This window comes from Lynx rufus, unplaced genomic scaffold, assembly GCF_022079265.1.
Source record: "Lynx rufus isolate CCGP_SWC_20201006 ecotype Redwood Valley unplaced genomic scaffold, mLynRuf1.p SCAF_2, whole genome shotgun sequence".
In the NCBI taxonomy this organism is placed as follows: Eukaryota; Metazoa; Chordata; class Mammalia; order Carnivora; family Felidae; genus Lynx; species Lynx rufus.
In genome coordinates this window covers 112,012,845-112,084,933 of record NW_025814834.1, presented here as the reverse complement: position 1 = coordinate 112,084,933, position 72,089 = coordinate 112,012,845, and positions in this window count along the sequence as shown.

The following is a 72,089-nucleotide window of genomic DNA, read 5'->3' as shown; positions in this document are numbered from 1 at the left end:
CAAAGTTACAAGAGAGCTGGGACTGAGACATAATAATCTTTGCTGTATCTTAGACTAGTGCCAGAAACAGTGAGTTGCACAATGAAGAGGTGTTCAAGAATTGAATAGGACTGCCACAGAAATAGCAAACAGCTCATTTTTTATTTCATTTATTCATTATTGCATAATACTCAAGAATCCTACTTACCCAGTTGTGACTGTCATCACAATGCTTATTTATCTGTACTCCCCATCCAGACTGTGAACCTACTAAAGTTGAGACAGTGTCCTAGTAATATCTGCACCCACACTGGTTTCACAGTGCCTGACATACAGGAGATGCACAGTAATCACAAAGCACATGCATGAAAGTAATATTGCCAAACAAAATAATCAAGCATTGAAAAAAGTGGTATCCTCTTTTTTTTTTTTAATTTTTTTCAACGTTTATTTATTTTTGGGACAGAGAGAGACAGAGCATGAACGGGGGAGGGGCAGAGAGACAGGGAGACACAGAATCGGAAACAGGCTCCAGGCTCTGAGCCATCAGCCCAGAGCCCGACGCAGGGCTCGAACTCCCGGACCGCGAGATCGTGACCTGGCTGAAGTCGGACGCTTAACCGACTGCGCCACCCAGGCGCCCCAAAAAGTGGTATCTTCTTAACAAGAGTGAGGAGGAAAAAAGAGAGAAAAGTCAATAAGTTTAACACATTAAAGGTGTAAAAATTTTATATGATTATGTATTATGAATATATTTCAAATATTGGAATATTAATTAGCAAAATAAGTGAGATAAAATATATACTTTGAAGGAATCCCTCTATTCAGAGTTCAAAATAGGAAAATTTATGTATGATATTTAAAATCAGGATAGTCATTAATTTGGAAGAGGGTGCTTCTGTGATGCTAATAGTGTTATGCTTTTTGATCTGGGTCTTGGTTACAAAAGTGTATTTACTCTATTAAAATTAATCATTCTGTGTAGTTACTAATATTTGTTGTTGTATTTCAAAACAAAATGCAAAAAAGTGAATGTGGAATAAAATTTTCAAATTAACAAAAATTGAAAAATTATGTTCTCAGCACACCTGTACTAAAGACACACAAAAGGATAATGTCCTAGATGGAAGCTCGGTTTATTGCCTTCCTTTCCTTGCCACAAAGTTAATATCTCAGTGGTTTACAATTACAAATATTTATTACCCATCAACATAAAGAAGGGATGGGTATGAAATAACAGCCTAATCAAAAATCATGCTCATTCTTATGGGAGAGACTAAAACGAAAATGTGGACCTGACCCCCACAACCACGTGTAAAGTTTCTGCCTGTGTATGGTATAGTCACATCTGCTTATATCCCATTGGCCAAGGCCAAAGCCAATGGAGTGTTCATAAAGAATCAAAAGCATCATGCCATTTGCTACCCACAGATACAGGGGAGAATAAGGAACAATACGAAGGATAAATCTAAATGATTATTGACCAATTCATACAAACAAACAAAACTCCAAAATTCTTGTGATACATAACAACATTAGAGAAAATGTAAACACTTAAAAACTATACAATAGAAAGTGGCAAGAAGTTGAGTTTTCTGAAATATTTGCAGTGTCCACACAGTGGACAAAGTAGAAAAGAATCACAAAATAGAAAAGAACTATTTTATTAAACTTTAGTTGTCAAGAATAAATATTGTAGTTTATATGGTAACTGCTAAAGAAATAATTAAGGACATATAGCTAACAAGAACGTATGAGGAAAATGTAACAGTAAAAATAAATTTAAAATAAGACAAAAAAGAAAAATGGAACAAAGACAGGGTGGGACAATTAAAAGAGCAAATACTAAAAGAGCAAAATGTGTCAGCAATTACTTTAAATGTTAGTGGACTAAACAATCCAATCAAAAGACAAAGATTATTAGTATGGATTAAAAAACAACAGCAGCAGCAATATGTTGTTTGTAAGAGGCTCAAATAATTAGGATATAAAGTGATTGAAAAGAAAAGGATGAAAATTGTCATGTAAATATGAATCAAGAGGAAGGTGATGTTGCCTATATTAGTATCAGGCAAAGTAGATTTTAGGACAAGAAGCATTATTAGGAATAAACAGAATAAAAATGTTTTATTTCACCAGGAAGATATAATGAATAAATGCATCTCTGTTTGTATCTAATGATATAGCCTCAAATACATATGGCAAAAACTGGCAAAAATAAAAGTAGAAATAGAAAAATGTGCAATTAAATTGGGAGATTTTAACACCATCCTCTCAGTAATGGATTAAACAAAGTAATAAAAATATCAACAGATGTATAGTAAATTTCAACAAGATTACAAACTTGATTTGATTCATGAACATAGAATATTAAGCCTAGAGTTCCATTCAAATGTGCATGGAGACTTATAAAAAAATTAACCGTATATTGATTCAGAAAGCAAGTTTCAATAAATTTCAGAGGGTTGAAGTTATAGAGTATGATCTCTGACATCAATGTACCTAAAGTAAAATTCTATTTTTTAAAAAAGTAATAACTTAGAAATTAAGCATCATAATCATTTTGAAATAACCTATTAGACAAATATTTAATAATGAAAATTAGAAAATATTTTAAATTAAATATCAATAAAATATGAGAAATATGGAATACAGCTAAAACCATGTTTAGAAAGATATTTATAGTTTATTTATTTATTTTTTCTTTTTAATATAATTTATTGATAAATTGGTTAACATACAGTGTACAAAGTGTGCTCATGGTTTTGGGGGGTAGATTCCTGTGGTTCATTGCTTATATACAATACCCAGTGCTCATCCCAACAAGTGCCCTCCTCAATGCCCATCACTCATTTTCTCCACTCCCCCACATCCCCATCAACCCTTAGTTTATTTTCTGTATTTAAGAGTCTTTTATGGTATGCCTCCATCCCTCTGTGTTTGTAACTATTTTTTCCCCTTCCCTTGACACATGGTCTTCTGTTAAGTTTCCCAAGACCCACATATGAGTGAAAACATATATCTGTCTTTCTCTGACTGACTTATTTCATTTAGCATAATACCTTCCAGTTCCATCCACACTGCTGCAAATGTCATGATTTCATTCTTTCTCACTGCCAAGTAGTATTCCATTGTATATATAAACCACATAATTTTTATCCATACATCAGTTGATGGACATTTAGGCTCTTTCCATATTTAGCTATTGTTTAAAGTGCTGCTATAAACATTGGGGTACATGTGTCCCTATGAATCATCATTCCTGTATCCTTTGGATAAATTCCTAGAAGTGCTATTGCTGGGTTGTGGGGTGGTTCTACTTTTAATTTTTCAAGGAAGCTCTGCACTGTTTTCCACAGTGGCTGCCACCAATTTGCATTCCCACCAACAGTGCAAGAGGGTTCCCTTTTCTCCACATCCTCGCCAGCATCTGTTGTTACTTGAGTTGTTACCTTTAGCTACTCTGACTCGTGTGAGGTGGTATCTCAGTGTGGTTTTGATTTGTGTTTCTCTGATGATGAGTGATGTTGGGCATCTTTTCATGTGTCTGTTAGACATATGGATGTCTTCTTTGGAAAAGTGTTTATTCATGTCTTCTTCCCATTTCTTCACTGGATTATTTGTTTTTCAGGTGTTGAGTTTGATAAGTTCTTTATAGATTTTGGTTACTAACCCTTTATCCGATATATTATTTGCAAATATCTTTTCCCATTCTGTCAGTCGCCTTTTAGTTTTGTTGATTGTTTCCTTTTCAGTGCAGAAGCTTTTTATCTTCATGAGGTCCCAATAGTTCATTTTTGCTTTTAAGTCCCTTGCCTTTGGAGATGTGTTGAGCAAGAAATCAGTGAGGCTGAGGTCAAAGAGGTTATTGCCTGCTTTATTTTCTAGGGTTTTGATGGTTTTCTGTCTCACAGTTAGGTCCTTAATCCATTTTGAATTTATTTTTGTGAATGGTGTAAGAAAGTGGCCCAGTTTCATTATTCTGCATGTTGCTGTCCAGTTCTCCCAGCACCATTTGTTAAAGAGACTGTCTTTTTTTCCATTGGATACTCTTTCCTGCTTTGTCAAAGATTAGTTGGCCATACATTTGTGGGTCCAATTCTGGGTTATTTATTCTATTCCATTGGTTTATGTGTCTGTTTTTAGGCCAATACCATACTGTCTTGATGATTACAGCTTTGTAGTAGAAGCAAAAGTCTGGGATTGTGATGACTCCGGCTTTGGTTTTCTTTTTCAATACTGCTTTGGCTATTGAAGGTCTTTTGTGGTTCCATACAAATTTTAGGATTGTTTGAATACCAGTGCAATTTTTATTGGAATTGCATTGAATGTGTAGATTGCTTTGGGTAGTATTGACATTTTAACATATTTATTCTTCCAATCCATCAGTATAGAATGTTTTTCCATTTCTTTGTGTCTTCTTCAATTTCCTTCATAAGCTTTCTATAGTTTTCAGCATACAGATCTTTTACATCTTTGGTTAGGTTTATTCTAAGGTATTTTATGGTTCTTGGTGCAATTGTAAATGGGATTAATTTTGTGATTTCTCTTTATGTTGCTTCATGGTTGGTGTATAGAAATGCAACCAATTTCTGTACATCGAGTTTGTACCTTGCAATTTGCTGAAATCATATGTCAGTTCTAGCAGCCTTTTGGTGGAATCTTTTGGGTGTTCAATGTCAAGTATCGTGTCATCTGCAAAAAGTGAAAGTTTAACTTCTTTGCCAATATTGATGCCTTTTATTTCATTTTGTTTTCTGATTGCTGATGCTAGGACTTCCAACACTATGTTAAACAACAGTGGTGAGAGGGGACATTCCTGTCGTGTTCCTGATCTCAGTGGGAAAGCTCTCAGTTTTTCCACATTGAGGACGATATTAACTGTGGGCTTTTCATATATGACTTTTATAATGTTTAAGTATGTTCCTTATATCCCAACTTTCCTGAGGGTTTTTATTAAGAAAGAATGCTGAGTTTTGTCAAATGCTTGTTCTGCAAGTATTGAAAGTATCTTATGGTTCTTATCCTTTCTTTTATTAATGTTATGTATCACATTGATTGATTTGTGAATATTGAACCAGCCTGCAGCCCAGGAATGAATCCCACTTGATCATGGTGAATAATTCTTTTTATATGCTGTTGAATTCAATTTGCTAGTATCTTGTTCAGAATTTTTGCATCCATGTTCATCAAGGATATTGGCCTGTAGTTCTCTTTTTTTACTGGGTCTCTGTCTGGTTTGGGAATCAAGGTACTGCTGGCTTCATAGAATGAGTCCTGAAGTTTTCCTTCCATTTCTATTTTTTGTAACAGCTAAACAGGATAAGTATTAACTCTGCTTTAAATGTCTGGTAGAATTTCCCAGGGAAGCCATCTTACCCAGGACTCTTATTTGTTGGGAGATTTTTGATAACTGATTCAGTTTCTTCACTAGTTATAGGTCTGTTCAAATTTTCGATTTTTTTCCATTTTGACTTTTGGTAGTGTGTGAGTGTCTAGGAAATTGTCCATTTCTGTCAGGTTGTCCAATTGGCATATAATTTTTCATAATATTCTCTGATAATTGTATTTCTGAGGAATTCATTGTGATAAATCCACCTTTATTCATGATTTCATCTATTTGGGTCCTCTCTTTTCTTTTGGAGAAGTCTGACTAGGGGATTATCAATTTTGTTTATTAAAAAAAACAGATTTTAGTTTTATTCATCTGTTCTACTGGTTTTGTTTTTGTTTTTGTTTTTGTTTTTGTTTTTGTTTTTAGATTCAATATTGTGTATTTCTCCTCTGATCTTTATTATTTCACCCTCCCCCACTCACACTCTGTCTCTGTCTTTCAAAAATAAATAAACATTAAAATTTTTTTAATAAAAAACTTAGGCATAAATTTTACAAAACATGTGCTTAAACTATGCAAAAAATTACAAAATGTTGATGAAAGAAATACAAGGAGATCTTAATTAATGGAGAGATTTACCATGTTCACATATTGGAACACTAAACATAGTAAATATGTTAATTCTCCTCAAGTTGGTGCATAAGCATAATACATTTAATTAAATATTAAATTATTACATTTATTTATTTAATAATTTATTAAATAAATAATTTAATGCTTATTAAATATTAAACATAATAAGTATATTGTATACAATTAAATATAAGCATATTGTATTTAATATAATTTCTATCAAAATCCTAACAAATTGTAGGTATAAGGAAAGTCCAAACACCTAGCATAGGTAAAGCAATATTGAATGCAAAAAGAAGAAAATGGTTGAAATCACTCTAGCCAATATTAAAATTTATTACATAGCTATAGTAATCAAGAAAGTGTGATACTGACAGAAATAAAAATACATAGATCAATGGGATAGAATGGAAGGCCCATAAATAGATCCAAAAATATATATATACCCAACTGATTTTTAACAAAAATATGAGGCAATTGAATGCAGTTAGAAAAGTCTTTTCAGCAAATAGTGTGAGAGCTATTAGACATTCATAGGCAAACAAAAGCTAAATCCTACATCTTATACAAATATTAATTTATAACATATCACATATTTAAATTTAGAATGTAAAACTATAAAACTTTTAGAAGAATTATAGGAGAAAATCTTTGGACACTATGGCTAATCAAAGAGTTGTGAGATTTGATACCAAATCTTGATCCATAGAAGAAAAAATTCACAAAGTGGATATCATCAAACATAAAGAATTTTGTTCTCTGAAAGATTATGTGAAGAGGCTCAAAAGACAGGCTACACACCCAGGGAGAAAATATTTGTGAATCACATCACTAACAATGGACAAATACATAGAATACATAAAGAACCCTTAAAATCAACAGTAAAAAAAAAAAGCAATCAAACCAGCAAATGGACAAAATACATGCATGTACCATGCACTTATAAATAATATGGATAGAAAATCATCAGTTAAGGGTATGTTCAATAACATTAGCCATCAGGAAAATGCAAATTAAAATTACAAGGTGATATTACTATACATCAGAATCACTAAAATTAAAACTATAAACAACATCAAATGCTGATAAAAATACAGAGAAACCAGATCATCCATACATTATTGATAGGGATGTAAAATGATGTAGCCATGCTGGAAAAGTTTGGCAGTTTCTTATAAACTAAACATGTAGTACTATATAACTTAGGGAAAAATCCTATACATGAATAAATGTGGCTCCATTATTCATATTAACCAAAAACTGGAATCACTCCAGATATCCTTTAACAATGTAATGGTTAAGCAAACTCTAGTACATTTATGAGTGGATCACTATTTATTAATAAAAAGGAGCAAACTATTCATACGTGCAACCATTTGGATGTCTTTCAAGAGCATTAAGGTTAGTAATACAAGGTAATATCAAAAGGTTACATATTATATGGAGATGGATAACAGATTAGTAGTTTCCAGAGAAGAAGGACAGGGTATTTTGATGATGCGATGATAAATAGGAATATAAGGAAATTTTCCTGTGGTAATGGAAAGAGTTTATACTTTATGGTGATAATAGTTACACGAAGGTTTATATGGAATCAAACTGCATGCATCTATGCACACCCAAACCACACACACACACACACACACACACACATACACACACATACACACAAATGCATGCAAGACCTAGTGAAAACTGAATAAGGTCTGTAGTCTAATTAATAGTATTTTATCAGTGCCAAATTCCTGGTTTTAATATTTACTACCTTTACATAAGATATCACTATTAGGGGAAGCTGAGTGAACAGTTCAAAGTAGTTTATTTTTGCAACTGAATGTGAATCTATAATCATTTCAATGAAAGGTTTGTTTAAAAATTAACAAAATTAATGACCCTCTCACAACATGATCAAGACAAAAATATAAAAAAGTACAAATACATACCCAGGAATAAGATAATTATATTACTATTGGTAATTGAAGATAATTGGTATTGAAGATATTTTCCAAAGTTCTTATGGGATATTACAAACTTTGAGTCAATACATTTGAAAATGTCCTGTAAAATCTCATCAAAACAGACATAAGAAACAAAAATCCTAATGTTTTCTATATCCATTAAGGAAAATGAACATGTAGCTAAATACCTTTCTACATAGAAAAACACAAGGTCCAGTAGCTTCAAAAATGAATTCTTCTTGCAAAGAATAGAAGACAGAAAAAGAGCACTTCCCAATAAATTTTATGAAATAAGAAACTCTGCATGCCAACACCTGACAAGAACATTATAAAGAAGGAAAAATAACAAGACAATGTCTCTCATGAAGTCCTAAACAATGTGTTTGTGGATCAAGTTCAATGAAACATAAAAAGGAACTATTATAATCAAGTTAATTTAATTCCAGGAATAAACAAACAAACAAACAACCCTCAAAGTGTGTAAAACATTCAAAAATCAGTCTACAGAAACCCTACACAGAAATAATACTCATTTGTGAAATGTCAAAAATTCCCATCTAATATCAGGAATCAGCCAACGATTCTTGCTATTCAACACTCTACTGAAAGTTCTAGTTAGTAAACTTAAGGCAAGAAACTAAAATTATAAGAATTTGAAAGAAGATAAAACTGCCTTTATTTGCTGGTGAATGATTGTATATATTTAGAATTCCAAAATACTCTACAAATGAAGTAATAAGTGCATAAGTAAATTTAGTATGATAGCTGTATATGATGTAAACATACAAAATCAATGTATTTTTCTACAACAAAAAATAATGGTACACAATAAAATGCTTAAAACAGCGCCATACAAATGGCATTGAAAATATGAAATACATACATATAAATCCAACAGAATATGTGCAAGATCTATATACTGAAATATAGAAAATATTCAGAGAAATTAAAAAAGCTCTACCAGTCAGGGTTTTAATAGAGAAACAGAACAAAATATATATGGCCTATTATAAGAAATTGGTTTAGCAATCATGACTAAGCAAGTCCAAAATCCATAAGAAAAGCAATCAGGAAGGGAATTTCATGGGTAGAATTAAAGCTTTCATCCACAGTGGAAATTTTTTTCTTTTAACAAAATCTAAGCCCTGCTTTAAAGCCTTCCAAAAGAGTCAATAAAACTCATCCAGATTATCCAGGGTAATCTCCCTTACTGTCAACTGATTAGAGCTTTAGTTACATCTGTAAAATTTTTCACAGCAACAACCAGATTACTGTTTAATTGAAAATTGAAGATTATAGCCTAGACATGTTAACACATCAATAAAGCTAACAGAGAGGACCACATAAATAAAGCACCATGCATAGATTGGAAGATTCTGTATTGTACAAATATCAATTTTCCTCAAATATAGATCTAAAGAAATCTTTTTTTAACTTGTTTTAAGGTTTTATTTAAATTCCAATTAGTTAACATCTTAATATCTTTGTAGAATATGGAAAACTATAAGTTGATTCTAAAATGTATATAGAACTTAAAATGACAAGTCTAGCTAAGACAATCTTGAAAAAAAATAATTGGTAGCACTGGGTGTTGTATGGAAACCAATTTGTCAATAAACTTCATAAAAAAAAAAAAAAAAAAAAAAAAAAAAAAAAAAAAAAAAAGAAAAAGAAAAGAAAAAAAAAAAAAAAAAAAAAAAAAAAAAAAAAAGAAAAAAATAATTGGAGAATGAAAACTACCAGATAGCCATATTTACAATCAAGCTATAATAAATAATAGAGTATGGTATAGATAGATTAACAGACCAATAAAACAGAATAAAAAGTCAAAGGCAGACTGACATATGGAAAACTGGCAAAGTTGGTAGCAAAGAACACTGGGGAAATTATTGTTGTATGTATACTACTACTTCACACTATACAAAGATATGTCTAAATGTAAATGATAATAACGCTTCTAGAATATAACAAAGGAAAATACCTCCCTGACCTTCAGGTAAGCAAAGAGCGTCTAAATAAGACTCAAAAGTATTAATTATAATGGAAAATACCGATAAAACTGGATTAAACATAAGAAGTTTGAATAATGAAAAGAAACCATTAAGAGAGTAAAAAACTCAAAATGGGTAAAGATATTTGCAACACATTTAACCAAAAGACAGTTTATGTACAGAATATGTGAAGAAGTCCTAAACTTCAGAAAAGACAATCTGTTCAAAAGTCAATAAGCTTAGACACTTCTGTAAAGAAAATATTAAAAAGCTGTGATGTACATGAAAAGTGCCCAATGTTATTTATTCTCAAGAAAAAGAAAATTAATGCCATTGTGAGATACCAATAAACAGCTATTAATAAGGCTAAAATTAAAAAATAAAGAAAAAAGAAAACGACTGGCACTATCAAATGTTAGCAAGTACACAGAGCAACCACACTCTTTTTTTTTTTAATTTCTACTCCATGTGTAATATAGAGTGATTCAACAATTCTATGCATTACTCAGTGCTCATCATGATAAGTGTTCTCTTAATCCCCTTCATCTATTTCGCTCATCCCACCACCCACCTCCCCTCTGGTAACTATCAGTTTTTCCATTTCTCTGATGGTGAGTGATATTGAACATCTTTTTATGTGTCTGTTGGCCATCTGTATGCCTTCTTTGGAGAAATCTGTTCATGTCTTCTGCCCATTTTTAATTTGATTTTTTTTTTCATGTTGAGTTGTATAAGCTCTTTATGTATTTTGGATCCTAATCCTTTATTGGATTTGAAAATATTTTTTCCCATTCCTCTTTTGTCAAAGATTAATTGACCATATAATCATGGGTTTCTTTCTGGGCTCTTTATTATGTTCCGTTGATCTATTTGCCTATTTTTGTTCTAGTCCCACACTGTTGTGATTACTACAGCTTCATAATATACCTTGAAATCTGGGATTGTGATACCTCCAGTTTTGCAGCTAGAGCTCTTAAACTAGTGTATTGGGAGTGTAAACCTGTACAGCTTTGGAAAATTGTTTGGCAGTATATATTAAAGTTGAATATACATATACTCTATTCCAAGGTATCTACTCAGTGAAATGCAAATGGATACTGAAATACATGTCAAGAACAATCATAGCAGCATTATTCCCAAAAGCTCCAAATTTGGGGCATTTGGGAAGTTACCCAAATGACCGTTAAACACAGACTGAATACTAAACAATTAAATATTATAAATATGAATCAATTATAATTACTTTGAGATATCTCATCAATGTAATGTTGAAAGAAAGAAGCCAGAGACAGATACAACTTGTTTCATTTGTATAAAGTACACAAAAGTTAAAACTAATCCCTGTTAAAAATAAGGATAGCTGTTACCTGGGAAGAGGGAAGAGGTTAAGATCAGAATGAATGATAAGGAGGGTACCTGAGGTGTTAGAAATGTCTATTTCTTGGACAGAGAATCTGTGGATTTACTTTAGTTGATAATTATATTGAGGTAATTGCAAATTCACATGTATTTGTAAGAAATATACAGCAAGTTCCTATGCACCTTTTACTCAGTTTTCCCTAATGGTAACCTTGTAAAACCATAATGCAATATAACTACATGGATACTGACATTTATCCAATCTCCCAGTTCAGATTTTCCCACTTTAACTGTGCTATTTATTTGTGTGTCATGTTGTATTTTAACACATACACACATACAATTTTAACATATTGGAGGGTTTGTGTATCTACCGCCTCAGTCAAGACACAGAACAGTTCTGTCACTTAGGCCCTTTCATGTTTTCCTTTTATAACCACAGACACTTCCTTCCACCAACCCATCCCTAACCCCTCGCAACCACTAATCTATTCTCCATTTCTAAAATTAAGTCATTTAAAAATGTTACATAAATAGAATCATAAATCATATGACATATAACCTTTTAGGGTTGGCTTTGATTAAGTGAGTGATTGATTGATTGATTGATTGATTAACTTAGCATGATTCCTTTGAGAAACATCAAGCTATTATGTGTATCAATAGTTCTTTTTGAGTACAGTTTGCTTAACCATTCTACCTGTTGAGGGACATCTGGATTGTTTCCAATTCTTGCTATTGAATACAGCTGCTCTTAGCATTCATGTACAGGTTAGACAAACACAGTTTTTACTTTAAAAACATATTACCCATTTTTTCCAGTCTCCATGTTTTCAGATGAGATAGGCACTTTTATTAAAACTCAAAGCCAAATTATGGAAAGAGTCTAAATGTCCATCAACTGATGAATGGATAAAGAAATTGTGGTTTATATACACAATGGAATACTACGTGGCAATGAGAAAAAATGAAATATGGCCTTTTGTAGCAACGTGGATGGAACTGGAGAGTGTTATGCTAAGTGAAATAAGCCATACAGAGAAAGACAGATACCATATGGTTTCACTCTTATGTGGATCCTGAGAAACTTAACAGGAACCCATGGGGGAGGGGAAGGAAAAAAAAAAAAAAAGAGGTTAGAGTGGGAGAGAGCCAAAGCATAAGAGACTGTTAAAAACTGAGAACACACTGAGGGTTGATGGGGGGTGGGAGGGAGGGGAGGGTGGGTGATGGGTATTGAGGAGGGCACCTTTTGGGATGAGCACTGGGTGTTGTATGGAAACCAATTTGTCAATAAATTTCATATATATATAAAAAAAACTCGTATTGCTGTGAAGGTAATGTATCCTTTCTCTCTTCCTGCTTCTTAGATTTTACTTTCCCTTTAAAGTTTTGAAGTTTAATTATCATATGTGTTCACTCAGCTTCTTAAATATGTAAGTTTGTGTCTCTCATACTAATTTTGGGAAGTTTTGGTCATTATATCTTTGAATAATTCTTTATCTCACTCTACTCTCCTCCTTCTGGAACTTTATATCCCTTGTCATGATACCAAGGATGGGTTTATTATCATTATTATTACTACTACTATTACTAGTATTATTATTATTTCACATGTCCCCAAGGCTTTGTTCTTTGTGTGTCCTTTAGATTAAGTTCTGTTGACGGGTGCTCAGGTTCATTGATCTACATTCTGTCATTTCACCTCTACTGGGAATCCTGTTCAGCAAATTTTGTTTTAACTTTATTTTATTTTATTTCTTTTATTAAGGTATTGTGTTGAGGTATAATTGACAAATAAAATTGTATATATTTAAAGTATACAACTGACAATTCCCATTTCATTATATTTTCATAACTATTATTTCTTCACTAAAATTTTCATTTGCTCCATGAGAATATTTTTTGAAGATTTTTATTATAGTTGCTTTAAAATATTGGTCAGATGATTCTAACATCTGTTTCATACAGTGTTGGCATTACTTGATTGCCTTTTCTCATTCAAGTTGTGATTTGCCTAAATATTGTAGGGTAGATGACTTTATATGATATCCTAGAAATTTTGACTATTATGTAGGAGACTCTGGATTCCATTTAAATAATATAGTTTAGCAGGTGATTACCCTGTTAGGGTTTAGTACACAAATCCTGGACTGAACTATGGACTGTGTTCCAATGACAATTTAATTGTCAGTACTTTAGGATGCTATTTTGGTCTGCCTGGTTTAAAAGGGATCATTAGAGTACCCACTGTGTACACTCAGAGGGCAAAAAGTATTTCTACAATATAGGGCACTTGATGTCTTTTGGTGGGGAAGTGGAATCTGAGACCACAGGAACAGAGACTTCTCTGGATGGGTGTTTGTTGTGGTGGGCTCCCCTTTGCTGGTGGGAGATGGAGAGCACCTTTGGGGCTGGGCATTTCATGTAGCAGGATTCCACTAGCCAGTACCCCTTAGCTACCCTGGTGTTTCTGGGCAGCCAATTAATGTCATTCCTGATATGCTAACAACATCCAGTGAAGATAGCCACCATTAAAGAAGAAATCTGTAGGGTAAACACTGGATGCCTCCACATAAGCACAATCTACTCACCATATTAGAAAAAATGTATCTGTTCATGTTGCTGGTGTGTTTTCCAGACACCTTTTTAAGAGTAGAACCTTGAAGCAAGAAAGACAAAGTCTGCCTTTCAGCAGTGTTTAAGTGCATCTTGTACCACTAAAAGTGCAAGACTTAGTGGAAAACTGCTAAATGTAAGAATATTCCACCTCTCTTTGATGTAGAGTTGTGAGAGACTCATCTTCAACTGAGACTCCCAACAATACCAAAAAATACCCCCTCAGTCTTCATATCTTGTAATATACTAATATAAGCAGATATTAACCACTTACTCTATGCCTTAGACACAGCCTTTTATAAAATCTTCCAGAAAGCTGAATGAGCTCAGGTCCTTGTTCTAAGGTGTCTGTTTTGGGGGTCAGAGGAAGAAATGATGTCAGGCCAGGTGATCAACTGTCATTTATGGCAGGGACTAGGCTTAAGCTAGTTGCCAGCTCCTGCCTCTTTCTTTGGACTCAACTGTTTGTTTCCCTGCTGTATTTAGAGAAGCAAACATGCTCACATTAACAAGTTAAATAAAATTGTAAAATAGAATCTGTCAGTCAAAAGTTCAGAAAATAGTTGTAGTTTGATTCTTGGGATACTTGTATTTCAAAATGCACACATATGCAGATAGACCCCATTTAGATACTGTGTATAATGTGAACATGCTTATTTGATTAAAACTCTATTATAAAGTATTCAATTGTCATAAAGTTCTTTAAGTAGTGGCTATGCCAAATTAATTCTCACACCAAAGTATCTGAGCAAAGTCACCCAGTCTACCTCTTAATAACCACATGCTCTAGGGTAAGCCACTCATCATCACTGTGTTTGATTTCCTCCCTTATAACGAGAAACATTAATACATGGCTTGTCAACTTTGCTGAGTGTCAATGAGAATCAAATTGTCTAATATCTTATTAAGATACTAAATAATCCACTGTGGTAATTTTCCATTGCCATCTTTATGCACCCATGTCCAACATCATTGTGTTCTTCTCTTGTATGTGCTTGCCTAGTTTTCTAAGGAGGAAAAGGAGAGATTGACAATTTTAGTTCTGAATGCCAGGTTGCTATCTCACCTAGAATTAATGAAAATACTTCTATGTCACTATAGAAGGTGCCTCCATGTACACACAGTGATGCTAGGAGCCATCTAACATAAATGCAGAAGGAAAAAAATTGAAGTGAAATATTTCCAAATATGGGTTTTATTTTTCCTAAAGAAATCATAAAGCCTAGCTGACAGCTGTTGACCTTCTTATCAGAGTAGATCTTCTCTGCTCAATCCCATTATAAATGTTATGAATCCAGCCCAAAAGGAGATGTACTATGGCTCAGCACGAAAATTGTTCATTCATTCTCCCTGACTCCTTTTGTCACTAGGTAAGTAAGGGGTAATTATATCACCTGCAGATGGTCCTGCACTGCTCAGCAAGTACAAAATCTTCCATGATGGAAAGAACCTCAGAGAGCCCAAGGGATGCTTACAATCACTCCACAACAGCACAAGCTGTCTTGAATAATCTGGGGAGAAGCTGGTGTGGCTCTGCTGTGTACTGCAGGGAAAACGGCAGCTGCTTCAGGGAGCTTGAACAATAAATCACAACTCTTGATGGCACTTGTTTTACTGTCTTTTAGTGCCCTTCTGTCAGTCACCCAGCACCATCGTTTAATAGAAGTTCTTCACAGGTCATTAGGTAACTCTAAAAGCAAATCCTATAGATGCTGCCTTATAATCCTGATGTCTTCCAGCTTGGGGGTGCAAGCTTGTGGAGAGGAGAGATAAATAGACCATGGGAGGGCCTAGGTTCAGGCACACATAGAGACCTACAGTGTGGAGTAAGGAAAGGGATTTTGGAGATATTAGGCTAAGATCCATAGGACAAGATTTTGGGCAAAACCATAGAAGTCCACCGGTAGAGTGTGCTCATCACAAGAAATGGATACCCAGGACCCCTGAGGACAGCCCTTTTCTTTCCCCTGTAGGCATCTTATTCCTCTCTTGGCAGTCTATCAGTGTACCCACCATGCAAGCAGCCTAGAGTTCAGACTACTTTGAGGCATTTCCCAGTTCTTTCAATATTCATGAAAGATTTTGGTAAGGTTGGTCGTAAGTATGTAGATGTCTAGTATTATGTTCTGTTTCTCCATCATATACACCTTCTATACTATAAGTATCTTATTGCACATATGATGAATGAAATGATCACTGTGGGTTGTGCACAGACTTTCCCTTTACCTAAACCCTTGGGAAAATATTGGAAATGCCAGTCCAATTTCTGCTCTTTCTTTTCTTCCCCTGCCTTTTAAAGGACTCTTGATCTCCAACACTTATTGTGTAATTTTTGTCACACAGACTTGGAGGATGGAGAAAGCATCATGGAGGTGATCACATAGGAAGCTATACTGAGGGAGGCTAGGTCAGTGTTCCCAGACAGAGCTGGGACATGTGGGGAGGACAGAAAGCAGGGTGTCCTGGCTGTGGACAACAAGGAGGTGATGTCATGTTTTGTGTAGGGGCAAGTATGGTGAGTAAAAGGCACTAGAGAGGGTAAGGTATAAAAACAGGGAATTTTATAAAGGGACATTGAATATTGTTGATGTGTAGCTTTTACTCCCCTTTGAAGAGATGCCGATGAGGAAGGTTTGTGTTGCTTATTAGCTGAGACTCTAGAACTTGACACCACTCAGAGATAGAATGCTTAGTTCTCAGACCTATTTTCTATGCAAAAGGCAGTATAGGTTTGGGGAGAAGCCATTGTCTCAGTTGAATCCAGGTTGGAAAGGTCCAGGACAGTCTCTGAGGACTCTCATCACCCTGAATATGAGGACCTGTCTAGGCTGGAGATCATCTCTTAGTCAGAGTGGAGGACCTGCTTGATGGGCAGAACCAGATACTTCTGGCGTGTAAATGAAGGGGTAGGGAGAGATGTCAGAGCTGAGAAGTGACTGACTGGTTCCCATGGGGTGAGTCTCATGGAAGGACTTCAGTCATCTTGTCAGAATTCCCTCCAGAAGGCTGCCTGATGTTGCAAAGAGGCCCTGACAATGAGAAGCTACAGTGAAGGGAATGCCTTCTGCAGGGCTTCACCAAAGAGGAAGACACCAAGCCTGAGCCAGTCTGCAAAAGAACCAACAAATGCTCCCACGCTAAAGGACTCAAGCCAAAGGCAAACAGAAACAATAGACTCCACACCTGCCATGCATGAGCCATCTGCATATATTCTCCTTCTTTCCATGAGACAATGAGAGAAGTACCCAAGAGCCATCCATTTCCCCTCCCCAGCCTATCCACACCAAAAGTCAGACCCACACATCCATCCTGGACTGGGTGGATGGAAGGGAAGATTTGTGAAGTTTCATTTAAAGCTAAACGGAACATGATAGAATCTTAACTGCAATGGGACTCTTTATCAACCAAAGGTCAGTGACTGGAAAGTCCTGGAAACCTTGATCTACTTCTAAGGCAGCTACTTTGCAATGGAAAGGAGAGGTTCAACCAGTAGTCACTGGAAAACGGTGAAACCATGTTCTAGGTAGAAGCAGAGCTGGCACTCCTAATTACACCAGCTACATTTCTTCTCATGTCCCCCCCACCCCCCGCATAGGATCATAACTCCTTAAAGGAAGGAACCCTATCTGCATCTTCTCTCAAACACTTGCAGAAGTCTTTACCAGACTGTCATTCTGCAGACATTAAAGTTATCTGACTGTGTCCCCTCGGAACTATGAAGCTTGAAAGCAGAGGCTGCTTTTTTCTGCTGCGTCCCCATCTTCAAGAACAGACCTAGAACAGAAGTGTCACTGAATAAATGCTACCTGGACTGTAGAAATTACAAAAGACAGATATCAACTGTGATGAACTGAATAATGGTCCCCAAAGAAGCCCATATCTTAATCCCTGGACCCTATAAATATGTTACCTTTCATGACAAAAGGGACTTTATAGACATGATTATATTGACAAACTTGAGATGAAGAGATTATTCTAGATTATCCAGGTAAACCTAAAGTAATCACAAGTGCCTTTTTATGAGAGAAGCAAAGGAGCCAAAATTAAAAAAAAAAAAAAAGAGAGAGATGTGGTGGCGAAACAAGAGGTAGGGGGGATGAGCTTGAAGTTGGAGGAAGGGGCTATAAAACAATACCATGGGCAGTTTTTGGAGCTGGAAAAGGTAAGGAGTTGGACTTCCCCAGCAACTTCTGGGAGGAATATCATCCTAGCCAACACTTTGATTGTAGACTTCTGGCCTCCAGAGCTGTAAAACAGTAAATTTATGCTGTTTGTAGCCACTGAGTTTGTGGTCATTTCTACAATAAGAAGCCAATATACCAAGGGACCACTGGAGGTATTGCTACTAAAGACCCAGAAAAGAAAGTGCCTGAAATGTCCTGACACTGGTATTTTGTGCAGCACCCTAAGAAGTAAACAAGAAATAAGGACTGGGACCTGCCAAGCCCCACACTCTCATTATCATGGTAACATTTCACTAGAACTCTGGCATGTGAACATATGCTCTCTGGATGCCTATTTTCTCCCTTAAATTTCTATGACATTCTCTTGTTAGCTTTTTCAAGCATTGTCTTCCCTTATTTCTGTGTTTATGATGGATTTCTTTTTTTTTTTTTCCCTGTGCCTCTGTTTCCTCTAACTGTGCTTCCTGTTTGTTTTGATCTTTGTCACATTACAGGTTATATCAGATGTCTGATGATCCTTGATTTTCTGCTTGTATTTAAAAGTAAAGAACTGAAAAGCCTCCAGGGAGTTCTGAACACTATACCACAGGGTTGCGAACCTTGACACTGCTACTGTTTTGGAAGCAAGAAGATAAGGAAATCCAGTCCCATGGTGAAGCAGTCCATATGTCAGCCTTCCAGAACATACAGCATAGAACACAGACCAGGGAAGGGAGAAGAGTGGATGGGGGCAGAAAACAGATGATAGCCAACATAGGTATCTTCATTCCCATTTTCAGAGAAGAAAACTGAAGATCTAAGAGATAAACTTGGCCTAGTTATAGCTAGTAAACAGCAAAGAAAAATTTAATCTGGGAGGCCTACATGTATCTGAGAGTGGAGCTCTTTTACCTCTAACAGGGGGAAGGTCAATCTGGAACAGAAACACTGAGTACATGGAAGGGATATTTGAGTATACATATTTCATTGACTGTATGAAATTCAGCTTTGGGTTTAACTCACATTATTGAGCATTCACTACATCTAAGGCCCAGACCCTGATATTAGGTGAGCAGCTACTGCAGGCAAGGCACACTCAGTCCATAATCTCACCGTTATACCACACAGTCTATTAGACTACACACTGCAAGGTGATTGAAGCCTCCTTCTCTGCAGGGGACATGAAAAACAATTCAACATCTCCCCTGGATTTCTAGACAATGTTAAACTCCCTTGTCCATCAACTGACAAATGGATAAAGAAATTATGGTTTATATACACAATGGAATACTATGTGGCAATGAGAAAGAATGAAATGTGGCCTTTTGTAGCAACATGGATGGAACTGGAGAGTGTTATGGTAAGTGAAATAAGTCAGACAGAGAAAGACAGATACGATATGTTTTCACTCATGTGGATCCTGAGAAACTTAACAGAAGTCCATGGGGGACAGAAAGAAAAAAAAAAGAGGTTAGAGAGGGAGAGAGCCAAAGCATAAGAGACTCTTAAAAACTGAGAACAAACTGAGGGTTGATGGGGGGGTGGGAAGGGGGGGGTGATGGATATTGAGGAGGGCACGTTTTGGGATGAGCACTGGGTGTTGTATGGAAACCAATTTGACAATAAATTTCATATAAAAAAAAAACTCCTTTGTTGAGCCTCCATGAGCAGGTACTATGTGGTCTCCTAAACCTTCCATTTCATTTCCTTGTCCTAGTCTGTGTTCTAACTGAAAGTAAGCAGCTTTCCTCCCAGAGTCTCTTGCTCAGGACAACCTCCCTTCTTTCTTGCTTACCTGTCTCAACCTCCAGGAATCCATGTTCCCACGGCACCCTCAACTTCTTACCACCTAATATCAGTTGAACACTGTTATCATTGTTTCATTTTCAATCTCATACTTGAATGACTTAGCCACTTCCTCTCACTCTTTTCCAGCTTCTTCAACATCATGCTGATATGCTGGTATCCCATGTTCAATTCCTACTGGGAGACCATGTGCCAATTATATCCTCACAAACACTGGTCTGCCGGGTGGCTTTACTTTTTCATTTTCACATAATGAATTGGCAGATTAGTTTACTCATCTCAACCTATAGTTCCTGTGGGGCATCATCTAGCATCCCTTCAAACCTAAAACTTCCTGCATCACCACCTGAAAGGTGGAGAGAATTGGCCAGCCTCCTCCAGATACAGCTCTTTCCCAGACCATTCTTATGTATTTGCTATGTGAATTCAGGTTCAGAGGGCCATGTACTTGCTGTTAAGAAGTATGGCTGCTTTGCTAATGGTGATCTTGTATCCTACAGTCTTGCTAAACTTGCTTATTATTTTGTCAGGGTTTTAGTGTATTCCTTCAGATATTTTATATATCAGATTGTATGATCTGTGAATAAAAATAGTTCAAATTCTTTTTTTTCCCAATATGGGTGCTCTTCATTTTCTTTCCTAATTCCTCTGTCTAGAACCGCCATTAAAATGTTGAAAAGAAAAGGCAAGAGGGGACATCTTTGTCTTCTTCCTGATCTTAGGGAAAAAGTGTTGTTTTTCATCATTAAGTGTGATGTTAGCTGGAGGTTTTTCATAGATGTCCTTTATGGGGTTGAGGAAGTTCCCTTTTATTCTTAGTTTGCCAAGTGTTTTTGTCATGAAATTGCATTAGATTTCATTAAATACTTGTACTGCATCTATTAAGAAAACGGTGTGAGTTTTTTTCTCCTTTATTCTGTTAATATGATATTACATGTGTTGATTTTTGTATGCTGAACCAACCTTGCATGTAGATATATCCAACTTGTTCATTGTGTATAATAATACATTTATATACTACTGGATTTTGTTTGCTCATATTTGCTGAGGCTTTTTACCTCTACATTCATGGGAAGTATTAGTCTATAGTTTTCTTTTCTTCTAATATTTTTCTCTTGTTTTGTTATTAGGGTAATACTGGTCCCAAAACTGAGTTGAAAGTGTTTTGTCCTCTTCTGTTTTTGCGAACAGAGGTAAAGTACTGGTATTTAAATATTTGGTATAGAATTCAGGCCATCTGAGACTATTTTTTTCTTTATGGAATTGTTTTGGATTGACAATTAAATTTATTTACTTGCCATAAGTTTATTCAGATTTTCTATTTATTTATGAGTCAGTTTGGGTACTTTTTCTCTTTTGGTATCTTTTGGGTATCTTTTTCTCTTGTTTTGTTTTGTTTTCCAGGAATTTATTTGGTCATTTCTTCTATTTTTTCCCATTTCTTCTGAATTACCTAATCTTTTGGCATATAGTTGTACATAGTAGAAATTATGTGTGTGTGTGTGTGTGTGTGTGTGTGTGTGTTCATTTTCTTTCTCACTTTCACTCCTGAGTTTGGTAACTTGATACTTCTCTCTTTTTTCTTAGGCAATATAGCTTAAAATTTGTCAATTTATTAAAGACAAGTTTTTAGTTACTTGATATTCATTATTATTTTTCTTTTCTCTATTTCATTTACTTTCACTGTAATGTTTATCATGGGCTTCATTCCTCTTGGTTTGAATTTAATGCATTCTTTTTTCTTCTAGATACGTAGGGTGGACTTTTACGTTATTGATTTGAAATTGTTATTCTTTTTCAATATATGTATGTATAGCTACAAATTTTTCTCTGAGCATTGCTTTTGTTACATCCTATGAGTTTTTATATGTTGTGTCTTCATTTTCATTAATTTCAAAGTATGTCCTAATTTCTCTTATGATTGCTTTTTTTTACGGATTCTCTGTTTATGAGTGTGTTGTTTAATTTTGACATATTTGTGAATTTCCCTAATTTCCTTCTGTCAATTTCTAATCTAATCACAGGTGGTCAGAAAACATACCCTGTATGCTTTCAATATTTGTATTTTTATTGAGGTTTGTTTTATGGCCCAGCATGTGTTCTATCCTAGGTAATGTTCCATGTGCACTTGAGAAGAGTGAGTGTTTTATCATCATTGGACTATATTCTACAGACGTCTTGTGTTTACAGTGTTGTTAAAGTCCACCATTTCCCTGTTGATCTTTGTCCCAGTGGTTCTATCCATTAAATGTTAAGTTGTCTATTTTCCCCTCACTTCTGTCCATTTTTGTTTCATATATTTTGAGTCTCTGTTGTTATGTGCATATATATTTAGAATTGTTATATCTTTTCTGTGAATTAAACTGTTTATCATTATGAAATATTTCTCTTTACATTTTGTAATTTTTGTGTGTTTACTGTAAAGTCTATTTTTTTTCTGATATTGGAATAACCATTCCAGATCTCTTATGCTGCTATTTACATGGTATATCTTTCTCCATTCTTTTAATCAACTCTTTTGTATCTTTGTATATAAACAGTGTCTCTTGTAGATAACACAGAGTTGACCCTTGTTTTACTACTCAGTATGAAAATCTTTATCTTTTGACTAGATTATGGAATTTCTTAGCATTTAATGTTATTATTGACATGGTTGGATTTATAGGCGCCATTTTTCCTTTTGTTTATTTTTATGTATCTCATTTCCCTTTTTTCCTCTGCTCCACCTTTATTACTACTTTTACTTACATGGATTTTTTTACTGTAATACTTTAATTTCTTTAGTAATTTAGCCACTTCAGGTCGTACTATGTATATCTTAATTTAACAAAATCCATTTCATAATTATACTAACTTATTTCCGGTTACATACAGCAACTTTACTTCTATATAGTTCCTTCCCTCACCCTACTTTTTGTGCTGTTATCATTATGTATATCTGTATGTTAAAAACTCACTGTATGAGTCAAGGTACTCTAGAGAAACAGAGCCTGTGTGTATATGTGTATATGTGTAGTTGTCTTTAGTTCTTTAAATACATTTATATTTGCTAATGAAGTCCTTATCTGCTAACTCCATTCAAAAGCAGTTTCCATACCTGTGTATGGATAACACTTTAGTGTTTCTTAGCATGTAAATTATTTTTTGTTAAAACTAAACAATGTAGGGGCGCCTGGGTGGCGCAGTCGGTTAAGCGTCCGACTTCAGCCAGGTCACGATCTCGCGGTCTGTGAGTTCGAGCCCCGCGTCGGGCTCTGGGCTGATGGCTCAGAGCCTGGAGCCTGTTTCCGATTCTGTGTCTCCCTCTCTCTCTGCCCCTCCCCCGTTCATGCTCTGTCTCTCTCTGTCCCAAAAAAAATAAATAAACGTTGAAAAACAAAAAACAAAAAAACTAAACAATGTTGATAATATATTATAGCAACTCCAAATACTGGTCATTATCTCCCCCAGGGATGATGTTGTTATGTGCTTGGTCACTCATTTTTCAGGGTAGTAACTTGGCTGAACTAACACTGAAGGGTGTAGCTGCCAATGACTCTGCCCAGATTTATTTTTTTGTTATATTTCAGCCTAGTTACCTAAGGGTCACTCCTCAGTCAGCGTGAGCCACATTTTGTTCAAAAGTTACATTTAATTCCCTTTGGCAAGATGGATTTTTACCCTTAACCATCAGATGTGTGTAGCTTATAGGCTGATATTGCAGTTGTAGAAGTGTGTGTGTGTGTGTGTGTGTGTGTGTGCTTGCCCACTGTTAATAACTTGAACTTTTTAATTTAATTACTCATGAGATGGTGTGCCTTGGGCATGCATGCAGTCTATCAGACTAAGGGATGAAGTAATATTATTTTTAAACCTGGCTTCCTAGGAGTCACCTTGCATCAGAGCAACTTAGTGTTCAGTGTTTGCTCAGAGATTGTATTTCAAGCCCCTAGTGCAAGCAAACCTTCAACCCTTTGTTGACTAACCTGTGTCAGGCAATGGGAATGTTTTCAAGTCTTATCCACATCATTCTCTGCTTTATTCTGATTGGTAGAGTTCAGCACTTGCACACAGCCTTGCCAGCACTCAGGGTTAACCATGATCTTAAAAGGCTTTTCTTGGTCTTAGCTTTTTCTCTCTGTGGTTATCTTAAACTCTTTTTCTTTTGCCATTTAGACTGTTGCCACTAGTACCATGGAGCTATTAGTGTCATCATAATCTCTTTCTACCAAGGTCTCCTTTTTTGTGGCAGCATCTTTTTTTTCAATTTTTTAATGTTTATTTCTGAGAGAGATAGAGCACAAGTGGGGTAGGGGCAGAGAAAGAGAGAGGGACAGAATCTGAAGCAGGCTCCAGGCTCTGAGCTATCAGCACAGAACCCAATGCTGGGCTCAAATCCACAAACTGTGAGATAATGACCTGAGCTGAAGCCGGACGCTCAATCAACTGAGTCACCCAGGCACCTCTTTTTGGCAACATCTTTAAGCATGCAATTCTGTACTCTCTTCCAAATAAAGTCAGTCCCCCAAAACAGAGGTGTGTTGCATTTATTCCTTCTGGCTTTCCTCCCCACTCTCCTTTGAAAGCAGAAATTCTAAACTACACAGGATCTGATGTGGGGACTGTAGAGTGACAACCTTGTTCTGTGAGCAGACACTGGGGATGGGGAAAGATAGCCTCTGGTCATCCTAGCTGGTTTCTGCTGACATAGAAACTCTGCCTCATGGGGAAATTTCTTGGGAGGTGGGGTGGAATCCTTGTACTTTTAACATGATGCACCTGGAGTAGAGCTTCCACCTTATGAGTAGAGGCTGAGTGAAGAAGGGAGTCTTTTCAGCAGTGCCTCCTGGAATAGAGTTTCTGCAATATGGGCCTGGAAGAAATGAAAACTGTCAGCAGTCTGCTCCTTTCTGAATGCAAACACAGGTCCAGACTGGACGATGGAGAAGAAGGAAAACCATCTTCTTGACTACATCTATCTGTATGGAGTGCCCAAGGTAGAGTTTCCATAAGAAAGTGGGGAGGGATATGGAGAGACCTGGCATTGACTCAAATGCCACACACTCTGTTCTTATCAAGATACAGTGGATGTTGTTTAATGAAATATTTCTCCATTTGCTGTATGTCTTTAGGACAATTTCCATAGACTTTACATAATTGGGTTTTTTAAAAAATAAATGTATCCCATTAAATGGTAAGGAGTTATGCTTTACTCTTCACTTTTCTATTCTAGAGCTCCATTATGAATCCAGATATTTGAGAAAGCTGTTTTCCCATTAGAAAGTCTGTGAGGTGCTGGAAGTTTGCAGCCAAAGTATTAACTCTTTCAGGAACCCATATGAGACATAAATTTTTCATCCTACCTTCTGATCTTGCACCCCAGTTCCACATTGACTCAGATCAGCATGTCACAGACCCTTCAGCACAGGAATGAGCCATCTGATGGCAGCCCCTAGCCACCTCATGTCTATTTGACTTTGGGTAGATGAGATAACTTCTTTGAGCTTTAACATTGCTCAGCTAGAAATGTCAATACTTCTTTTCAAAGTCATAAAGATTTGGAATATTATGAACTCAACCTCTGAACCGAAGAAGTCTCCTTCTCCATGGCACCACCTTTATCCTTCTACATTTCCCACAGACAAGGAAACATGGCTCTTGGTTCAGTGTATTTCTTGAGAAGCAGAGAGTGATCAGGACTTGGCTCCTCTTGCCCAACTTATCCCTTAGGGAAGTCAGGGGCTTTTGTACCACTAAAAAGTGTGGTCCATTTAAAAAGTGGTCCTCACAATACTCAAAAACTGAATAATCCAATTTTTAAAAAATGGGCAGAAAACATGAACAGATATTTTTCCAAAGAAGACATCCAGATGACCAATAGACATATGAGAAGATGTTTAACATCATTCATCATCAGGGAAATGCAAATCAAAATTCCAATGAGATATCATCCCACACCTGTCGGAATGGCTAAAATTAACAACACAAGAAACAACAGGTGTTGCCAAGGATGCAGAGAAAGAGGAACCACCTTGCACTGTTGGTGGGAATGCAATTTGGTACAGCCACTCCGGAAAACACTATGGAGGTTCTTCAAAAAGCTAAAAATAGAGCTACCTTAGCAATCACACTACTAGGTGTTTACCCAACGAAAACAAAACAAACAAACAAAAAACTAATTCAAAGGGATACAAGCACCCCAGTATTTATAGCTGCATTATCTTCAATAGTCAAACTATGGAAACAGCCCAAATGTCCATCAACTGATGCATAGATAAAGAAGAAGTGGTATATATATATATATATATATATATATATACACACACAATAGGATATTACTCAGCCATAAAAAAGTAATGAAATATTGTCATTTGGAAAATGTGAATAGAGCTAGAGTGTATCATGTTAAGCGAAACAAGTTAGAGAAAGACAAATGCCATAGGATTTCACTCATGTGGAATTTGAAAAACAAAACAAATGAAGATAGGGAAAATTAGTGAGATAAAGAAAAATCAAGAAACAGACTCTTAACTATATAGAACAAACAGATGGTTACCAGAGGGGAGGTTAGTGGGGGCAATGGGTTAAATAGGTGATGGGGATTAAGGAGTGCACTTGTTGTAATGATCACTGGGTGCTGTATGGAAGTATTGAATCACTGTATTGTACACCTAAAACTAATACTATACTTATGTTAACTAACTGGAATTTAAATTAAAAAAAATTAAAAAGTACATAAAGTAAACCACAGTACCACACACACAAAAAGATCCAAGTGTTTGTAAACTTATGTGTTGAAGCCTGTGGGAATAGATTTATGCTAAACTCATTAATATGCACTGTATACAAACCCTCAAAAAAAAAGGTGGTCCATAGACAAGAAACAACTGCATCCCAGGAGACAAGAAATGCACAGTCCTGGGCCCTGCCCCATGTATAATAAAGATGAGACCTATAAATCTGGGCTTTTAAAAATAGACTTCCTGGTGATTGTGAGGCAGTTTAAGTTTGAGAAGCATTGTCTCAGGATCTGATGGAAGAATAAATAATCCTTTCCTCCCTGAAGTTAATGTTTCCTTAATCCAAACACCCTACATTTGGGGGAGGGATAACTGTGAGAGGTAGGAAGCTGTCAGTAAAAACAAAAGAACCATTTTATCTTTAATACTTTAAGTCATCAGGACACAAACATAAAGCATCACTCTTTAATACCCTCTGTTAGGAAGCAGGAAGTGGAAAAAGGCACTCTCTCTTCTGTAGGTGCACATCACCACCCTGGTGCTCAGCTCAAGCTCAAGGACCCCAAGCTGCAATGGTTGCAGAGAGGCTGTTCAAGATACCCTTCATAGAGGTGAAGGAACAGAATTCTCTCTGAGTGTGGGTTTGTTTGCAGCAGCCATGGGATGTTACAGGGGACACCTGTGGCCCTTTGTGAGGAGTATGGGTAAATGGGATGTGTAAAACCCAGTGGCATTTGGCCATATTTGTCCATGTTTGCCCAAGATTGTGAAGCCAGAGGAAGTTCAGGGTATTGGTGTCTTACTGTAGTTACTACTTAGTGAAGTCCATCCTGCCAGATCATACTTTCCCGTGTTAGTTTGTGAGCACTGTAGTAACACAGTGCCACAGAATGGGAGCCTTAGGCAACAGAAATTCATGTCTCATAGTTCTGGAGGTTAGAAATTTGAGATCAAGGTGTGGGCATTGTTGGTTCTTCCTAAAGTGTCTCTCCTTGTTTTGTAGATGGCTGTCTCCTTCGTGTGTCTTCACATGGTCTTCCCTGTGTCTATGTCCCAATCTCCTCTTCTTATAAAGACATCAGTAAAACTGGATTAAGACCCACCTAAATGGCTTTCTTTTAACTTATTTTTTTCCTCTTTAAAGACTCTGTGTCTAAATACAGTCACATTCTGAGGTATTGGGGGTTAAGACTTCAGCACAGGAATTTTGGAGGTACATAGTTCAGCCCCTAACACCAACTTTTCTAATAATCTAAAGCTTAGAGAGGTTGACACTTGTCCACATCTGGACAGTTAAGTGAGCCGCAAATGAGGACTTGAGGCAGGAATTCCAGTTTGCACAGAGCTACCCAGGGTCTCTCTCCCATAGCTGCTTCCCTTTGCAACTCTCTGGATTCCCCACCCAGCTGCTAAGAGGCTTTTGGTTCTGTTGATCCTACAGGCAATAGTTGTAAACATTAGTCAAGAACCCATTACTGCCCAGATCACTTCAATGTCCAGTCGAAACCTATTTGGTGCTCTTCTTGATGACCTCAGGTGGGAGATAGAGCTCCAAGACTAGGGAGATACCCATGGTGTTCTCTTGTGTTGTTCTCCCTTTTTTCTCCCTCCTAATCCAGTAACCATGAATGTCCTGCCAGCATCCTTGCCTCTCCCACAGAACCACGACAACTAACCTTCCCACAGTGTCCTCAATAGGCTGGGACCAGAAGACAAACACAGCCGTTTAGACGGACACATCATTCTACACTGGCCCCATGCATGGCAAGACCAATATATGGATGTCTTTGGGATGATTGCAATTGTGTTTCCACTAGCAGCTCCAGAACGAACAGTTCTAATTTGAGGCTTTATGAATATTTGTAAAAGAATTTTCAAATTTAGGCTAGTTATATTCCAACATAATGAGAGTGCATGGCAAGAATGCTAATTATTTTAAGACCTATATCTGTGCACATGCTACACTATTAAATTATTATCACCATGTGATATGTATGATGGGGCTGCAGGGCATTGTCCAGATGCAGAGAGGAGTGCTCACTGATCAAAACAGGTGTTATCATTCCTTTGTTCTCTCTTGCTTATTAGAGAGCAGAGCAGAGAATTAATTGTTTTAAAACAACACATACAACATTTTTGCAATTTGATGTCTTGGTGCCCTTTGCTGGGGGTGGGACATCTTTCCCCACCTCCTCTAGCTCTTATGATTTCCTCAAATGTGCCCATCCCACTATGGGAGGTAAGGCTAGATGCTCACCTGAGATTGAGACCAGAAATCCACTTCTCAGCATGAGATAAAGTGCATTTGAATGAGCTGCTCCATGAGGGACAAACTATCCAGTTGGTATTGTTAAGACTTAATGAGTACATTCCAAGCAACTCTCTGGCAATTATTTCCCAATGATGTATGACAAGTTGCTGTTTGTACAAGCTTATAAAATGTTACAGAGTTTCATTAATTTGCCCTTCATTATCAATGTAATTTCGCTAATGATTCCATCTACATAGAGTGTTCTGCCCTCAGAGATGCCAGCTTACTGACAAAGCCTATGGAAAGTGCATATTCCATCCTTGCTCAGGTGGCACCTGGACATGGCTCAGGCCCATCCCACTGCTTCTTCACTTATACTTCAAAGTAGAGCAATCTTGTGTTAATAAATGAATAATAACTCCCCATAAGAAACTGCAAATTTATTGGAAAGGTAAGAATATGAAATTAGCAAATCTTTTAATTGTGTGTGATTGCCCCAGAGTGATGAAGCTGTTTATTATTAACTGTCTTTCCTCCAGGCTTAGTCACTTCTATGCTATTTTTATGTCTGTTCTGCTGGTTCAGTCCCAGACAGCATTGACACTGGGCGCTGCTGACCCCCGGGGGCAGGAGCAGTGGGTGTGGGGAACTGCAGGGAAGGAGCAGGCTGGTGGGGAGATGCAGGGCCCTGGGTGCAGAATCACATCATCCAAGGGAGAATTTCTGGACCTGGGTCTTGTTGTATGACTGCAAGGTCATTTTGCCTCTCTGAGTCCCCGTTTACTCATTTGTGTAATGGAGACAATGATTATGTGCTTCACAGGGATGCCAGAAGATTAAATATATAATTATGAAAGGTGCTTGGTAGAGAGCAAAGACCCACCGCAATAAGTTACCTTTCAATCATTAGAGCAGGATAAATGAATCCAGTCCCTAAAAGCAAGCAGCCAAGGTGGGAGCCGGCTGGGAGGTGGGGGGGGGGGCCTCTTACAAACTCTCAAACCTACAACATGAATAAAAGACTTTTTTTTAAATGGGAAAATCCCCAGAAGTGAGGAGACAAGGTCAGCTTTGTTTGTAACATCTTCACCCATAGGAACATAATTGTAACCCTCCCCCACCAGCCAAAGGTCAGGGGGCACTGGATCCTGTGGTGGCTCCAGCTGACAGGCCAGAAGATAGCCAGCTGCATGCCTGAAGTCAAGTCAGTTGAATTCAGCAAGCATTGAGCTCCACTGGGTTCTAGACTGGATCTGAGGTATAGACAAGATTTAAACACAAGTGCTCAGCATGTTCTCAGTCTATCTGTGGGACTGACATATCACAGTTGTACATATGAAGTCATCTGGAACCATCAACCTGGAGAGGAGCCACTTAGGCCAGGTGGGAGGGTCAGCTTCCCAGAAAGAAGACTGAGGACCCAGAAGGATCAGGAGGATAGAGATATGAGGGAGGATCACTGCATGGAAATCCACAGAAGATTCATACCTTAAAAGCACAAGTGTCGTTTGCGTCAGGATGAGGCTGAACGTACAGGCTGAGTTGTGTCCTTGGGACTTGGAACACCCATGGCAGCTGAACTTCAGCCTGCTTCCTGTCCTCTCTTTTTCCTTGTGTTTATTAGGAAATATTTCAAACATTCAAAAAGCAGAGTGAGTTACGTGACAAAGTGTTGATATATTTGTCATATTTGCTTCATGTTTTATTTTACAAATAAATCATTTTGAATTGTTATGGTATCCTTACCATCTCTACCAAATCCCCTATGCTTCCTCTTCCCCCTTCCCTAGGGTATTCACTACTCTAAAGTTAGTGTTTATATATTAGTACCTCATATATATAAATTCATGAGAAGCATATTATATTTTTATGGGTATTTTAAATTTATAAAAATGGCATCCTATGCTTTTTCTATAGCAAGCATCTTTCATTGGATTTTATTTTCCTAGATTGATTCATGTGTATCTAGATCATGCATTTAATCTGCATGATATTTAATTGTATTAATATACCAAAACTTAATTATCTATTTTCTTGCTGGTAAGTGTTTATGTTTTATTTGTTTCTATTTTATTGCAAACAAGCCTTCAATGAGCCTCCTTGACATGCCTCCTTGTACACACAAGCAGGAGCATCTGGAGGATATTTACCTGCAGGTAGAATTGACAAGACTTAAGGAGTGAACCTTAGTTTGGATAGACATTGCCACATTGCTTTCTGACACAGTTATACCAGTTTGCACTTTTCCCAGCAGAGCCCCCATGCCTGCATCCTTACCAACACATTGGACTATAAGACTTGTTTGTTTTCCTTTTTCCAATATTATGAGAATGAAATGGTATCCTTTTGTTGTTTTTATTGAGTTTTTCTGATTTCTAAGGAGCATATGCATCTTAATAAGTGTTGATGTGCCAGCTGTTTTTCTTCTGAGAATTTCCTACACATGTCATCCTCCACTTATTTTGTTGTGTTGTTGTTTTTGCCCTGATCTGTAGGAGTTCTTTATGTATTGTGGTTACCATTATAAGTTTACTTGGCAAATATTTCCTCCTACCCAATGGCTTTTTAAAAATTTTGCTTATTTTGGATTTTTAGAGCAAAACCATCTTATCATTCTAATGCATGAAACTTATCAATCTTTTCATTTATGTTTTGTGTTGTCTTGTCCTTTTATTTTATTTTTTAAATTTATTTATTTTGAGAGAGATGAGAGAACATGCACATGAGTGGGGGAGGGGCAGAGACAGAGGGAAAGAGAGAAGCTCAGCCCTCGGCATGTTCTCAGTCTACTTGTGGGAATGACATATAATGATTATAAATATGGAGTGATCTGAAACATCAGATCTGTCAGCACAGAGTCTGATGCAAGGCTTGATAGCACAAATCATGAGATCATGACCCAAGCTGAAAGCAAGAGTTGGATGTTTAACCAACTGAGCCACCGAGGTGCCCTTGTTTTGTCTTTTTAAAAAAATTGTTTCCTGCCCTGATGCAATACAGATGTATTTTCTTCTAAACTTTTGTGGTGGTTTCTGTTATTTTTCACCCTTAAATCTTTAGCCCACAAGGAAGCCCACATTTTGTATAGTATGAGCTCATTTTATTTTATTTTACCATAAGCAAGCCAATTGTCTCAACATGCTGAGAAGTCTATACTCTTCTCCACTGATGTGTAATGCTGTGTTTTGCTTCCATATCACAGGACAAAGGAGACTATTATATGAAAATTTCCAGCCTCTGCTTTTCTCCCTGTTAGGCAGAGTTCAGCTTATTCCCTTGTCTTGCCCTCAAAGGAGGGAGTTCTTCCTAACTGGTTATTTTAACTTCTGCATAGTAGAATTGGGAGGAGAAAACAAGATGAGGCAAAAGATGTGCTAATCTAACATTGATTGAAGAGTTTCTGGGTTTGGAAGAATGTGTGTGGGGTTAGAAAGTGAGAGAGGAGAGGAAGAATAAGAAGGGATGTTGTGGGAATGGGTGTGTGATGAATGTACTACCTGTCACTTAACACCCTTCAGGAGGTGCAAGTAAGGAACAGAGTCCTTTAAGATTGTTTCATTAGTTGTTTTTGGAACTAATGCTTTGGTGGAAAGCATTTCAACTGCTTAGAGATTGAACTACATCTTTCTAGGAAAGATTTTATTTCAAAGAAAAGTTACTGGTTAAGATGGCAGATTGAAATTGCAACACAGCAGGAAAACTGACCAACAGCAAGTACAGTTGATTGGGGTTATAATATAATGTAATAAGTTGCAAAAACTGTTGACTAATGAAAGAAATATGCCATGCAAAAGTGCCTGGGGAAGCAAAGAAAGATTTGAATGCTAATCTTGTTTCCATATCCCAAAAGCCCAGTAATCCTTAAAATGTGTACTAATAACTCCAAAATGGAAGGGAAACAAAGTGAGAGGTTAACCTTTCCATTTTCCTCTTACCTTAAAGCAGAGAGATAGTAGGGGTTGGGGTGAAATGTGTGGAAAGAACAGTACAGAACAGTGTTGGCTCTATCTCAGCATTCCAATTGAATTAATGGCAAAGATCCAAAGCCTAAGAGTACTCCCTCTTACAAATGGGATGTATATCCCAACTTGGGAGGTTGAGAAGTCCTGATATAGGACATTAAAAAAGAAATTCACACGAAGAGCTTAGGTCATTCAACTCAGGGTGTCTACAGTGGGATCCTAGATTCCTTTTGGGTGTTCACCATACCCTCAGGCTACCAAGACCTACCAGAATTCAAAGCATTCAACACCTACCTTCCAATGGTAACTGAAAAGAGGAAACAAGCCGGCCTCTAATACTATGTGGTGAGAGGGAATGAGTCAATCATCCACACTGAGCTATATAAATACAGTAGCATTGCTCAAGCCTGAGCAAGATGAAAAGAAACAACCTCCTACAGCAAATATATATACATGTAATGTATTATATCAAAGGCATATAAAAACTATGAAAACATAAGCAGAAAAATACATGGAAATTAATCATTATTCCTTTATAGAATAAGGTTAATAAGAATATAAATTCAAAAGCTCAAAGAAGACCTAATAAACCAAAGAATGGGACCAAAAGAAGTATTGAATAAGCTAGCCAAAATACCATAACATACCAAAAACAATAGCATGATCATATTATCTCACAACCAGTAAAGTTGTATAAACAACAAAGAACTAAATAGTCACCACTGGCAACTGAATTACAAGAAGAAAGCCTTGATTTCAAATAAGTAAATCAATTAGAGGAAAGATGACAGATATGGAAGACAGACAAAGATGATGTAATCTAAGGATAACTAGGTCTCTGAAAAGGAGCCTCCAACAAATGGAACAAAACACATATTCTTATACACAGAGAAACATCCACAGAGAGAAAACTTCCCAGTTCTGAAGATAAACGTTCATACCATGTCCCATGAAAATCAGATAAACTGATTAACTTCAAGTAGGTCATTTGGTGAAAGGGATGGACATCACATCAGATTTCTCTTTGGCACTATTTAGTGTTGTGAGTACATAAAAGTGTTTCTAAATATTCTTAGGGAAATAAACTATGACCAAGAATAGTATACTAAACAAATATTTCATTCAAGTATTACAGCTTTAGGGAGGTCATCTCAAAGGTGATAGATCTCAAGAAACCCAACATTCTTAAGCTCAATTTGAAACAAAACAAAAACAAAAACAAACAAAAAACCTACCAACAGTGAAAGGCAGTCAATTGAAAAATTTGGGCATAGGGAAGCCAGAAGAGGGTCCTGAGCCTCAGACAAGTTTACACATTGTATCAATGCTAAATAATCAAAATTAACATTTATAAAATAGAACATGAACATTATAAATATTGACAATATAAAAACAATAACTGACTACTATCATGAACTGCAGGGGGAAGCTGATGGGGAATGGTAAAGAATATCATCCTTACATTTCATGGGCAAGTGCTAAATTGAAACTATATAGCATGTAGTCAAAGCATGTAGTTCAAATCACATTTTAATATTTTTCATAATCTATTTCTTATTCTCAAAAAGAAGTCTGTTATATAATAATAGTATTTTTTTGTAGTGGTGAAATATGTACTTAAAGTGTTCATGGTAAGATTAACAGTGCAGAGAATGGGGTGGAGGCACCCAAGGGTGATGGAACCAGTTAGAAGGAGAGATGATACAGACATGAGAAAAAAAGAAGTAAAGAGAAATGAACAGGCAGAAGCAGTAGGGAGGGAGCAGAGACAGATAGAGATGTGGATGTAGAACCAGGAATACTTGGAGATAGTTTACAGAGTAAACCCTGATGGGGCCAAGCCAGGATCAATGGCAAAACTCCATGGGCAAGCCTGAGAAAGGCAGGGTCAAGTGCACAGGGTGAGAGGGTAGTCCTTTGCAAGAGCCACCAGTGGTATTAGGCAACCAACTGGTTCCTCCCTCTCCATTTTTCTTTGGTCCCATGGCCATTGAATGACAATTCTCACACCTGACTTGGTCCATCTGGCTCAAAGGCCATGGAAAAAATGCCTACACATGGCAACTCTGGGCAAGTTCTGGCCCCAAGTAACATGAACATGTAGATACTGAGGCAACTTCTGAAACCATGTCTCTGAAATTTCAATAATATTATATTTAAATCTCAGACAAGTATAGGCAGTCAATATGGGTGGGTCCAAATAACACATGGAACTTTCCAGCCATTTAGCAAATACTCTTGGCTATTCTTCTCCTCCTACATGAAGTGCCCCAGGCCTGAGCATGGAGGTCCATAAATGAGAACAGCCTCTCTAGTGCTGAGTTGGCAGTAGATGCTCCTGAGAACCTCTCCCCAGGTACAGAGAGTGGACTTTTCATCTTGTTTTTTCAATCTTTGCCTAACCCTGCTTTGGAGATTTAATAGCAAATCTTTGTAAGGTCCATCCTTTGTCAGGGGTGCACAATCTAAGTGCTTTACATGAACTAACTTGAAACACCCCTGTTGCAGCAGATTGTGCTTTGCAGAGGTGACCACAAAATTGCTGCCCATCCTACAGGTAATTGTAGCATGAGACTTTGATGCTCCTCTCATGGAGAAGTTGTGTCTCCTTAAGGGTGGGGCTCTTGTGACTCTTCAGTCAGTAGGATGTTGTGGAGGTGACAGTGGATAGCTTCCAATGTTGGTTCATAAAATATGACACAGTTTCCACTTTGTGTAATAGAATATTCTTCAAAGCCTTTCACTGCCATATAAACCCTGAGGTTGCCATGCTGTGAAGTTCAAACTAATTCACCTGGAGGGACAGCATGATGAAGCCCTGAGGTTGCATGAGGAGAGCAGTTCTAACCATCTCTAGCTGCTTCACTACTCACCTCTGGTTCCAGCTCCCACCACTGCCTGACCACCACAATCCCAGCAGAAAACCCGAGGTAGAACTGTCCAGCAGAGACCTTCATGAACTGATGACTTACTGTGAGATAACATGAGAAACTGAGATAACATGATTTCTGCTGTTTTAAACCACTACATTTGGTGATTTATTATGCAACAATAGTTAACCAATACCTATGACACAGGAACTTTTACTATCCCCCATTTAATCAATAAAGATACTGAGATACCGAGAAATTAAATAACTTTCTCAAGGTTATGCTGCTACTCAGTGGCAGAGCCAGTATTTTAATCCCCAAACTGTCTTGTTCCAGAATACTTGCTCCTAACTAGTGTTCTATATAACTTGTTGCAGAAACTAGATGGAAGGAAAAAAGTTGTGGAGCCAGATGTGCTTGTGTTCTGTCCTAGCTCTCATTCAGCTACTTTACTTACCTTCATTATTAAACTCTGCACTTTAGAGAACTCTGTGTGCAATACTCATGAGACCAGCACTATGATTTTCATAGCGCCTGATGTGTTCCTCTTGGTTGCTCCCTCCCTCCCTAAAGCTGTAGTGTCTGTTTCCTTAATTACACAATAGAGTATAAAGATCTGTTCAGTAAAATGTATAATCACATTGTGCTTCTTAAACAGACTCAATAATAATCAGCACCAAATTAGGCAGGGGTAATCACAGGTGGAGGAGGTCTGTTTTTGTCATCAAGGTCATTCCTCCCCCAGAGAAAGATAACGGGGAACTATCAGAGAGCTGAGAGGAAACCAAAAACCTAACTTCATATGCAAAAGGATGCCTCATCTTCTGGATGGTTCTATCTAAAGGGAAGGCTGTTGTCATATCCTGGGGCCAGCAGCATCATTCAGGTGCAGCCTCAGCTGATATGTCTGAACAGCAGACTTCATCATGGTGGCAAGAACCGTCCATTGCCCCTCCTTGCCATTATTCAACAATCTTTATGAAGTTTACATGTCATACAACGGAGTAGTCTTAGAATTAGAAATTTAAAAAGCAGTGGTTTTTAAAATTACATCTTTTTCTTCTTTGTGAATATGTGTGATGGAAAAAGTTATTTATGCTTAGCTCTGTGTATTAAGAAGGTAGATCTCAGGGAAGATCCTTTATTTGAAAAAGAACAGGAAGAGACAGAGGGGAAAGATTAGAGAGGAGGAGGCTGGAGCCAGCACAGTAGAACAAGCATATGGAGAATCCTAGAGAGATAGCAGACCTGGGACTGGCTGGTTCTAAGAACAAAATTCCATTTTCCTGTGCACATGGCAAGAATACCCATCCTCTGGCTTCCCCATGAAAACTTCTGTTCAGCATACACTGCTGTGGAGTTGGAATCAGGGCTTCTGCTGCTACATTATTTTGTTGTGGTCAGTGATGGGTACAGTGAAGTGTTGACTCTGGCCTTATGTGGGTGTGGGAAGACAGAGGCTGTCCACAGAGTATGTGTCACTTCAGCTCACACCAGTAAGCACATGAATCACTTGCAGTCATGGTGAACATGTCCCACCTCAAAGACTCGTTTACTTACTTGATCATTCTTATCTTTATTAAGAAATGTTGCACAGTACATCACTGCTTAGCATTTAATTGTAGGATCATTTTTCATGCAGAAATAATTTGACAAGTAAAACAGCACTCTTAAGACTTGTGATAGCAGTGGTTAGGTGGCTTAGTCAGTTAAGCATCCAGCTTTGGCTGAGGTCATAATGTAATGTTTCATGAGTTTGAGTCCCACATTGGGCTCTCTGCTGTCAGCTCAAAGTCTGCTTTGGATTCATTCTCTCTCTCTCTCTCTCTCTCTCTCTCTCTCTCTCTCCACCGCTCATTCATTCTTTCTCTCTCATGTAAATAAACATTAAAAGAATACTTTTGATAAAATTATAGAGAGTAGCAGTTATCTTTGTGACTACTTAAAAATTGTGTTTTCCAAGATATGTAATGTTTCCAGAAAAAATGTGCCATGAAATTCAGTTTTTATATGAGGAAAACATTCCCACTGCAGAAATTCTCTGACAATTTCCTAAAATCAAGAGAAGATATTTTTTGTCACTACAGTATGTGTGTGTATATATATATGTATATATATATGAAGAAAAGACAGAGCAAAAGGCCAGCAAATAGGAACAGAGAAGTTTAGACAGTAGCACAATGGCTCTCCTACTTCCACTGCATCAGGATCTCCTGGAGAACTGCCTAAACAAGGCTGCTGGCCTTATCCCCAGAGTTTCTGATTCAGTATGTCCAGATTGGAACCCAAGCACTTTTATGCTGTTCCTGCTGGTCCAGGGGACCACACCTAGAAATCACTGGTGTGCTAGGAAACATGCTTTGACATTGAAGTTAGTCAGCACTAGATTCAAATTCTTCCAATGTCATTTACTTGCAGGTAACCTTGGGTACACTAATTTATCTGATTATCCTTTTAATTTCTTGTTAAATAAAAAATAACAAGATGATTGTGGGGATTAAATGAAATTGTATAAGCAACATAGTCGAAGGGCATCAGTGTAAACATTTGATAAATATTAATGATTTTGCTTAATCTTCATTGAAAACTATCCCAACTACTAAGTATTTGCCTCTTTAGGAAGCTATGTAGGAAAATAGAAGTCTCATAATATTAAATAATTGATTCATTCTTTAAAGAAGCATTTAAGCATTTAGTGTATACTAGACTTTAGGTTACATACTGGAAATTGTGTTATGTAATTGTTTTAGTAACTTGCAATAAGTAACTTCCAATAAGCTTACCTTTTGGAAAACTCTTGGCTAAATGAGCTAAATGTCAGGGTGGAGAATCTCCAGTATCAGGACAGGAACTGGTAGTGCACAGGCATAGGCACCTGGCGCCGCAGCTTCCGGACTCCTCCGGCGGCCATACCAGCCATAACTGGTATGGCCATACCAGCGGCCATAACACGGGGTGATTAGAATTGTGTTTATTGATCAATTCTTGAGATGCTAGTTCAGGCCAAGCCCAAGATTTATCTACATGCACTTGCCAGATTCTCTGATGGGAAAAGTTCATTGTTTCTCCACTTAGTAAATAAACTTAACTCGAAGATAAACACTTCCTCCACTATGTTGGAAATAAAAGTTTCTAAGCAGGAATTGGACATACGATCTGTTTCGTTTAAAGAGAATCATCTTGCCCATGGAAACATGTTGAAATAAAGGTGATGGTGCGGATGCTGTTGACTTGACATTTTGAGTTAGCCAATCACTTTCCCTTGTGTGACTTTGGGAAAGGGGTATGACGTTATTTTACTCTTCTAAAAAATGGAGAAAATAATACCTAATTTTCAAGACTCTTGCAAGACCAGACACAATTTATGTGAAGGACTTTTAATAAATTTAGTATATTTTGACAACTGTTTTTCAGACAGTTGCAGTAGTAATTTAAGATATAACTTGTGCTTTTTTATTTCAATGATCCCAACCCCAGTACTTTCTGCAGACCTCAGACTTCATTCACTTGTGTTTATCTTGAATCCCAGGGTCTCTAACTACTTTCTTTTCTAACTCTCTTAACAATGAGTTGTTTAAAGAAGCAAAAATAAATTACACTATTAGATCAGATAATCAGTCCTGAATTAGATAGGAATGACGCCTACAGGACAAGGCAGGACAGACACCTGGTTATCCTGCAACTAAACCTGATATTCATTAATAAGTATATTTTAGTGGTAAATTTAATCTGCAGAACCAGTTGTCTTTTTCCCTCTACTTCCATTTTGCCTCATGATCTGCCTCTTCTTTTACCTCCCATTTCTCACTTCAATTCAGCTTGCACACCCATCCTACAATACAAAGAATGTGCACAGTGTGTGTGTGGGGGGGTACCCTACTTGTCAAATGCCATCTAAGTAAAAGAGTTACAGGAATTATATAAATGATCCATTAATACTTTTCCCACATCTTATTTTTTTCACAGCAAACTTTTGAAGGAGTGATTATCCTTTTTATTAATATATAGTTATAATGTTATATAAGTTGCCCAAGATTACACTCTGTTTCAGAAATGTTCCCCAGAAGCAAACACTGAAAAAGAGTAAGAAGTGTAAGAAGTTTGGGAAGGAAAGATTAACACTTGGGAATAAAAATGAGACTGAGAAAGGGGCATCTGTGTGGCTCAGTCGTTTAGGTGTCTGACTTCAGCTCAGGTCGTGATCTCGCAGTTCATGGATTTGAACCCCACATTGGGCTCTGTGCTGACAGCTCAGAGGCTGGAGCCTGCTTCAGATTGTGTCTGCCTCTCTCTCTCTGCCCTTCCCCTGCTACTGCTCTATTTCTCAAGAATAAAGATTTTTTAAAAAGTTTTTTGTTGTCTTTTTTTTTAATGAGACTAAGACATCAGGATGGGGCAAGGTGAGCCTCACATCTCAATGACATTCAACAATCCCCACCAGTCCAACTGTAAGCTCAGAGCAAACACTGCCTGATGGAGTGGCCAGACTCTGAAACCACAGACATGCTTTGCCATTGGCTGAAGCTGCCCAGGAAAAGCAACCTCAGCTTGGAAGCTAAAGTTGTCTTAAAACTTTTAACAGCTGAGGGCTATAAGCTAACTGCACTCTTTACAGGGATGTCTGAGCAGTGCTGCCATACCAGTAGAGTAGCAGTACTGTCAAAGAGACCCCTCCTATCTGACCCTAAAGTTGATTCTTTCAATCACTTCAAGTTAAATGCTGCACTTGAGTGGTGAGGTCTACTGAGGAATTTTAATTACATTCCATAGACACTTAGGATTCTGGAATCACAGAAGGATGCCTATAAACATATTCAAGGTATTCAACATCATCGCTTAGTTCTGTCTCTTACCTGCTGTTTTAGCCCCACATACATGTGGAGAAGGTGAGGGTTAACCAAAACCACCTTCCCCAGTCTAACTTTCACCAGAACCTGGTTTTGAGGTGGCAAAAATTTGCCCAGATATTATTAAAAGCAGTAGTTTAATGCTATTATTATATCACATTGGGGACCCAGAGGTAGGGAAAGGATTTAGTGAGAGGCAAGGTCCGATGCAGGCACCAAAATATCAACACACAATTATTAAATGTACAGTGTTTTTCTAATTGTCTTTAAAGACTTTAAGATTATTTCCTGATATCAGCACTACTTCTGATCATTCAATTCCATTTTTCTTTCTTTTGTGCCACTGGTTTTGGATCATAATAAAAGCGCACAGGCTCCAACATAGTGAATAAAATGTTTTTTAAAAAAATACTATAAACAAACTCAAGCATTTTCCAGTAGATTGGCAGAAGCTATACCCAAACTCCAAGGTAAAGTAAAAAATGTCCTCTGTAATTTTCAGTTTTCGTTCTAATATGAAAAAAGCTTGAATAGTAACTCCCATTCTTACTATAATATAAAACAGGACAAACTGAAAACCAACAACTTTGCTTAGACCTATCAGAGAATGAACATTGAAGGGCAAATTGCCACCCCATAATGTGGAGAAACCAGTAGATAGAGTCAGACACAGTGGCAATCACTTACCTCAAGTGGAAGCTGCTGGAACCAAAACCTAGTAGAAACATGTAAATGCTAATTTGACATATTGCTGGAGGTTAAGAGTGGACCAGCTTAAGACCGAAATCCTCCTAAGGGCCACAGTCTTAGGGGACCCTAGAATTTTCTGAGCTTTATCTCTAGGAAACTCACTAGATTCTTATGGTGAAAATGTAGAAAGTTGTTCTCAGGACTCCAGCAGAGGGAGGGGAAGACTAACCTTTGTGAAACCAATCCACAGACTTCTCCATAACAAAAGCCTAGTCTCCAAGAAGAAGCACTTGTCAGAGACTTATCCTACATGGGAAATGGATTTACTCCCACTCCAGGCCCCTCCACATTTCATGTCTCATCTAAGGAGAAAAAATAATCAAAAAGGCTCAGAGCTTCAAGGAAATAGATTGTGAGTACTTTAGCAAGGGAATGGAGTAGAGAACAGAAAAACAAAAAGTTATATCAATGGAAAAATATTTTCAAAGATCACAAGTCAGAAAAAACCAACAACTAAGATTTAATAAAAAAAAATTATAGAATGTTACTCCTAACCAACACTTTACCATTATACTAATGAGATCACAATATAATAATAGCCATAAATTAAAACCTAAAAAGTTACAAGACACACACTCTCAGAGGAGGAGTACATAGGAAAGCAATAAGGTCAAGTAGAGGCATAAACAAGGACATGAGAGGAATTTGAAGGCCCTGGTACTCATAGCTTCAGCAAAAATTAACCACAGCCCAACTTCATGGGCTCATTAGTAATCTTGATGAAACTAAGGAAAGAATCAATGAACTTGAAGACAAGACTACAGAAACTTGCCAAAATAAGTGCAGAGGAAAGAAGAACAGTAAAAGAAAATGACTGTTGATAGTAATTAGCATTATCATCAAATGATAATTTGATGATACAACAAAGAATTTATTCAGAACAACAAAAGAAATTATTCATAAAATGTGGAATAACATCAAAAGATATAGTATGTGAGTAATTAGTATATCAGATAAAGAATGACTGAATGGAGCGGAAGAAATATTTAAAGTAGTAATGTCCAAGAACTTTCCAAAATATAATAAACTGTTATTTAAAAGTGAACTTTTATTAGTTAAAAATGTATATTGTAAACTGTAGGGCAACCACTATATTTTTAAAATATTGTTTGATGTGGTAAGAGAAGACACAAAATGGATTCATAAAAATGCTCAAATAAAACAAAAGAAGGCAGAATGAAAGATAAAAGTAAGATAAGGAAGAAATGCAATCAATAGAAAACATTTACACAGATAATCCAAGTATATTAATAATTATTTTAATGAGAATGATCTAGCAACATCAATGAAAAGACAAATATTGTCAGTTGATCAAAACAAAATAAGACTCAAGTTATCTATAAGAAATCCACTTTAAAATTAAAAATAAAGATTAAAAGTAAAGAAATAGTGAATACAGTACCAAGCTAACACTAATCAAATGAAAAGTGGAGTAGCTATATTAATTTCAGACAAAGCAGACTTCAGAACAAGCAATATTATCAAGGATAAAGAGAGATATTACATAATGATAAAGGATTTAATTCACTAAAAAGACAAGAATCTGAAACATGCAGGTACTGAAAAAATAAAAACAAAATAGAATCAAAATACCTGAGTAAAAAACTGATAAGTCTGAAGGAGAACTAGACAATGCAGCTGTTACAGAGTTCAACATCCCTCTTGCAGTAATTGATAGATGAGGCAGCCAGAAAATCAGTAATAATATATAGTTGAACAGAATGGCACCATCAATCAACTGGATCTAACTAATATGTATAGAATACTTTATCCAACAATGGCAGAACACATACTCTTCTCAAGTTCAAGTGGAACATTCAACAAGATCTGGGCCATAAAACACAATGTAACAAATTTAAAAGAATAGAAATCATACAAAGTATGTTCCCAGACCATAGTGGGATTAAAGTAGAAATTAATAATAGTTGAAACATTCCCAAATATTTGAAAATTAAATATACTTCTTAATAACACCTGAGTAAAAGAATAATTCTCAAAACAATTTTAACATTTTTAAATAAGTAAATTAAAAAAAAACTCAGCAAAATTTGTAGTATACAGTGAAAGCAATATTTATGGGTAAATTTATAGTAATAAATACATGCATTGGAAAAGAAGAATAACACCATATCAGTAATATAAACTCTCACCTTAGTCAACTACAGAAAGAAGAGTAATTTAAGCTTAATGCAAGCAGAAAAATAAATCAATAACAAAAATTAGGATAGAAAATGAAATTGAAAATAGAACAATAGATAAAATCAACAGAATGATTATTTGAATAGATCAATAAAGGTGAAAAACCCTGTGTCAAGCTAGACAAGAGAAAAGAGAAAGTTACAAATTACAGTATCAGAAATGAAAAAATATCATAACTAATGGCTTGAACATTAAAAGAAAAATAAAGAAAAGTTATGGATGACTCTATTGCTTTAAGTTTTATAACTTAAATAAAATGGAGCAATTTCCTAAAAGATACAAAGGACACAAGGAAAAATAAACTGAATAATCCTTTGTCTAATTAAAGAAATTGAATTAATAATTAATCACTGTTCAAAAACAGAAATAATCAGACTAAAATACTTTCACTGGTGAATTCTGCCTAATATTTAAATAAGAAATAATACTAAATCCTGACAATCATGTCCATAAGATAGAAGCAGAGGAAACATTTCCCACCCATTCTATGAGGCTGACTTTACTGTAAGACCAAAATCAGGTAATATGCAAGGAAAGAAAGCTACAGACCAATTTCTCACATGTAAAAATCCTCAACAAAACATTAGTGAACTGAATCCAACAATGTAAAAGAGAATTATACTCTAATTCTCAGCCTAAGTTGGAAATACAGTATGGAAATACAAACCTGGTTCAACATTCAAAAGTCAATCAATCACTGCAGACTGAGTGATATCAGTAAGATGACAGAGTAGGAAATACCGGTCTTTGTCCCCCAACATGAAATAAATAGATGATAGATAGATAGATAGATAGATAGATAACCATGAACAAAACTAGTCCTGGGAAGGCCCAAGAGTCCAATTAAGAACCTATGGCAACAGAGTGGAGCAAAGAGAGAGACAGAGAGACACAGAGAGAGGGAGAGAGAATACACAAAGAATCACTGGGAAAGAATTACATAAAACTGAGAAGTCTAAAGATGACAACTAGGAAAAAATGTGAGCACTATCTGTATCAGACATGTAGCTGGTGTCAATACAGCCCACCTGAGGGCTTCTCTTTAGAGAACCCTGGAAGACTTTGCCAAGAAGGGCCTCAACAGCTCCCATAACAGCTGTGGAGAATCCACAGCTTTCACAATAGAGAAGCAGGTAGTGTTCATCAGTGTGGATCCCAGCAGCTTGCTCCACAGAGGACATCAACAGCTTTCACCACTGAGGTACACAACAGCTCACACTCCATGGCTGGCTCTGCAGCTTCTCTGTACATGCCCAAGCTCCAATATCTGGCTCTATGGCTTCTCCATGTACCTTTGTATTGGGTATAACTAGCACAATTGCTGCAGGCTAACCAGTGTCCCAAAACTCAAAGTTGCTGTCTCTCCATATGTAACAATGCTTTGACTGCTCAGTGTGCACCCTCATCACCACCAGAGCCACTACCAGAGCCACTACCACTCTTAATTAGCCATGACTGCAGATCCAGGAGCCACTGTCACTCCACAAGAGCCCACACTGCAGTCTCTGCCTCTATGGCTGCTCTAGGTACCCATGACTCAGGCCATGGAACCATAACTTCTGCAGGCTAGCCAGTGCCCCAGACTCCCACATATCAGATATTAGTACTATCATCAGCATAAATGCTCTCACAAACCAGATCACGTGCTGAGGAGGATCCTCTTGGCCATAACCACCCCTATGGGAGACAAAGGGATCAGGTGGTTTACAAGAGACTTTGCCACTGAAAATGACAACAGCCTTTACCAACATTGTAGCCTACCTGCACTTTGGCCATTGAAGATCCCCAAAATATTTATCAAAGCTGACTTCCATTTATGGAGTGGCATGGAGACTCTGTTGTTGGAACTATGACTGCCATACTTCACTCAACCATTACCCTCATATCCACCCACAAATGAAAGCCTTTCCCCTTAAAAACCAGCCTGTAAAGACAGGAAGAGTTGTCTGTTCCATCATAAATATAGTTATCAATGAAAGTCTACAAGAAACACAAAAAATCAGTAGAATAAGACACCACCAAGGTAACACAATAAGAAAGTAACAAACCTTAAATAAATAAAGACTATGAGTTGTTGGGGCACCTGGGTGGCTCAGTCGGCTAAGCGGCCAACTTCGGCTCAGGTCGTGATCTCATGGTCCGTGAGTTCGAGCCCCACGTCGGGCTGTGTGCTGACAGCTCAGAGCCTGGAGCCTGCTTCAGATTCTGCGTCTCCCTCTCTGACCCTCCCCCATTCATGCTCTGTCTCTCTCTGTCTCAAAAATAAATAAACGTTAAAAAAAAAAGACTATGAGTTGGCAAAGAATTAAAAAATATTGCTTTAAGGAAGCTCAGAAAGCTATAAGGGTACACAGACAACTCAACAAAATCAGAACAACAATGAATTAACAACATGAAAAGTTCAGCTAAGAAATAAAACTAATAAAAAGAAATAACAAGTCTATTAGCTGGTGAGCAAAGTGAAAGAAATGAAAAGCATAATAGATAGCATTGACAGTAGACTTGATTCAGCAGAAAAAGAATCTGTGAACTGAAAGACAAGTAATTTGAAATTATCCAGTCAGAGAAGTAAAAGAAAAACATTAAAAAGTCTAAAGAAAGTCTACATGAATTCTGGGGTACCATCAAATTAAACAATATTTAAATTATCATAGCCCCAGAAGTCAAAGAGGAGAAAGGGGCAGAAAGCCTATTTAAGGAAATAATGGCTGAACTTCCCAAATCTGAGAGGAGATATGGATTCCAAATACATGAAGCTTATAAGTCTCCATACAAATTCAATCTAAAGACGTCACCAAGATATATTATAATGAAACTGACAAAAATCAGAGACAACAAGAATGTCTTGAAAGTAGCAAGAGAAAAAAAAATCATCTCATTCAAGAGAACTCCATAAAACTATCAGTAGATTTCTCAGCAGAAACTTCCAAGCAAGAAAAAAGTAGATTGATATTTTCAAAGTGCTAAAAGAAAAAAACTGTCAACCTAGAATACTTTATCCAGCAAAGCTCTCCTTCAAAAATGAAAAAATAAATATGTTCTCTGGCAAACAAAAGACAAGGGAATTCATCACCATTTGGCCTCCCTGCCTTATCAGAAATGCTAAAGAGAGTTCTTCAAGCAGAAATAAAAAGGCACTAATTACTAACATGAAAACATATTAGAGTATCAAACTCATTGATAAGATAAGTATATAGTCAAATTCAAAATACTCTAGTACTGTAATGGTAGTGTGTAAATTACCTAACTTTAGTGTAAAAGTTAAAAAATAAAAATTTTAAAAATAAGTTTAGCTACAATAATTTTTTAATAGATATACAATATAGTGTCTGGGTGACTCAGTTGGTTAAGCATCAGACTTTTGATTTTGGCTCAGGTTATGATCTCATGGTTCATGAGACTGAGCCCTACATAAGGCTCTGCATTGTCAGCATGGAGCCTAATTCAGGGCTTTGGATTCTCTCTTCCACTCTCTCTGCCTCTCCCCCCTGCCCCCCAACTCTCTCTCAAAATAAATAAATAAACTTTAAAAAATAGACACACAATATTAAAGATGTAAATTTTGACACCAAAAACATAAAATATGGAGAGAGAGAGTGAAATAAGTCAGTCAGAGAAAGACAGATATCGTATGTTTTCACTCATATGTGGATCTTGAGAAACTGAACAGAAGACCATGGAGGAAGGGAAGGGGGAAAAAATAGATACAAACAGAGAGGGAGAGAGGCAAACCACAAGAGACTATGAAATACAGAAAACAAACTAAGGGTGGGGGGTGGGGTAGAGGGAATGGATTATGGGCATTGAGGAGGACACTTGTTGGGATGAGCACTGGGTGTTGTATTAAGCCAATTTGACAATAAATTATATTCATTAAATAAATAAATAATGAGTGAGAATAAAGGCAAAGTTTTTTATGTAGTTGAAATTATCAGCTTAAAATAGATTGTTATGAGTTTAAGATATTTTATGTAAGCTTCATGGTAATGATAGAAAAAACTTGTAGATACATAAAAGATAAAGAAAAAAGAATCAAAGCATTATCACTACGGAAATAATCAAATTACGAAGAAAGACACAAAAGAGGAAGAAAGAAAGGAATTATAAAAGTCAGAGAACAATTAAGATGGGGAGAGTAAATCCTCACCTGTCAATAATCACATTAAATTAAGTAGATTAAATTATCCAATCAAAAGACATAGAATTGGGTGAATGGAATTTAAAAAAGGCAAGAGATTACCTACAAGAGACTCACTTCAGCTTTAAGGTGAAGGGATGCAAAGCAATATTCTACGCAGATGAAAACGGAGAGAGAGAGTGGTTATACTTTTATCAGGCAAAATAAATTAAAAAATGACAAGAGACAAAGAAAGTTATTATATAATGACAAAGGTAGCAAATAATCAAGAGAATTTGACAATTCTAAGTGTGTATGCACTCAATATCAAGCATTTAAATATATTAAGCAAATAACAATTTGAAAAGGAAAATAGAAAACAACACAATAACAGGGATTAATACCTCACTTTTGACAATTGGTACATAGTCCAGATAGAATATAAATGAGGAAATTTTAGGCTTGAACATATTGGACAGAATACAGAATATACAGAGCATTCCACAGAATACACATTCTTATCAAGTGCACAGAGAACATTCTTCACGACATATTCTATGTTAGGCTACGGAAGAAATCTTAACAAATTTAAGAAGATTGAAAATTTGGCATATCCTCTCTAATCACAATAGTATGAAACTAGAAATCAATAACAGGAAGAAAACTGGTAATATGTGTTATTTATATGCAGAAGTTAACATTCTGAGGTACAGCCAATGAGTAAAAGAAAAAAATCAGAAGGAAGTAAAAAATATCTTGAGACAAATATGTAAACACACCAAACTAATGGGAGTAACAAAAGCAGTTTTAAGAAGAAAGTTTATAATGCCTACATTAAGGATATACATGTAAGGATGTTTACATTGATAAATGCCTACATTAATAAACATAAGATCTCAAATAAACAGCCTAACTTTTGACCTCAAGAAACTATAAAAAGAACAATAAAATAAGGTTAAAGTTGACAAAATGAGGAATCAAAAAAGGTCAGAGTAAAAATAAATGAAACAAAGACTAGAAACACAATAGATCCGTAGGCAGAAGCTCGCCCTTCTGTATTCCTATGTATGCAGTGTGCTTTTCCTTGCCGGCTTGGACTGTTCCTGCTTAGACAGTCAACATTTGTCTCTCCCTTTAACTGAGTCATCATCTTAGTCCAACTAAGGCAGTTGATATAACGCATAGGTGGAGGAAGGCCCCACGGGGGCCAGAATGGTCCTGGGCATGTTTTTGCTTTCCTCGCGGTCAGCACCCAGAAGAGATGGACGCCAGAGACCACAGGCCGGTGACTGTTGGCTTCCCAAATGGCCGAAGTTGCCTCTTTTAGGAATCTCTTCAGAACTGGGGGCACAATGACTTTGAGTTTGAACTATTAAAGTACTTCTTCATACTCTGAAAAAAAAAAATAGGAAAGATGAATGAAATGAGGAGTTTTCTTTTTGAAAATATAAACAAAATTGGCAAACCTTTAAGTAGACCAAGAAAAAAAGAGAAAAGACTCAGTAAATAAAATTAGAGAGGAAAGGGGAAACATTACAACTGATACCACAGAAATACAATGGATTATAAGAAAATAGTATGAACAATTATATACTAACAAATTGGACAACTTAAAAGAAATGGATAAATTCATAGAAACATACAACATACAAAGACTGAATCATGATGAAAAATAAAATCTTAAAAGACCAAGAACTAGTAGGAGTTTGAATCAGTAATCAAAACCGCTCAAAAAAGAAACACCCAGAAAAAAAGAGCTCCATGGGTAAATTGTATCAAATATTCAAATAAGAATTAATGGCAACCCTTCTCCAACTCTTCCAAAACACTGAAGAGGAAGGATCAATTCCAAACACATTTTGCAAGATCACAATTACCCTGATAGTAAAGCCAGACAAGCACACTACAAGAAGCAAATTTACAGCAAATTCAACAGTATACAGAAAGAATCATACACCATAATCAAGTGGGATTTATCCCTAGGAATTAAGACTTGTTCAATGTATATAAATCAGTAAATGTGGTGTATCACATTAACAGAATGAAGAATAAAAATCACATGATTATCTCAATAGATGCAGTAAAAGCACTTGAGAAATTCAACATTCTTTCAAGATCAAAACTCTCAATAAAATCAATAAATATATAAGAATCTACTTCAACATAATAATACTGGTATTTGCAACAACATGGATGAACCTACACGGCATTATGCTAAGTGAAATAAGCCAGATAGAGAAAGATAAAAATACTGTATGGTATCACTTTTATGTGTAACCTTTAAAAAAATAAATAAATAACTCAGTAGAACAAAATTGAATACTGATTGTCAGGAGCTGGGGAGCGGAAGAAATGTTGGTCAAAGGTTACAAACTTTCAATTTTAAGATTAATAAGTCTTGAGGATCTAATGCACAACATATAACTTTGTGAGATGATAGATGTGTTTATTTTTTTAGTATTATGAAAAAGGATATGCTTTCCTCTTAAGGTCAGGAACAAAGTAAGAATGTTGTCTATCACCACTTCTTATCCAATATCATTCCAGAATTCTTACCCAGTTATCATAAAGCAAGTAAAAGATAAATTGTATATAGATTAAAAAGGAAACAGATAAAACTATCTTTGTTTATAAATAGCATGATCTACATAGGAAACAATTAAAAATCTACCAAGAAAGAAAAAAAAAACCCTTCTAATACCAATAACTGAGTTTCACAAGGTCAAAAGATGTAAAGTTGACATTAAAAGTCAGTTGTTTTCCTATGTATCATCAGTGAACAATTGAAATTGAAATTTGAAAAATACCAACTATATTAGCACTTTAAAAATAAAATACTTAACTATAAATCTAACAAAACATGTATAGGATCTTTATGCAGAAAACTATAAAACCCTGAGGAAATAAATCAAAGATCTAAATAAATGAAAGATTTTCCATGTTCTTGGATTGGAAAACACAGTATTCTTAAGTTGTCAATGCTTCCCAAATTGGCATAAAGATTTAGTCCAATATTAATCAAATTATTCACAAACTACTTTGTAGATATTGACAGACTGATTCTAAAATTTATATAAAAGAGAAAAAGATCTAGAATACAAATCTGAAGGGGAAAAACAAAATTGAAGAATGCACTCCATATAATTTCAATATTTACTGCAAAGGTACAGTAATCAAGACGGTGTGGTATTGGTGAAGAATGATATTGGTATGTATATCAATGAATTAGAATAGAGAACTCATAAATAGACCCACAACAATACAGTCAACAGATGTTTCAGAAAAGCATGAAGGCAATCCAATGGGAAAGTGACAATCTTTTCAACAAATATTACTGGAATCATCTTCAACCTGTTGGTGAGTAATGGATTGCCATTCCTTACCTTAGATGGACAAACTCATCTGACACCAGACAGATGAGAGTGACAGTTTACTACTCATATATGAACACAGACTGCAAGAAAAGGACATTGAACTATGCAGAATGGCAAAGGAGTTACACTTTTTGGAGAAAGCAGGGGCTGTAAGGGGCAGGCTTTGTATTCACAAAAAGATGGAAAGACCCCTGGTCACCTCTGGAGGACTTGATTGGTTTGTTTAATTCCTTAGGCTGACAGTGAACTGAAGCCCACTACTCAGGAATAACAAGAGACTATGCCTTGTTTCCATGATAAGGAAAGTGTTTTTTTCCCTTTTATTTTGTTTTTTGGTTTTTGGTTTTTTTGGCTGGGAGACCATATCGATGTGAGCAGACTGGGGAAGAAGACTTGCAGTTTGGTTATCCAAGACCCTCCCAATTTAAAAGATACAAAGACAGTGCATAATATTGAATCTTAAAGTCAAATTTTCTACCACAGTATACAAAATAAATTTCCATACATACAAATCTTATACCTTTTGTAAAAGTTAACTCAAAATGTATTATAAAATTAATTGCAAAATGTAAATATATAAAACTTATAGGAAAAAATAGAAGAAAATTTAAGTAACTTTATTTTAATGATAACTTTTTAGACATGACACCATAAACATAATCCAAAAAAAGAACAAGTTGATAAATTAGAATTTATTACAATAAAAACTTTTCCTCTGTGAAACACACAGATAATAAGCATACAAATTATAAATGGGGAGAAAGTATTTGAAAAATTCATATGTCATAAACATCTTGTACCCAATGTATACAAAAATCTTTTAAAAGTCAGGCACTTGGCTGGATGAGCATTGGGTGTTATATGTAAGTGATGAAACATGGGAATCTACCCCTGAAACCAAGAGCACACTGTATACACTGTATGTTAGCTAACTTGACAATAAATTATATTAAAAATAAAATAAAATTTTAAAAAATTAAAGAAAATAAAATAAAGGTCAACAATAACAAAACAAGTAATGTAATTAATACCTTTGCCAAAGATCCAAATGGTTATCATCAAAACAACTATGTAGATTGATAACAAGCATGTAAGTAAATCATTAACACCATTTGTTATCAGGAAATGCAAATTCAAACAATAATGAATTACCACTACATACCTAATGGAATATCTAAAATTAAACACACACCATACACATACGCGTGCACACACATGAAACCTGATGTTACCCGTTGTTGGCTATGCTAAGGAAGAACACTGGCTCTCGCTTACCAGTGGTTGGAATACAAAATGGTACAGTCACAATGGAAGACAGCTGACAGATTGTTCCAACACTAAACATAGTTTTACCATATACATTTTCTATAATTGCTATAAAAATCAGCACAAATTTATTAACTTAAAACAACACAAATTTAGTTTTTATAAAATAAACACAAAATCAATTTTGCTGAGCTAAAGTCAAGGTGTTGTCCAGCCCCCCTCCAAAAGTTTTAGGGGAAAATTCATTTCCTTGCTTTTTCCAGCTTCTAGAGCTGCATTCCTTGCATTACTTGGCTTTTGACCCTTTCTTCCACCTTCAAGGGCCAGCACTGTAGTATCTTCAAATCACTGCTTTTGTCACACCATCTTCTACACTGTAATCAATTCTCTCTCTTCCTTTTATATAAAACATTTGTGATTGCATTTAGACTTTACCAAGATAATCCAGGATAATCTCCTCATCAAGATTCTTAATTATCACATCTGAAAAGTCCATTTTTCCATAAAGGTAACATTTACAAGTTCTAAAGATTAGGCTGTGGATATCTTTGGGGGTCTTTACTCAGCTTACCATAACATATAATCTGGTAATTGTACATCTACACATTTACCCCTTTGAAAGCTATGTTCACACAACAACTTGCAAATTAATGTTTGTAGCAGCTTATTCATAATCACCAAAAACTGGAAGCAACCAGTATTCAGTAAAGGAGTAGATAGACAAATTGTGGTATATCCATACAATGCAATACTATGCAGCAATAAAAAGAACTATCCAGTAATACAAAGACATGATAAGTCTAAATGCATATTGCTAAGTGAAAGAAATCTGTTTGCAAAGACTGCATAGTGTATGACTCAAGTTAATGACATTACAAAAAATGGAAAACTACAGAGATGAGAAACTGATCAATGGTTGCCCCAAGTTCAGGGAGAGAAATGTTCAATAGGAGATAAGTAGGAAATTTTTATTAGAGTGGGAAAACTATTTTATATGACTCTGTAATGATGGATGTATGACACTAAGCATTTGTCAAAACTCATAAAATTCTATAGCCAGAAGCATGACTACTTATGTATGCAAAATTTAAAAATGTGGAAGTCAGCAGACCTCAGGAATTCAGAATATGATGAAATAACCTAATTCCCATTACTGAAAGGAATGTGAGGAAACCTATTGACTGAAGTAGCTTTGGAAGTGTGAAGTCTGTAAACTAAAGGCAAAAGGTTCTGCACATAAGAACTGTAATAATTGATAAAGTAGTTTCACATAGGGTGTGGATTAAACACTTTTATAACAACTATACATGTGTACTGGAATTGGAAAATTAAATAAATACATGGCAGACATTGGGAGCCATTTTCTCGCTATTAGAGTAGAAGGTTCTAGATAAGTAGGGAAAGGTAATGAATTGAAGTTGGAGACAGTATAAACTCATGGTTATTTTACGTAGGTTGTAAAAATAGACATATTTATTGATATATATATACATGTATACATTCACACATATTTCTCTGTCAGCTGAGAGGCCCTAAAAACCATGATACCTCAGAGACAATGAGCACACCTAGTGCCTAAATCTTGGTTTCTAATACCATTCTCTAATAAAAGGAACTATCAATCCTTGGGAAAATGGCTGATTCTAGAACTGGATTAGAAAATACACAAGATGAGTGTGGAAAATTTAAAAATTAATGAAGTTCTCAAACAACAAACCACAATGATAGGGTATATCCAAATGACATAGTAGCAAACATAAGTGATTCCCAATGCTCAAACCTGGAAACAAATCAGAAAAAAAAAAAAGGAAAAAAGCCAAGTAAGTTAGTTTTGGATTATAAGCCTAAGTATGACATAAATATCCATGAGTCTATAATTACATAAATAAATGATTAATTTAATTAAAATTAATTTATTCTTTTTAATATTTTTTAATATTTATTTTTGAGAGAGAGAGAGACAGAGTACAAGTGGAGGAGGAACAGAGAGAGAAGGAGACACAGAACCCAAAGTAGGCTCCAGGCTCTGAGCTGTTAGCACAGAGCTGGATGCAGGGCTCGAATTCACAGACTGTGACATCATGACCTGAGCCAAAGTTGGACGCTCAACCAACTGAGCCACCCAGGCTCCCCTAAAATTAATTTCTTAAAAAGGGAAACATGAAAAAATCTCTCAAGCAGAATACTAAATTATTTATGTAGATGCTATGCTTTCAAGTAGTGGAGTATAGTTCCCCACAGTACAAAGTGTGCATATTGACTTCTTTCCAAAGAGTATGGTATTAAAAAGAAGGAAGAGTAACTTTGCAAACCTCCTTCAGCATGGTGATCAAGGTGACAAAGTCATATTGATAGTGTGAACACTTGATATGATGTGATAAAGATGACACTTCACATTTGTGAACTCATAACACATAACTCCATCTCAATCATGAGAAAATTACCTGGCAAATTCCAATTGGCCAGTACTCCTAAAAACTCAATTTCATCAAAAGCAAGGAAACTCTGAAAATCTATATCCAAAAGGAGCCTGAAGTGCTTTGATGACTATGTGTAATGTGTTATCCTGTGTGGGATCCTGAAAGATTACAGGCAGAACCTAGGAATTCTGAATAAAGTATGGACTTTGGTAATAATGATGTATCAGTAGTTCATTAATTGTGAAAACTTGCCACAGTAATGTAAATATTAATAATGAGGGAAATTGGGGTGCCTGGGTAGCTCAGTCAGTTGAGGAACTGACTCTTGATTTCAGCTAAAGTCATGATCTCATGGTCCATGAGTCAGATCCTGTGTCAAGCTCTGCACTGTGTAGAGCCTGCTTGGAACTCTCTCTCTCTCTCTCTCTCTCCCTCCCTCCCTTCCCCCCACCTTTCTCAGAATAAATACAAATTTTAAAAATAAAAAAATAATAAGGGAAACTGAGTCTATATTATAAGGGAAATCTATTATCTTGCAACTTTTCTATAAACTAAAATCCATTATAAAATAGCTTATTTAATAAATTTAAAAAGTAGCCCTATCTTTAACTTCCTGAGCCGCCAAAGTAACCCTGGACTATTCCTGTTAGGTCTGGGATAATGGTCTTTCCTGCAAATGCCATGTTGGAATCCATATTTCTACAATTTCCCAGTTGGCTCTCCCAGCTGCTTTGAGCTTTAACTCTGCAATGAATAACCACATTCAGCAATCCTCTCTCTGTAGAAGATCAAACCAACACCAGAATCTAATTAAAAGTCTCCATACAAGGGACTCAGTAGGAATTGAGGCAAGGAGTATTTTATCATTCTATGTCCTGGGTGACCCTATAGGGAATAATATATCATCCTTGGGAATAAAATCTCACTTTTCCTATTGACTTTTAAAACACAGACTGCTATACATCAAGTATGTATCAAGAGATTTTATTAAAGCTTGTGATTTTGTTTCCCAGTAAATACAATAAAACCATTAAACATAATTTTTTCTGAATAAAATGAAGTAAAAACACTTACCTCTTCTTTTAATCTTGATTTTATATCTATAAGGATAAATAAAAGTAAAGTATGTTTGCCTAATTACCCATGTACAATTTTACAATTAAACTGTGCTAAAAATTCAAGTTTAGAAGTAAAGAATACAGAACTGTTACAATAAAGAAAGGAATTTAACTGAATGGGATCATGATTTGGTTTAGGTAGTTTCAGAAACTACTGGCTCTACTCCACTAGTTTTATAACATAGTAATGCTATATTTGTGTAGACTGGTTCCCCCAAATTGCAAAATAGCAATAATTGACTTGACTTCTGGGTATTAGCATAATAGACAATAAATATGTTGAAAATTTCCTATGAAAAACACCTAGAAAAGTTAGGGAGTTATTTAATAAACATTACATTAAATGCAGAAGTTAGCTTGCACAAAATAATGTGAGCAATGAAAAAATCCTCAGAATCTAAGAGAAGAGAAAGTAAATAAAGACCAATAAACAGCAATATGGAGAAGGATAGGCTGAGGAGGTCTCCAGTATTTGCAACTCAAGAACTGAAATTTGGGGCGCCTGGGTGGCGCAGTCGGTTAAGCATCTGACTTCAGCCAGGTCACGATCTAGCGGTCTGTGGGTTCGAGCCCCGCGTCGGGCTCTGGGCTGATGGCTCAGAGCCTGGAGCCTGTTTCGGATTCTGTGTCTCCCTCTCTCTCTGCCCCTCCCCCGTTCATGCTCTGTCTCTCTCTGTCCCAAAAATAAATAAAAAACGTTGAAAAAAAAATTTAAAGAACTGAAATTTAATATTATCTTTGAGATAATAGACTATATCTTAGAGAAACGCTAGATAAGAAATTGGAACTAAAGCCATTATTTAAATATATCTATATTTTTAGTCAATTATTTAATTTGAAATAATTTAACCCACCAACATAAGATGACAGGGAAAAAAAACCTGTTCATTTCACCTGGGTTCAGGGTAGAAGACAAAATAATTCTCCCCTAAGAATACATAATATAACCTGTTTCACACTTGTAACTGAAATTTGAGTTTATTCTATCATCATAGTCTGTGATAGTCAACTTTATGTGTCAACTTGACTGGACTACAGGTTTTCAGATATTTGGTGAAACATTATTCTGAGTGTTTCATTGAGTATGCTTTTGGATGACATTAACATTTAAATAAGTAGACTGAGTAAAACAATTACCTTCCATAACGTAGATGTGCCTCATTCAATCATTTGAAAGCCTAAATAAAACAAAAAGCAGACCTTCTCTCAAGTGAAAGGTAATTCTCCTGCCTGAATACCTTCAAACTGGGATATCAGCTCTTCCTGGTTCTACAACAGCCTTGGACTCAAACTGGGATATCAGTTCTTCCTGGTTCTATAGGATCTTCTGGCTTCACACTCAACCTGAGACATTGGCCCTGTAGATTTTGAACTTGGTGGCCTCCATAATTGCATTGTCCAATTCCTTATAATAAGTCTCATTATATATGATGAAGATAATAAATAGATAAATATATAAACAAAGATAGTAGATGGCAGAAATATAGGTAATATATAGAAAAATAGATATCCTATTGGTTCTGTTTTCTGAAGAACCTGGAATAATACATGGTCCTACAACATTAACATAAAAATTGGTCTTAGTCCAGTGATGCTCCTAGAGTGCTTTATAGAGCCAATTCCAAAGCTTATTGTTAAGAAATTTCTCAGTGCAGGATATGAAGAATTCCCACAGATGAAGCACCATTTTAAAATGAGTTCACAATCCATGAGGTGTCTGGCTCAGTTGGAAGACCATAGACTCTTGATCTCAGGTTGTGAGTTTGATCTCTACATTGTGTGTAGAAATTACTTAAATAAACAAATTTTTAAAAAAATAACATAATCCAAAGTAATAAAATGCATAAGATAAATAATCATTCATGATCATCAGTGAGAATCAAAATAGTCATCCAATTTTCAGATAATAAAAGAGTATACAATTAATATATTTAAATGATTAAATGTATAAAAGAAATCAAAATGGTAAGAAAAAAACACTAGGAAAAAAATTAATTTCCAAAATTACAAAAAAACAGAAATTAAAATAATTGCAGAGATATAGAGAGAAATTATAATATTTGAAAGATAGACTTACAAGATCTAATTTATGCCGCATGTGAATTTTGGGAAATATTTAATAGAAGAGTAACAATATTTGAAAACAGCCTAGATTTCTCAAATATGATTAAAAGCATCCTTTCTCACATTCAGGAAAAACAATGAATTACAGCAACTAAATAAAAAGAAGATAATATGTAAATACATTGTAGTAAAAATTGAAAACTGTCAAAGACTGCCTAATTTTAAGAGCTGTCATTTGTTAAATTATATTACCTTCCATGGAATTATAATTAGACATACAACAGACTTACAAGCATTTAACAAAAAAAATCTGAACGAGCATAAATACCTAGTTAAGATAACCGCATAGCAAATATAAATCCAGTATTAGCATATCTTTGATAGCTTTGTAATTCCTATTTTTTCTATATTATATAAAAGACAATGTAAATTCACTGTAAATCTATATTAATGGGCACAACAATGTTCAAAGATGTATTTTGTGATAATACCAACCAAAATAAGGAGCCACAGGGATGTATAGAGTTGACTTTTTGTATACTGTTAAAATTAAATTGGTATTTATTTAAATTAGCTGTTATAAATTTAAGATCTTAATTTAAACCTCAAAGTAACTCTCAAGTAAACAACAACAACAGTATTCAGGGAAAAAATTAAAAGTGAAATATAGTGCTGCAATACAAAAAAAAATCATGAATTAAGTAACAAAGAAAGTAATAATTGGGAACTAAGGAATAAAAAAGATATAAAGCATGTAGAAAACAAACATATGAAACAAACAAAAATATCAGAAATAATCTGTTCTTATCAATAATTATTTATATGTAAATGAATTAACACCTCTAACTGAAAGGCAGAGATTGACATGATGAATAAAACAACAGAATCCATTTATATTCTGTCTACAATAACTTCACTTTAAATCCGAAAGATACAAATATTGTAAGAGTAAAATAAATTTAAAAAAGTATTTCTTGCAAATAGTAACAAACAAAAGTAGGAGGGGCTATACTAATATTAGACAAAATAGACTTTGAGTTAAACATTGTTGTAAGAGTTAAAGGACTTTATATATTAAGAAATAGTTCCATCAGTGAAGAAAATATAGCTATTACGAACATACAGACACCTAACAACAGTCTAAAACACCCATTAACAGAAATGGATAGAGAAATAATCAGTTCTACCATAATAGTTGGATACTTCAATATCCCACTTACAGTAATGGTTAGACTACCTAGAGAGAAGAACAACAAGTAAATAGAGGACTTGAAAAATACTATCAACCAATGAAACCTAATAGACATAGATAAAACAATTAACCCAACACCGACAAAATACACATTATTATTAAGCGTGCATAAAATATTCCCCAGGATAGAACATCCATTAGCCCTGAAAACAAGATTCAAAAAATTTTGAAGGACTAAAATGATACAAAATATCTTTCTAACCACAATAGAAATAAACTAGAAATCAATAACGGAAAGGAAACTGGAAAATTCGCAAATACGTGAAAATTAAACAACATACTCTTAAGAAATAAAAGAAGAAATTATAAGCAAAATTAGAAAATACTTTGTGATGAATGAAATCACAACATACCAAAACTAATGGGAAATAGTGAAAGAAGTGCTCAAGGGAAATGTTTTGTTGTAAGTGCCAAAACGTAAAGAAAATCTTAAATCAGAAACCTAACTTTACACCTTAAAAAAGTTAAAAAAAAGTGGTGTCAAAACTTGCAGAAGGCAGCAAATAATAAAAACTAAAGGTAAACAAAATAGAGTATATTAAAAAAATGGAGAAAATAAAATCAAAAGTCAGTTCTTTCAAAATATTAACAAAATAGACAAACTCTTATCCAAACTTGAAAAAGAGGAAAAATTTAAGTTGCCTAACAAAATGAAAGTGGGCTCACTACCACAGACCTTAAAGAAATAAAAAGTATTTTAAGAGAATATCATAAACAATTGTATCCAAAAAATTAGATAACTTAGGTGAAATGGACAAATTTCTAGAAATATATAACTATCAAAACTGACTAAAGGAAAGAGAATATTTGAATAGATATATAAAAAGTAAAGATTTTAAACTAGTAATCAAAAATCTCACAAAATATAAAAAGTTAGGACCAGATGACTGCACTGATGATTCTACCAAATATTTAAATATGACTTAATATTCTTCTAAACTTCACAAACTCTTCTAAAAGAAAGAAGAGGAGGTAACATTTCTTAACTCATCCTATGGGGTCAGAATTACCCCAATATCAAAGACATCACAAGAAAAGAAAACTACATACTAATATCTCTGTGAATATAAATGCAAAATTTTCAACAAAATACTAGCAAAATGAATATAGTAGCACATTTAAGACAATGACACATCATGACAAGGTGGGCTTTCCTAGGAACATAAGACTGTGTCAACACATGAAAATCAACCAATGTAATATACAACATTAATAGAATAAAGGAAAAACTACATGATCATCTCAACTAATACAGAAAAAGCATTTGATAAATCCACATCTTTTCACAATAAAAACACTCAAGAAACTTGTGATAGAAGGAAATTTCCTCAACATTAATAAGGAATATATGAAAAATTCACAACTAACATAATACTCAATGGTGAAATACTGAAAGCTTTCCCTGAAGATTGAGATCATGATGAGGGTACCTCTTTTTGATATTTCTTTTTATGGCTTTGAATTACTCTTTTCTCAAGTGTTTATTAAAATTACATTAACATAAATATATTGTAACATTAGTTCAGATGTAGAATTTAGGTATTCATCACCTCCAGTGCTCTTAAAAACAAGTGCCCTTCTTTTTTTTTTTTTTTTTTTTTATATATATGAAATTTATTGACAAATTGGTTTCCATACAACACCCAGTGCTCATCCCAAAAGGTGCCCTCCTCAATACCCATCACCCACCCGCCCCTCCCTCCCACCCCCCATCAACCCTCAGTTTGTTCTCAGTTTTTAACATTCTCTTATGCTTTGGCTCTCTCCCACTCTAACGTCCTTTTTTTTTTTTTTTTTTTTTCCTTCCCCTCCCCCATGGGTTCCTGTTAAGTTTCTCAGGATCCACATAAAAGTGAAACCATACAAGTGCCCTTCTTAATACCCATCACCCATTTAGCCCACACCCCCACCCACCTATTCTCCAGCAGTTTGTTCTAAGAAAGTCTGTTTCTTGGTTTCTTGGTTGCCTCTCTCTCTCTCTCTCTCTCCCTATGCTCATTTGTTTTGTTTCATAAATCTCACATATGAATGAAATCATATGGTATTTGACTGGCTTATTTCACTTACCATAATACTCTCCATCTCCATCCAAACATTGTTGCAAATGGCAAGATTTCATTATTTTTGATGCCTGAGTAACATTCCATATATACTTTTTTATCCAATCATCAGTTCATGGACATTTGGGCTCTTTTCATAATTTGGCTATTGTTGCTAATACTGCTATAAACATAGGGGTGCATTTGTCCCTTTGAGTCAGTATTTTAGTATCCTTGGGATAAATATCTAGCAGTGCAGTTGTTGCATCATAGGGTAGTTCTATTTTTAAGTTTTTAAGGAACCTCCATACTGTTTTCCAGAGTGGCTGCACCAGTTTGCATTCCCAAGAGGGTTCCCCTTTATCTGCAAGAATGAAACTGGACCATCTTCTTACACCATACAAGAAAACAAATTCAAAATGGATGAAAGACCTAAATGTGAGACAGGAAACCATCAGAATCATAGGGGAGAACACTGGCAGTAACTTCTTTGACATCAGCTGTAGCAACTTCTTACTAGCAGTGTCTCCTGAGGCAAAGGAAACAAAAGCAAAAATAAACTTTTGGGACTTCATTGAGATAAAAAGATTCTGCACAGCGAAGGAAACAATCAACAGAACTAAAAGGCAACCTTTGGAATGGTAGAAGATATTTGCAAATGACATATCTGTTAAAGGGTTAGTATCCTTTTGATATTTCTAACATGCACTAGAAATTCTAGCCAGAGAAGTCAGGTAAGAAGAAGAAATAATTGGCATCCAAATTGAAAGAAAGAAGTAAAATGACTCTATTTCCATATAACATGATCTTATAGGTAAAAACTTCTAAATAATACACCAGAAAAAAAAACCCTTTGAGAGCTAATAATGTAGCATGATGTCAACATAGAATCTGAACATGCAATAATCGTTGTGTTTCCATATACCAGCAATAAACAATCTGAAAGAAAATTAAGAGAACAATTAATTTATATGGCATTTAAAATAATAACATACTTAAGAATAAATTTTACTGAAGAGACCCAGACTATAAACCACAAAACATTATTGAAAGAAAATAAAGAAGACCTAAGTAAACAGAAATACCCTATGTTCATAAATTGAATGAATTAATGTTAAGATGGCAAACTCCCAAAGCACCCACTGATTCAAGGCAATTCTTATTAAAATCCTTATGGCCTTCTCTGAAGAATTAAAAAGTATAATACTAAAAATTCATATGGAATTATCAATGACTCCCAGGCAAAATAATATTGAAAAAATAGAACCAAGCTGATGATTTCACACTTCCAAATTTCAAATTTTATTACAGAGTTGTATTAATCAATACAGTGTGATATTGGCCCAAGTATAGACATATAGGTCAATGAAATAGAATCAGTTAAGAATCCAGAAAAAAATACCATACATCTATGACCAATATAGGTAATTTATCACATACATTTAAAAACCAATAGAGAAGAACAAAAAACAAAAAAGGAAAAGTTGAGATAACAGAAATGCAGGAAAATTAAAGAGACAGCTGAATATGAAAGATACAATACAAAAAGAGAGAGATCTTTAGTGGACAAATGGAAAAGTGGCTTTAAATACCCCAACAATATGGTTCTTCGGCTAGTAAATGACCCAGGATGAGTCAACTCATTCAATTATTCATACAAAATAGTGCCACATGCTCATAAAGACAGAATTTTTTTAAAAAATAGGAATTTAGAGAGTTAGAAGCAAATTAAAATCAGAAATAAAATAAAAACAGTTAAGAAAGAACATGATAAAATGTTTCAAACAAGAGCAAAGAAATCTTACAGAATAAATGACTGACAACAGGAAAATGTTGGAAACTCACAGAATTCAGAAAATAAAAGAAAAAGAGGGTACCTGTGTGGTTCAGTCAGTTAAGCATTTGACTGTTGATTTTGACTCAGGTCATGATCTCACAGTTCATGGGATCTAGCCCCGTGTTCGGCTCTGTGCTGACAGCACGGAGCCTACTTGGGATCCTCTCTCTCCCTCTCTCCCTGCCCATCCCCTGGTTTTGTCCTCTCTCAGATTCAATAAACATTTTTTTTTTAAAGGAAACCCCTGGGGCACCTGGGTGGCTCAGTCTTTTGGGTGTCCAACTTCAGCTCAGGTCATGATCTCACAGTTCATATGTTTGAGCCCCAAGTCAGCTCTGTGCTGACAGTATGAAGCCTGGAGCCCTCTTTGAGTTCTGTGTCTCCCTCTTTCTCTGCCCCTCCCCCAGCTTGCTCTCTGTCTCTCTCTCAAAAATAAACATTAAAAGAAAAAAAAAAAAGGAAACCCCTAAAGCAGTTACTTCTTTTGTCTTAGAGCAATTACTTCTCATTTCCTCTCTTTCCCATCCCCTGGCAATAGCTAATTTATTTTCTGTCTGTATGGATTTATCCTTCTGAATGTTTCATACAAATGGAATCATATGTGATCATTTGTGTCTGGGTTTTTTTTTTTTTTAATTTTTTTTTTCAACGTTTATTTATTTTTGGGACAGAGAGAGGCAGAGCATGAACGGGGGAGGGGCAGAGAGAGAGGGAGACACAGAATCGGAAACAGGCTCCAGGCTCTGAGCCATCAGCCCAGAGCCCGACGCGGGGCTCGAACTCACGGACCGTGAGATCGTGACCTGGCTGAAGTCGGACGCTTTAACCGACTGCGCCACCCAGGCGCCCCGTGTCTGGGTTTTTTTAATTCATATACTCTTCTTGGGGCTCATCCACTATTGCATGTATCAGTACTTCATTTTTTCTTTGAAATAGTCTTGCTATAAACATTTCTGCATGACATTTGTTTGAATATATGTTTACAGTTTGGGGTTAAATTCTAGGAGTGGAATTGTTAGGTCAAATAGTAATTCTACATTACTTTCTTGAGCATCTGTCAAACTGTTTTCATGGCAGGTGCACCATTATATATTTCCCCCAGAAATGTACAAAACTTACAATTACTCCACATCTTCACCAACGTTTTCTATTTTAAAATTATTGTTATAGTTACCCTAGCAGGTGTGAACTATTATCCCATTGTGGTTTTAATTTACCTTTTCCTAAAGACTGATGATATTGACTATACTATCAAGTATTTTTCTTTTTTTTTTTTTTTACCATTTGTATATCTTCTTTAGAGAAACATTTATTTATTTGCCAGATTTTAATTGGGTTGTTTATATTTTCATTGTTGAGGTTTAAGGGTCCATCTATTCTGGATCCTGGAGCATTATCTGACATGTTATTTGCAAATATTTCCTCCATGCTATATATTAACTTTTCATGTTTTTGAAATTGTCCTTTGATAAATAAACATTTTTAATTTTAAATCAATCTAATGTGTTTATTTTTGCTTCTGTCCCTTGTATTTTTGATGCCACATTTAAGAATCAATTGTCGGGGCGCCTGGGTGGCGCAGTCGGTTAAGCGTCCGACTTCAGCCAGGTCACGATCTCGCGGTCCGTGAGTTCGAGCCCCGCGTCAGGCTCTGGGCTGATGGCTCAGAGCCTGGAGCCTGTTTCCGATTCTGTGTCTCCCTCTCTCTCTGCCCCTCCCCCGTTCATGCTCTGTCTCTCTCTGTCCCAAAAAAAATAAATAAACGTTGAAAAAAAAAATTAAAAAAAAAAAAAAAAAAGAATCAATTGTCAAGTCCAAGGTCAACAACAGTTGTTCCTAGGTTTTCTCCCAGGAGTTTTATAATTATATCTTTTACATTTAGGTGTTTGTTGTATTTTTAGTTAATTTTTGTATATGTTGTGATATAAGGGGCTAAACTCATTGTATTGAATGTGGATAACCATTTATCCTAGCACATGTTACTCAAGAGACTATTCTTTCGCCTATTGAATGGTCTTGACATTCTTGTTAAAGGTCAACTGACCATAAATACAATGATTAATTTCTGGAATCTCAGTTTATTCCACTGGTATGTATGTCTATTCCTATGTCAGTACCAAACTATTTAGGTCACTGTAAGATTGTAGTATGTGTTGAAACCAGAAAGTGTAGGTCCTCTAAATTTGTTCTCTTATTTTCAAGATTGTTCTGGCTACTCAGGATCCCTAGAAACCTTATGCAAAGTTTTCATAAATATCAACAATCAAATTTTAAAGTGTATATGGAAAGGCAAAAGACCTAGAGTAACTAACACAATACCAAATAAGAAGAACAATGTTTGTGGACTCAACTATCTCAGGCTGGATTTGGTGTTGAGTATTTACATGCAACAACAAAGAATGATCCTTGAAAAACAAAAGGTGGATAATGCAACTTTATTAAAATTAAAAGTTATGCATTATGGAAACAATACTAAAAACATAAAACAAGTCACAGAATGAGGGAAAATATGTGAAAAATTCAAATTTAATAAAGGATAAGAAATCCAAAATATACAAAGAAAATCTTAAAACTCAAAAATAACAAAAGAAACCACTCAAAAAATAGGCAACAACCTGTGGGAAGAAGCACTGCACAGACACCACCTAACCTGCTAGCAGTGTGCCCCACCCAAAAGTTCTCCTGAGGACTTGTCCACTCCAAGCATGCTGGCCTCGTTCCTGGGATCAGCACAAATTTTGTCAATGCTGTGTGTGCCCCACCCAGCTACCATGCTCACAGGCACTGTGCCCTGACTGCTGAATGCCATACTTCCTGGCAGCCACCACATTTGGGGAATTCAGCCTAGGACTAGCAGCTCAACACTGATTTTGCTAATACCACTACCCTGTCCCCAAGCCCTCCTATGGTCATGCCCCCTCCGAACTGGTCTGTCTGGGTCTCACTAACACCACAGAGAGCAACCATGGTCCACAGCAAGCCGAAAGTCAGCTCAGACATCTGGACTGCAAAAAGCAACTCAGACATAATAGCAGGACACAAGCTACACACATAGGAGACTCCTCTGAAGTGTCAGGTTCTGATGAACAAAGTATATTCCACTTCAGGGAACTACAGGACCTTTTTTCATAAAACCACTACTTTCAACAGCAGAAGATGTAGCTGACTTTCCTAACACAGAGAAACAGACACAGTTAGGTGGATAAAATTAGGAGACAGAGGAATATATCCCAAAATGAAAGAACAGGACAAAATTACAGTAGGAAATCTAAGAGAAACATAAGTAATATGCCTGATGAAGAATTTAGAGTAATGATCATAAAGTTATTTGCTGGACTTCAGAAAAGGATGAAGGACATCAGTGAGACCCTAGACAGAAGGATAAAAAATAACATATCAGAGATGAAGAAAGCAATCAATGAAATTAAAAATACAATAGATGGTGTAAATATAGGCTACAGGAAGCAAAAGAATGTGCCATCGAGCTGGGGGATAAAGTCAATGGAAAGCAATCAAGCTAAACAGGTGAGAGACAAAAATTACTGCATAATGAGAATATGCTTAGAGGACTCAGTGACTCCATCAAGCATAATAGCATTCACATTATAGGGTCCCAGAAGAAGAGAGAGAAAGTTGGGGCAAAAAAACGCATTTGAAAAAAATAATAGTTGTAAACTTCCTCAGTCTGGGGAGTGAAACAGATCCAGATTCAAGAGGCACAGAGATCACCAAACAAATTCAACCCAAGGTGGTCCACACCAACAACACACATAGTAATTAGAATGACAAAAAATAAAACTGATAAAGAAATAATTTTAAAGGTTTTGAGAGAAAAGAAGACGGTAACACACAAAAGAGACTCCATAATGCTATCAGCTGATTTTTCAACAGAAATTTTGTAGACCAGAAGAGAGTGGCATGATACATTCAAAGTGTTAAACGGGAAAAATTTGCATCCAAGAAAACTTTATCCAGTCAGGCCATCATTCAGAATAGAAGGAAAGGTAGTTTCCCTAACAAACAGAATTTAAAAGAATTCATGACTACTAAATCAGCACTACAAGAAAAGTTAAGAGGAACTCTGTGAGTGGAAAACAAAATCATAAGTAAGAGTAAGAAAAATAGGAAGATCAAAAGCAAAATAATAAATAAATAAAAATAAGTATACTTGAAAAATCAGTCAACAGAAGCACAAACTAAAAGGATGTAAAATGATACCAATATATGAAATGTGGAGAGGAAAGGAGTAAAGAATGAGTTCATCATTAATCGAACATCAGCTTAATATAGACTGCTCTATGAAGATGTTATATATTAACCACAGGATAACCACAAATCAACAAACAGTAATAGATATGCAAAGAATAAAGATACGGAATCCAAGTATAGCACTAAAGAAAACCAGCAAACCGTGAAAGAGAAATAGACAAAGCATCAGAGAAAAACTACAAAAACAACTACAAAACAAGTAACAAAATGGCAATAAATACATATTAATAAATAATTAGTTTGAATGTAAATGGATTAAATGCTCCAATAAAAAGACATAGACTAAGAGAGTGAATAAAAATCAAGACCCATTTGTGTCCTACCTACAAAAGACTCATTTCATACCTAAAGTCTCCTACAGATTGAAAGTGAACAGCTGGAGAAACGTTTATCATGCAAATGGATTTCAAAAGAAAGAGAAGCAATATTTATATTAGAAAGAAAAAGACTTGAAAACAAAGATTATAACAAGAGACAAAGAGGACACTATATAATAATAAAGGGGACAATCGAACAAAAAGATATAACAATTGTAAATATTTATGACCAAGCATGGAACACCCAAATACATAAAATAATTAATAACAAACGTAAAGAAACTTATTGATAGTAATACAATAATAGTAGGGGACTTTAACAACCCCGTTACATCAATGGACATATCCTTCAAACAGAAAATCAACAAAGAAATAGTGGCTTTGAATGACACACTGGACTAGATAGATCTAACATGTATATTCAGAATATTCCATCCTGAAACAGCAGAATGCACATTCTTTTCAAGTGCACAAGGAACTTTCTCCAGGGTAGATCACATGTTTGGCCAGAAAACAAATCTTACCAAATTCAAAAAGATCTAAGTCATACCATGCATCTTTTCCTACCACAACACTATAAAACTAGAAATCAATCCCCCCCCCAAAAGAATCTGGAAAGGTCACAAATACATGGAGGTTAAACAACATGCAGTAGCAATTAATCGATCAACCAGGAAATCAAAAAAGAAATTTAAAAAATACATGGAAGCAAATGATAATGAGAACATAATGGGCCAAAACATTTGGGATGCAGCAAAAGACATCCTAAGAGGGAAGGTATTGGTAATAAAGGCTTACTTCAAGAAGCAAGAAAAATCTCAAATACACAACCTAACCTGCTACCTAAAGTAACTAGAAAAAGAACAACAAACAAAACCCCAAACAAGCAGAAAGAAAGAAAAAAATAAGATTAAAGCAGAAATAAATGATATAGAACTAAAAGAACAATGGAAGAGATCAATGAAACCAGGAGCTGGTTCTTTGAAAATGTCAACAAAATTGGTAAACCTTTAGCCAGACTAAAGAGAGAGAGAGAGAGGGAGGGAGAGCTCAAATAAAACCACCAGTGAAAGAGGAGAAATAACAAACAACACCAAAGAAATACAGTTATGCAAATATGAAAAGAGAATATTACATAAAACGATATGCCAACAAATTGGACAAACTGGAAGAAATGGATAAATTCCTGGAAACATATAGACTACCAAAGCTGACACAGGAATAAATAGAAAACTTGAACACACTGGTAACCAGAAAGGATTGAATCAATAGTCAGAAAACTCCCAACAAACAACAGTCCAGGACCACATGGCTTCACAGGCAATTCTACCAAACATTTAAATAAGTGTTAATACCTATTCTCTCAAGCTGTTCCAAAAAATAGAAAAGGAAGGGAAACTTCTAAATTCATTCTATGATGCCAGTCTAACCCTGATGCCAAAATTAGATAAAAACACCATTGAAAAAGAGAACTACAAGCTAATATCCCTGATGAACATAGATGCAAAAATCCTCAAAAAACTAGCAAAATAAAATTTACAAAAATTAAAAAGTAATAAAGTGAACAAGCCAATAAAAATAATCCCTATATCTCTAAATAATTAAATAATAAATAAATAAATAAATAAATAAATAAATAAAGCAATAGACCTGAAGAGGCATCTCACCAAAGCACATACAGAGAAGGTAGAAAATAAGCAGATAAAAGGTGCTCAACATTATTTGGTATTCAGGAATATAATATTAAAACTTGAGTGACCATTACATTCTTTTAGAAGGGTTAAAATCCCAAAGCTGACAATGCCAAATGCTAACAGCAGTGTGGAGCAATAACCCTCTTTATTGGTGGTGAGATAAAAAAACAGTTCTATAGCTACTTTGGAAGACAGTTTGATAGTTTCTTACAGAGCTATACACAGTTTTACCACATAATCCAGAAATCATGTGCCTAGATATTTACCCAATTGATTTGAAAAATTACGTCCACATAAAAACCTGCACATGCATGTCTATAGCAGCTTTATTCATAAATGCCAAAAGCTGAAAGCAACAAAGATAATCTTCAGTAAACGAATGGACATGCAAACTGTGGTGCATTCATCAAATAGATGAAAAGAATCAGCAACCAAAAGAGATGAGGTATCAAACCACAGAAAGACATAGATGAATCTTAAATACATATCATTAACTGAAAGATGTCAGTCTGAAAAGGCTGCATATGGTGTGATTTTATTATATTCCAGAAAAGGCAAAACTACAGAGACAATAAAAAAAAAAAAAAACGGTGATTTCCAGGGGTTTGGATTGGGGTGGCAGTGGAATGGATAAAGCTTATGAGATTTTTAAAGGCAGTATAATTATTCTGCATGATACTCTAATGGTAGATATGGATGAATTGTGTCCCCATAAAATTCATATATTAAAGTTCTAACCCTCAATACTTCAGAAGATGACTTTATTTGGAGACAGGATTGTAAAGAGGTAATTAAGTTAAAATGAGGTCATTAGGGTAGGCCCTAATCCAATATGACTGGTATCATATAAGAAATAAGGACACAGAGAAACACAGAAAGAAGAAGGTGGCTAGCTACAAGCCAAGGAAAGAGACCTCAGAAGAAACCAAATTGTTTGACACTTTGATCTTGGACTTCTAACCTCCAGAACTCTGAGAAAATAAGTTTCTGTTGTTTAAACTTCCCACCATGTGGTACTTTGCAGCCCTAGGAAAATAATACAGTGGATTCATAACATTATTTATTTTCCAAAACCCATAGAACTTCACCACACAAAAAGTAAACCTTAATATATGCAAATTATTTTTAAATTAGGAGGTTGAAGCATCCCGATATGAAAAGAAGAATGTAAAAAAAAAAAATCTAACTCTATTGCAAACACACAGAACAACCTTACTGAAGAGAGTGGAGAAAAAGTTGCTGACGGAAGTAATTTTGAAAATGTGTGGCATCTATAATGGCAAAACCATTTGCATTTACGCACTGAGTTCTTAATGATAAAATTGTTTCTCACAGGGGTAACCAAGACAGATTTCAAGTGTCCCTTAGCTTTACCAAACCTTAGTCTTCTTTCTGCCCATAGGCTCCTGCCCTCCCATTCCTTAGAGCATTTATTTTAGGAAACTTATAAGTCCCCTCGCTGTCCATTTTGAAATGTATGTAAATATTGTCCCAGTGTCTTGTTAGTTCTACAGCTCAGGAAATCTCTTTCTCTGGAACCTGGGGAAATGTAGTCATCAAAAAAACATAGTGCTTAAAGCCACAGTAACAAAGACTGTGGTACTGGGGAAATGACAGACACGTATCAACAGAATAGAAGGAAGTCAAGAGATAGAGTCACAAAAGATGGCCACTGAACTTTGAACAGAGATTCAAAACCAATTCAGTGGAGAAAAGGAAGTATTTTCCAAAATGATGTTGGGATAGTTGTGTATCCTTTAAAATAAAATAAACCTTACCCTATACTTCTAACTTTATACAAAAGTGACTTAAAATGGATCATAGACCTAAAGTTAACAGGTAAAAAAACTATAAAGCTCTGAGGAAAAATATTGAAGAAAATCTTTGTGTCCTTGGATTAGTGAAGATTTTAAGATACATTGTCGAAAGCATAATAATCAAAAGAAAAGATAATAATTGGACTTCATTAAATAAAAAAAACCTTTCACCTTCTGCAAGACATTGTGGAAAGGATGGAAAAACACATTAGAGACTAAGAGCACATATTTGCAAATCACAAATGTGACAAAGGACTTGTATTCAGAATTTATATAAAGTACTCTCAAAAGTCAGCAATAAGTTCTTTTTCAATAGTTCTTTTTCAGAACCATTAAATAATCGATAAAAGATTTGAAAAAACACATGACTGAAGAAGACAGATGGCTAATAAGCTTATAAATAGAGGCTAAACATCATCAGTCATTTGGAAAATTAAAAGCAAAACCACAGTGACATACCACTATACACCTATGAGAAAAGTTCAAATTTAAAAAAGAAAATAAGGAAAAAAAAGCAATGCCAAGTGCTGGTAAGGATACGAAGCATTTAGAAATCTCATATGTTGCTGGAGGGAATGCAAAACAGTAAAGCTGCTATGGAAAATAGGCTGGTTTTTTTGTTTGTTTTGTTTTTTATATTTCAAACGTATACTTCTTATATCTCTTAGGTATTTATCCAAAAAGAAAACTTATGTTCACTCAACAACCTGCATGTGGATGTTTATAGCAGCATTAGTCATAATTGCCAAGAACTAGAACAATTCAAATCCTTCACTGCTTGAATGGATAAACATACTGTGGTATATCTATACAATGCAATGCTACTCAACATTCAAAAAATGAATGATTGATACACCTATCGATGGATAAATCTAAAATGCATTATTGTAAGTGAAAGAAGTTACATACAATATGATTCCATTTGTATGGCATTCTGGAAACATCAATGCTGTAAGGAGAGAGGACAGATCAGTAGTTGCCAGAGATTAGAAGTAAAAGGAGGGTTTCTTTGCAAAGGGGGAAGCAAGAAGGAAAATTTGGGAATGAGGGAACTTTTCAGTATC